At 32.1% G+C, this 72,089-nt stretch overlaps 4 protein-coding genes across 7 annotated transcripts; 2 read left to right on the top strand and 2 right to left on the bottom strand.

The window, feature by feature from the left end:
* The first annotated feature begins 1,639 nt into the window (after positions 1–1,639).
* On the top strand, positions 1,640–9,098 carry PUM4 (pumilio 4). Its single transcript, XM_068633920.2, has 12 exons — positions 1,640–1,834; positions 2,017–2,084; positions 2,413–3,097; positions 4,048–4,732; positions 4,848–5,433; positions 5,511–5,652; positions 5,760–5,867; positions 6,400–6,612; positions 6,716–6,826; positions 7,634–7,828; positions 8,181–8,355; positions 8,650–9,098. Exons 3-12 carry the CDS (start codon positions 2,432–2,434, stop codon positions 8,673–8,675), a joined length of 2,907 nt encoding a protein of 968 aa, XP_068490021.1. The 5' UTR covers positions 1,640–1,834; positions 2,017–2,084; positions 2,413–2,431; the 3' UTR covers positions 8,676–9,098.
* Positions 9,099–21,541: 12,443 nt separating this feature from the next.
* On the bottom strand, positions 21,542–29,247 carry LOC137828609 (Cysteine proteinases superfamily protein). The gene is made up of 11 exons (XM_068635251.2): positions 29,091–29,247; positions 28,115–28,506; positions 27,775–28,010; positions 26,616–26,689; positions 25,880–25,934; positions 24,874–24,948; positions 24,712–24,785; positions 24,568–24,616; positions 23,567–23,651; positions 22,449–22,505; positions 21,542–21,789 (listed from the first exon to the last, which is right to left on the bottom strand). Exons 2-11 carry the CDS (start codon positions 28,425–28,427, stop codon positions 21,734–21,736), a joined length of 1,074 nt encoding a protein of 357 aa, XP_068491352.1. The 5' UTR covers positions 28,428–28,506; positions 29,091–29,247; the 3' UTR covers positions 21,542–21,733.
* Positions 29,248–32,368: 3,121 nt separating this feature from the next.
* LOC137827684 (ABC transporter G family member 24) lies at positions 32,369–55,544 on the top strand. 3 transcript variants are annotated; one of them, XM_068633937.2, is made up of 14 exons: positions 32,369–32,955; positions 33,380–33,456; positions 34,229–34,501; positions 34,877–34,940; positions 35,036–35,182; positions 35,573–35,607; positions 35,723–35,796; positions 36,393–37,303; positions 37,426–37,722; positions 38,043–38,534; positions 53,280–53,428; positions 53,513–53,802; positions 53,900–54,033; positions 54,970–55,544. In XM_068633937.2, the coding sequence occupies exons 1-14, from the start codon at positions 32,726–32,728 to the stop codon at positions 55,124–55,126; spliced, it is 3,330 nt and encodes a 1,109-aa protein (XP_068490038.1). In that variant the 5' UTR covers positions 32,369–32,725; the 3' UTR covers positions 55,127–55,544. The 3 variants fall into 3 exon arrangements, with proteins under 3 accessions (XP_068490038.1, XP_090160668.1, XP_090160667.1); XM_090304542.1 differs by having other exon boundaries at positions 32,414–32,955; positions 36,455–37,303; XM_090304541.1 differs by having other exon boundaries at positions 32,643–32,955; positions 35,036–35,178.
* Positions 55,545–56,351: 807 nt separating this feature from the next.
* On the bottom strand, positions 56,352–67,625 carry LOC137827683 (ATPase GET3B). Of its 2 annotated transcripts, none has more exons than XM_068633935.2 (12): positions 67,356–67,625; positions 66,548–66,759; positions 66,384–66,446; positions 66,119–66,229; positions 63,887–63,961; positions 63,721–63,789; positions 63,569–63,634; positions 61,135–61,209; positions 60,956–61,054; positions 59,836–59,970; positions 56,794–56,961; positions 56,352–56,662 (listed from the first exon to the last, which is right to left on the bottom strand). In XM_068633935.2, exons 1-11 carry the CDS (start codon positions 67,522–67,524, stop codon positions 56,824–56,826), a joined length of 1,212 nt encoding a protein of 403 aa, XP_068490036.1. In that variant the 5' UTR covers positions 67,525–67,625; the 3' UTR covers positions 56,352–56,662; positions 56,794–56,823. The 2 variants fall into 2 exon arrangements, with proteins under 2 accessions (XP_068490036.1, XP_068490037.1); XM_068633936.2 differs by having other exon boundaries at positions 56,352–56,651; positions 67,356–67,592.
* Positions 67,626–72,089: the final 4,464 nt, after the last annotated feature.

Here is a 72,089-nt window from a genome sequence, read left to right as displayed (position 1 = left end):
AAATAGTATTTTATTTAATGAGAATAGTTAATTCTCAATAAGATCACGTGGCATGAGGGAGGGACAGAAGGTGGTAAAAAAAAAAGCCACGTGCCAGCAAGTAGAATGTAGTTGCAGCACTGAAATATCCCTCTCGGAACAAAATAATTCAATTCCCATAATACCCTTTGAGTTATAAAAAAATCGTCAACATTGGTTAAAATTTTTTCGTCAACATTTAAAAAAACTGAAACAAATTATTGATAAATAATAACATGTAAAAAAAAATATCAGTATGTACATTAAAAAAGTAATCATGACAAATGATTTTTTTAAAAATAAATTAGTTTATATTCTAAAAAAATAGTATCTTTCACATTGACCAATAAAATTCTACTTAATATGGAATAAGAGTGGTTTACTACAATAACAAAAATAAAAAATAACTTTAATAATTTAAATAAAATATATATCATTATCGATAAAAAAAAATATTCAACATCAATTGAAAATTCTTCATCCAATACACTGTTTTGATTTTACTTAATTTAATGACTCACATCAAAATTGAATTGTGAAGAAGAATAACAAAAAGTATAAATTTAAAAATTTTTGGTATAATTTTAAAACTCTCTATTTTAATCCAATTATTCTCATAAAATTCTTGAATTTTAATTTAAAATTATTTAAAAAAACATAATTTATTATGAAGTATTTCTACTAATTTTCATTCCGATAAATTACTTTTATTAATTCATTCATATGGTTAAACACTTCCTTGTTAACCTTGTTATCTAAATTCATAATTGAAGTTGCAACCTTATTATTAAATATGTTTATTAAATCTTATTATCAAATACAAATTTATAAGTTCATGCTACACTTTATCTCTTCTTTGGTGTAACTAATACATAAAAAAATAAAAATTAGTTTTAAAATCAAAACCATTACTTTATTGTATGAAAAAAAATAGAAACAATAATCATAGGAGCGTAATTTATCCAACGAAGAAAAACTATCAAACGGTAAAAATATTATTAAAAAATAAAAATAAGAATTATTTGAGAAGAGAAGAAAGGTAAAATGAAGAGAAATGACGAATCAAAATATTGAAGCGTGCCTGTAGATTTTAATTTGTTAAGATTTTAAATATTGGTTAATTAAATAAAGATAATAAAATAGTGTCATATTTTATTCATTTTAAACCCAACAACCATATGAAAGAGAATCTTAAATTCCCAGGTATTAGGATACAGAATAAAACACAACATTCTGAAATGACTTATCTAAAAATGGGTGTAACATGTTTTTGTTCTATAATTTGTAATAAAACTTTATAAGAAAGTTATAAAATGATTTAACTTTATATTATATTAAAGAAATGGTGATAAGTATTATTAGAATTTGAGTGAGACAATTATTACTGTAGGTGATAAAGGCATTCCTCTTAATAATTGTTAGGGTTTGATTAATGTTAGTGGTAAATTGTTTACCTCCAAAATTTGGAATACACTTCAAACCTTTGAAATTATAATCCCATTTATAATTCTCATAAATGTTAGCACTTCCTACAAAAATTCATAAGAATTAATAAAAGACTAAATTATCCTCTTATAATAATTGTTATTATTTTATGAGATTGAAAAGGCAAAAATTTGATGATCACTACAATTATATATGTAATAACAGAAATCAAAGAAAAGGGCAATGTGATCAAATCGGCCCAAGGCCCACCGCATCATCATCTCTCTGAAAATAATTTATTTTTCTCAAAATTCCTGTTTTCGAGATTTGGAACAGAAAACAAAGCAATTTTATTTTCAGCTTCCTCATCCTCACAACTCCATTCAGAACGGTAACTCTTATTCCCCTTTCATTAATCTCTGCAACTCGTTTTTCCTTTCATAGAATATTCGTCGATTTCTCTGCCTGATTTTTGTCGAAATGTGCAAGATTTACGTGTTGGTTTGCACGGGAATTTTTGGAAGTGGTTGTCGTGTCTTTTTTTGATAATGGGTTTCTCGATTTTTGTTTCAGGGAGGATCGGATTCCGGGTTTTGTTTGGGTTGATGTGTGACGGTTGCCTTTGAGCTCTGGAGTCTTAGGTATGATTGTTTTTCCCCTGTAATTGAATTTTTTTTTTCATTGATTTGTGCATGTCATATTTATGCGTAAAAGGAAGAGAGAGAATGTAGTAGGGGTTGTTTGATGAAATTATGGGAGGAGGATTTTCCTTTTGGAGGATATAGTGAAAGAGAAGAAACCGTGATTGTTGTTTTATTTTTTGTATTTGGTTTTGTTTCCTCTGATCTCTTTGCATCAAGGAAGTGGGTTAAGGTGTGGATTTGTCTTTTTATTTATTTATTTTTCATTCTGTGTTGATTTTTCGGTTTGGTTCAACTTTGATGGAATATTTTTTTGTGGCATTTGTAGGTGACTTCTTGGTTGGAAAATGCAGATGACCAGTGGGAGTAAGCAAACATTGGATGACGGTTTGCATCCTCTGCCAAATGGGACTGTTGAAGACTCCTTGCAGAGTGAGCTGGAGAAGATACTGCAAGAGCAGCGTAATCAGCAGTATATCAATCGAGAGAGGGATTTCAATATTTGTAGGAGTGGAAGTGCGCCTCCAACAGTGGAGGGATCCTTGAGTGCTTTTGGGAGCCTTAGGAATTCTGATTTTGGATTGATCAATGATAGGAGGAGTAGTAACAGTGGACTTTTGACTGAAGATGAGATCCGATCACATCCTGCATACCTTTCGTATTACTACTCACATGAGAGTATAAATCCTAGGTTGCCTCCACCGTTGTTGTCGAAGGAAGATTGGCGTGTTGCACAAAGATTTCATGGTGGTGGGTCTTCTTCAATTGAGGGATTTGGGGACTGGAGGAAGAATGTGGCCACAAATGGCGATAGTTCATCTCTGTTTTCAATGCAGCCAGGATTTTCTGTGCAACAGGCAGAGAATGATTTGATGGAACTGAGGAAAACCAGTGGATGGAATGTCTCTAGGCAGCCTTCAAGTCAGATGCTTGACAGACATATGGATGGTTTGACAAGAATGTCAGGAGCTGGTCTTGGGGGGAGAAGAATGGGTTACACTGACATTCTTCAGGTAATTAATTCAGAAAAAGTTATTTAAAAAGCTGATCTTTTGAAATTTTGATTTTTAACTGAATCCAATTATTGTTGTTGTTGTTGCACGTGCAGTGATTTTTAATTCTAGATATAAAATAAAATTTTATGCGTGCTATTACCTGTGAGGTTTCATTTTTTGTCACAACATCATTTTGACACCGAATTAGATGGTAAAAATTGATTTCATTATTAGTTTTACGCAATTGTATTATCAATAGTATTTATTTAACTGTCCAACCGCACGTATCGGAATTTGCAGCATTGTCACTATTTTTTCTTTTGCATTTTATTTTCAAACATGGATAACTGTGTTGTTATTTTGCCAGGGCAAAATTGGCTTAACTGTTCTAATGTTTAGTTATTGCTAGTTGTTGGCATGTTTCACCAATGTAAATATAATCGTGGCAGTCACAAGAAAATTGCTTCTTTTTTTGGACACTAGAAATTTGATAGTAATGACTTACATACTTTGTATCTCAAAATGAGATTTTGTAAAGCCTTCTTAAATATTGGTCAACTTTTAGATAAAATGTTTGAAGTACTTAGTGGGGCATTTCTAATTTTGGTGTCTTCTGTGGTAGAGTGTCCATAAAAATCTATATTAATATTGTCCTGGGTTTTCCAGGTTAAGTACATATTTCCTCTTAACGCATCCTTCCTTATTCTTGAATCATTTGAATTTTGAAATTGTAAAGTGTACTTATTGATTTGGGGTTGAATAGTGTTGTTAAATACATCTATAGTGATCATAACTTTATCGTTATCCTTCAATCTCTATTTTTAACTACAGCCATCCAATAAAACAAAAAAAATGCTTTTCACATTAATAATATAAGCAGATAAACTGATAGAGCATGCGTTACTAATTTTTTATACTGAACTGTTGGCCCTCTGTTATTCTTTTAACTGAAGTTAGCGTTTTAACAGGAAGGACTTGAACAACCTGCCTCATTGTCTAGCACCATGTCACGTCCAGCAAGTCACAGTGCATTTGGTGATATTATGGGTTCAACTGGGATTGTTGATCGTGAATCCTTTGAGGGCCTGCGTTCATCAGCTTCTACGCCTGGTTTGGTTGGACTTCAGAACCATGGTGTAAATCTTTCTCCTAGTTTTGCATCCGCTGTGGGTACTTCTCTGTCAAGGGTGAAAACCCCAGAACCCCAGGTTATTGGGAGGCCTGTTGGCTCTGTACCTTCGCAGATGGGAAGTAAAGTTTTCAGTGACAAAAGTGGTATTGGCTTGGGCACCCAGCATGGCCACCCTTCCAATATGACTGATCTTACTGATGTGGTGTCATCTTTAGCTGGGTTGAATTTGTCAGGTTCTAGACATGCAGAGCAAGATAATCATGCTGATGTTCTTTTAGGCTCACAATCTAATGTTAATTTTCCCAGACGAAATGAGATTATGCCAAACCTTAACTCCTATAGTTCAAATGAGCAAATCAATCTACTGAAAAAAACTGCCTCTTCTGCTAATCTTAGAGCAAATATGCATTCTGCTGGAAATGCAACAAGTTTGCCATGTGCAGACTTCACTGCCCATGTTCCCACTGCACATCTTGTAAACTCGAATTTGAATTCAGTTTACAATAATAATCTTGAGACAGGTCTCTCTCCTAGAATCCTTTGTATGTGGATTTTTGTGAATTAAATCATTTAATTTATGTTCAGTGGAGTTTAGCTTGATTATATTGCTTTAACAATTCAGCTTTTGCATTCCAGCTATGAGGTTTCGTAGGGATGGACAAAGTTTAGATGCACAAGGAAACCAAGTTGGTCCTGAACTTCATTCCACAACTCTGGACCCACGCCTCATCCAATGCTTGCGGCAGAGTTCTGATTATTCGATGCAAGGGATGAGTAGTTCTGGTCATCCTATTCAAATGAGAAATTTCCCTGATCCTTCTTCACATGGAGATTTGGAGGGACTTAGGAAAGCATATCTTGAGACACTTCTTACTCAACAAAAGCAACAGTATGAACTTCCACTTCTGAGCAAAACTGGGCTTAATAATGGGTTCTATGGGAATCAGCCGTATGGTCTTGGCATGCCATATTCTGGAAAGCAGATTGCAAATTCCGCACTTCCTGCTCTTGGATCTGGAAATCCACTCTTTGAGAATGAGCGTATATCACGCATAAATTCTATGATGAGAAGCTCAATGGGAGGTTCTAGTGGCTCATGGCATGCTGATATTGGAAATAATATGGATTCAAGATTTGCTTCATCCTTACTAGATGAATTCAAGAACAAGAAGACTAGACCTTTTGAACTTTCAGATATCATTGACCACGTGGTTCAATTCAGGTATCAATCTTGCACCTCCAATATTTTTATTGGCATGGCTCTGGGACATTGAATTAATAATCTGTGTTGCAATGCAGCACCGATCAGTATGGTAGTCGCTTTATTCAGCAGAAATTAGAAACAGCATCAGCTGAAGAGAAGACCAAGATATTTCCTGAGATCATTCCTCATGCTCGGGCCTTGATGACTGATGTATTTGGCAATTATGTTATACAGAAAGTATAGTTAGCTTCTACAACTGAATATACTGAGTACTCTCTTAAATATGCTATTTTTTATTTGGTTATTGATTTAAGAATTTCATGCTTGACGTTGCATTGGTGCAGTTTTTTGAGCATGGTACTGAAAGTCAAAGAAAGGAATTAGCCAGCCAACTTTCAGGTCATGTTTTACCACTTAGTCTGCAAATGTATGGTTGCAGAGTGATTCAAAAGGTGCATTTCAAGCCTTGTATTTTCCCATTGTTTCCCTGTCTTGCACATTAACTTATGCCCGAGTATTAGAATCCCATTTCCTCAATTTTAGCATAGCCTTTTCTCTTGCCAAACTTTAGTCCGCTGTTTATAGATACAGGTGACCTCTGTTTTTCATATCGGTACTTTTGGCATAGTTCTTCTTCAAACTGATGAATGTATGCTTCAATATCAAGTAAATAATGAAACACATGAGATACTCTTGTGCATTACTTTCTTATTTCCTCAGTACTGAAATTTTTCAGTTTGTTATTTATTTGATATTTTCCAGTGACATCTCTTTCAAACTTTTATCATCCTTAGGTCTATATTAGAAATAAAAAAATGTTAATTTAGTTCTTATTTGGTTTATGGTGATATGATAAATATTTATTGTTACAAGGTTCAAAGCTTTAAGGTATTGACCCCCCTCCCATTTATTTATTCTCTTGATTGCTTTTAGATAAGCTGAAATAAATGCACTATATCAAACTTCACTAACTCTATTTGACAGGCCTTGGAGGTGGTTGATGGGGATCAGCAGGGTCAAATGGTGTCTGAGCTCAATGGTGCAATAATGAAATGTGTACGCGATCAAAATGGAAACCATGTTATTCAGAAGTGTATAGAGTGTGTCCCTCAGGATAAAATCCAGTTTATTGTTTCATCCTTCTATGGCCAAGTTGTTGCACTTTCTACTCATCCCTATGGGTGCAGAGTTATTCAGGTCAGACTATTTCACATAGTGCGTTTTCTATTGAGGCTGTGATGCACTTTTTTTCTTTTAGCATTTTATTTAACTATTAACAATTTACATGGGATTCAAACAGAGGGTTCTCGAACATTGTGATGATCTAAATACCCAACAAATTATAATGGATGAAATCATGCAATCTGTCAGCACGTTAGCACAGGATCAGTATGGAAATTATGTTATTCAGGTACGCACAAATTATATGAACTTTCCCTTATAGCATAGGATATGCACATATGCATTAGGGATGCACATTTTATGGTTTGACATTTTGGTGCTTAATACCTTCCCTTGTAATATATATGCATTATAGTTTTATAGGACATTGGTTGTGTCTCCCATATTAGACATCTTAGAAAAGTACGGTGTTCATGTTTCTATTTTGTCAAACAGCATTTTCTACTTCTGTCTTGGTCTAAGTGTTAGGTTTTTATGCATGTTGCTTAGCTTATTTGACCAGAAAATAGCATTTTAGATCTGATGCAAATTTTTTATACTGTTTGTACGGCTTACTTGTATGATATAACAATTTATGATGAAAAGGTCCACCTTGGGCATGTTCATTTTTTCCAAAACTAAATGAAAAACATTGTTGAGTAAACTAATAAACTACATTTATTGTTCTCATGTATTCTGTTACTTGCAATTGTTATTCCAGTTTTATATTGTCTGTATGAGTTATTATATGGAGGTTTCATTATCAAGTGATACAGAACTAATATTATGATTATGATCTCGCCCATTATTGATAATTGAATGTATTGAGTTTCATCTTATTGTTCTGATGTTTTAGCACCAATTTACATATCGAATATTAAGATGGCTTTTATTTGTTTGCACTTGTGGATGCATAAACCTTATTTTTCCTTTTTTTAAACAGAAATTTTGTTTGCTTATTATTTATGCCAATTTGATTATTGTTGCTGTATCATAATATCTATTTTATGTTTATTGTTATGTGTGATGCTTCTATACCATACTTTTTTTTTGGTAGCATATTGTGGAACATGGTAAACCGCATGAACGGACTGCTATTATCAACAAGCTTGCTGGGCAGATTGTTAAGATGAGCCAGCAGAAGTTTGCTTCTAATGTTATAGAGAAGTGTTTGGCTTTTGGTAGTCCTGAAGAACGTCAGATTTTGGTGAATGAAATGCTTGGTACTTCTGACGAGAATGAGCCCTTACAGGTATGGACCCTTTGACTCTTATATTCAAATTTCAGCTTTTCCAAGGCTGGAGAATATCTGTTACTCAAACGTTTTCATGTGATTTAATTTGGTATCAGCTGAGGGAGGTTAGTTTGTAACTTTTATTAGTGTGTGATTATTGTTCAAAAAACTGTTCATGCGTGCATGTTCACTTCCCTTTCCTAAATGTTTTGTTTGCACTGCTAAAAATGAAGCTTTTATGGAGAATGGAGTATTTAAGGATTCCATTTATTTCTGATAGAAGGTCAAGTCACGTATGAATTACATTGTTTTTTTGTATATTTATCAACCCTGAGGCGCATATTGAATAATGACATAACATAATTTGCAGGCTATGATGAAAGACCCTTTTGGAAATTATGTTGTGCAAAAGGTTCTTGAGACTTGTGATGATCGAAGTCTGGAGCTGATCCTTTCTCGCATCAAGGTTCACTTGAATGCCCTGAAGCGGTATACGTATGGCAAACATATAGTTTCCCGTGTGGAGAAGCTCATAACCACTGGAGGTAAGGAATGGAAAGACTTAGGATGTGTTTGATTTCAATGTTCAGAAACTATTTTTAGTTTTCAAAACTCTACTAAACACGGTTGCTCATACAACCGGTGGAAAGTGATTCAAGACGCAAAACAAAGTGTGCAATTGAAGGAAAGATTGAACAAGATGAAAACCGAAAGAGAATATTAGAAAACATTTCATAGCTGTTTCTAGTTTTTTGGTTTTAAAAACACTTGTTTCTAGAAACAATTTTGATGAAGTGCCTTGATTTCTGATGAGCCCCTTTTTTCCATTTTTTTTGCAGAAAGGCGTATTGGATTGTTGGCTTAATGTACTAGATCCTGAGGCGTCCAGAGAAGGTGTTGGGGACAAACAGTCCTTCCACTGTCCCAACCTTTTTGTTTTGTACAGCTAACATGAATGTTTATATCACCAAGTTTCGCCTGCAAGCTTTACCATATAAAGCTTTGGAGATAAACACGGTCAGCTGAGCCATTAGAATAAATTATGTTTGTTATTTTGCTTGATTTCGTTACTATAACTTGACAGAAAAATCTCCGCAAGGAGAGTTTAACATAGGATGTCAAGAATAGACGGCAATGTGTATTTATTGTGTATGTATATGAGGTCCATTGTCTGTAAAGAAAATAATGGTAAAATGACTTATTGCAGTATCCAAGAGTCATTATTAGATCAGACTCTGAACTTCTATTTCATCTATGTAAATAATATGCTGCAAATTTCTTGGGTTCATCATCTTTGCTTTTGTTTATATTAGGATTCACTTTCTTCACAAAATCAACTTAAATCAATTACCCCCGAGATAAATCAATTACAGTTTGTTCACACTTGGAGTTATTTCATCATTCTGGTAAAAGGTTTAAATCAAAATTTTGATCCTTAAAAATGTTACGTGTAACTGCTTAAGTTAAAGTGTAATTAAATTAAAATGCAATTATATATTTATGTACGTAATTTTATATTTGACCTATAAAATTGTAAGTTGAAGTTGTGGTTCAGTACTAACCACAATTATAATTAGGTGGTTTTTTTAATATTCTTTTTGAAGATTTTTCACCATCTCTCGCTTATTGGAATGATTATTTTTTAAATATATTCTTTATATTTCAAAGTAAATAAGAGGTGGTGGAAGATATTTGTGGTGGACATAAAACGAGTGCCCTGTGATTATAATTATGTTGATTCAGGAATGAGTTTTTTGGAATATAAGACATGAAATATGCCATATTATAATTATGTTTTACACGATTCCACTTTTCATTGAAAAGTTTCCAAGTTGGAATTGGTTAAAATTTACACCATTCATCACCCAATTCATTTTAAAATATATGGCTAATACATGCTAGTACATGAGGACTTACTGTTTAAAACAATTTCATTTAACTTATTTGTTATAGGAGAGAGTATTTAAAATAGTATCGAAATGTTTTAAGTTTTGCTTATTATACTATGTAAGTGCAAGTCAATATAATATTTATTATAACTTATTTAAATACATACTTTGCTATAAAACTTCTAAAAGTTTCCTGCGATGAACTTCTATACATGCTTAATATTTTAAAAAACAAATGTGTGTGTGTATATATATATATATATATATGATTTTAATATATTATAATATAATTAATATAATAATTTTTCAATAAAATATTATTATTCATATTTATTTAAATATATTAAGTTGTTAGACCTAATTAACTTACTAAAAATGAAGCCTAGTTAAAACTAAACCTAAGTCATAAGTCCATATTACATAACATGATCTATAAGTCATTAAAATAATTTTGGAATATATTTTTTATTTATTTTTAGAATAGTAAATTCAAAATTCATATAAGATGTGTTTTGGAATGGGTATTCTAGAATGATTCTTTTACCATACCTTAGGGTATTTCTTCTTGCACCCTATCCAAATTCTTCTTGCACCCCATCAATTTTCATAAAGAATGTTTTATCATTATTTAGAATGAGTTATAGGCTATGTTTTCTGGAAGATTTTTCTCTAACATACTTTCCATAGTTTATAAAATGTATTCCAAAAAGTGTTTTTTAAAATAAAATTCTAAATTTTTTCATAATAATAATATGTTCCATAATATATTTTCTGAAATAATTTTTCTGGAATGTGTTCGATTTTTCAGAACAAAAACGAATTAGATGACACATTTGGTCATTCCACCTATTATTTAATAGATGCATTAATAACTTTGATGCGTCTGGAGTTATTTTACCCAGATTGAAAGCTTAAAACAGGTTAGAGATTTTCTTTAGAAGAAACATTCAATACTTTTTCTATGAATTTTTTATAAGAAAAACAGTAAAATATCATTTGGAAGATTTAGAAAATAATAAATAAATTGTATGTGTTCGTATGTGAAACTTTTAGAGAATAACTTTTTCTTATAAACAAATTGAAAATGTTTAAAATAGTTTTACTACTTAAAATTGTATAATTTAATGTATTATCTAAACATTAAAAATATGAAATTCTTAATTTGATTACAGTTGAAACATCACTCACTTAGTTGAAACTAGAATGTGATGATTAGGTTAAGGGTACATGTTGACTTGATATTAGTTTTTATGCTTAAATTAATTAGTTTTTTAATCAATATTATTAAAATTATTTTTTTATGTAAATTAATATTATTTCTTAATCACTATTAATTATAATTTTCATTGTTAACATTAACATGATTTTAAGCTTATGTTAAGTAAGTTTTTTTAGTTAACATTAACAATTTTTTCAACCTGGATCAAAATTATTTTTGATTTAGTTGATGTTATTTAGAATTTTTTTATTGACAATGAGAGATTATTTTATAATTAATACAAATAAAAAAAAACTTCATCAATAGAAGGTTTTTTATATTGTTGGAATTCGTATTTCATCAATCTAAGCCAAATATTTTTTTTCATCAACGTTTGTCAAAATTTGAGACTCTGAACTTTAAAACCTTTTCTCACTTCTTTCTTATTTTTCTCTCTCCCTTCTCTTTCTTTTCTCAATTTTTTTTCCATCATCCTTAATCTATTTCAAAATTTAATCATATCCTCCCATAGTTGAGAGTCATTGATCATTTATATTCGATCAAATTTTTAAATAGAGTAAGTTTTTGTTTACTACATAAATTATTTTTTCTTTTTTCTCCTAATGATTTTGTCATCAATTCCGGTAAGGTCCGTTGAGAAAAATGATACTCTCAACTTGATCAAGCTCATCCTAAAACACGGTGATGTTTGGATACCTTGCTCTAATTCTCTAGATTTTGGAGTGACTCCCCTGCTTGAATAGAAATTTTCTTGGGATAAGAATTTACAAGTAAAAGAAACTATTTATAGTTTTTTTTTATAGAATTTTAGGATTGATTATTTAAATAAGATGTTAATTAGTAATTGAATTATGCATGTTGGAGTGTAAAGTTTGTTAAACTAAGTTTTGATATGGGTTTGTTGAATATATGAGTTTGAATGATTTAAAATTGATTAAAATGATCGAAGGATGACATGTGAATTTGGATTGTTTAGAAGTTGTATTATTAGAATATTTATGAAAAGATATTTGAAAAATGCATTTGATTATGTTGTTGAGGTTGATTTTTCTTATATTTTTGCTTAAGCGAGCCAAATCTCACTCAAGCGAAAATAGTCATGCACTTAAGCTTGTTTTCACTCAAGTGAAAGCAATACTGAAAAATCAGTCACCTCGACCCAATGCTTAAGCTAAAATATTCTCACTTGAGCTAAAAAAACTTATTTTCTTCTTTTCTTTTCTTATTGCCTCTTTAATGATTTGAATTACGAATGAATGTTTTATTTATAAATTTAAAGTGAATATTAGTTTATAGATGTAACGTGAATATATTATTTTGTAAAATTTTCAAATTATATGTATTGTATAAGAATGATGAAATTTGTATGGAATTAAGGTCATACATTTGGTATAATGTATGAATTGTTGTTTAATTTTTGTATTAAATATTGACACATATGTTTTAACAGAGTAAGTCATGTAAGCTAATATATTAAGTGGTGAGAAGTTGATGAGGGAGTTCACACACATTGAGACCGCCTATAGACACACGATATTGGATGTTTGAACTTATCCTGATCCTATCTTGTAGATTTGCTTGTAAATCTAAGTATTGGATATTGGATTAGATGTTAGTATCTGGTAGAGCCTACTTGATACGAGTCTTTCGAAAGACGTCAATTGATATTTTGTTTGCTGAATATTTTTGATTTATAGATCCATGTGTGATCTATATATGATTGTTGTATATTGATATTGGAATGAAATTTTATTATTGTGGTTGGTACATGGATTTTGTATGTATGTTTGATTAAAAAAGACAACTAGATTGTTTATGAATTATTAATCTAATTGTTTCTTTATATGAATATATATATATATATATATATATATTTTTGTATGTTAGAAATTTATTTCAATATCCTTGCATGTGTTTGTTTGTATTATGAACTGCGATAATTATACTATTGATGAACATATGTTATTCACACTCAATAACCTTAATCATAAGATTATTGGACTATAATAATAAATAACTCAATTGTTTTAATTTATATTCTTCTATTTAGGTCTATTTGGGCCTTTATTATTATTTCTGTTAATTGGTATTCTTTTAACCTAAGTTGCTTCTTTTGGATTAAAATAGGAAACCAAATCTGAAATAAAGAATTAGATAATTAAATTTGCAAATATCTTAGAAAAGGAATTAAATGTAAATTTCTGTCAGGATATTCTCCAAAAATCCTGCAATTAAAACTCCTCTACAAAATCCTTCAAAAATAGAGAAAATATATTTTGAAGATATTATTCAAGAAATTCTTCTGCAAAATCTCTCACAACAATGTTGGAATCAATTACAATCAATGCACAAATATCGAAAGAAATCTGGAAACAATATTTTTAGAATAAAATATGAGACTATTTGGGAATGAAGATATATATTTAATAATTTGAAACAGGAAAAGAAACATCTATAATTGTAAAACAATATCATAAGGGAAATTTTTAATTTGACTTTGTGCAAGGGAAATAAGATTATAAAAGAGACTTTAGAGGAAGGAAGAAGCGACTTTTTTTATCGCGTTTTAGGGGAGCTTCATAGGGTTTTCTTAGTTTCTTTTCTTCTTTGTAATTCGTCTGTTTTGTCTCTGCATGGAAGACTAAAACCTTTTTGGTTGATTCCTTTGTAATTTTCCATTGAGTTTTGAGGTTTTGGTCCATAGAATTTTCGTTTTCTAATTCTCTATAGCAGTTGTTTTAATATTCTAATCTACTGAAAAACTGATTTTTGTGAGAAGTTGACTTGAACGCACGATTGAGAGTCTTACTTATCTTTAAACTTTTGTTTCTTAGTTAGTTCACATTGTTCTAATTAATTTCCTGGGTGCATGATTCAAGAGAGAGGAGATAAGCATTCCCATGAAGTATACACATGGAACAAAATGGGTACTGATTAAATCAGTAGACGCATGCTTTACTGGTGAGTTTCAGCTGAATCAGATTTACACATGTTTAATATGGTTTAACTCTGTCAGATGATTGAGAAAAGATTAATCTTTAGAGAACCTGTGACGAATTCAATGGTGGAAAAACATGGGGATCATTCGCTTTTTATTTGTTATTTTAATTTCTTTTATAGTTTATGCACAACTATTTCAACCCCCTTTTATGTTTATTGTTACTGCTAATTTTTCTTGCTTGCAGAGATAGATTCTGAACACTGATTTACTGATTTCACTATTGGATTTGTTGGCAGGCGAATTGAGGTCATCTGACCACAATTATACTATCATATATCTAGCCTTAGACATGTCTATGCTGAAATTATTTTAATTTGATAGTAAAACGACAACTCTCAACTATGTACATAAGCATATATATATATATATATATATATATATATATATACATATACATATATATACATATACATATATATACATATACATATATATACATATACATATATATACATATACATATACATATATATACATATACATATATATACATATACATATATATACATATACATATATATACATATACATATATATACATATACATATATATACATATACATATATATACATATACATATACATATACATACATATATACATATATATACATATACATATATATATATGTGTGCGCGCGCGAAGGAGACATATATAATGTGAATGATTAAGTTATAAAGTTTTGTATAGACCTTTTAATGGGTTTATAGCATAATGGGTAGTAAATTTTGAAAGTGTTATATTTATGGTATTAGAGTGGTCCGTCCTTATGATGACCTGAGGGTAGTGAGTTTGTTGTGTTTATTCTGCGTGTAAATGTTTCTTGAAGTCTAGTTTCAAAACTTAGTTATGTTGTGTCTAGTTGGATGTTTGAAAATGGTTTTTGAAATCTTGTTTGTATTTGAGTTGAAATTATTGTTATGAATGAAAGTAATAGTATTAAGAAAGAAAGAAAGAATCTTGATAAAGTATCTTGATAAAAGATAATTTTTTTATCTTAATTATGAAAGTTAGATTACATTTTAAAGATATATTTTAAATGATTATTTTATATTGTGTGTAATTTGATGTTAAACATATGTTTGATTCTAGTGTAATACGTTTTATTGTATTAAGTGTTTTTTTATAGATTTGAAAGTTATTTTTTAGATTAATAACTTTACACCAACATTTTTGTTTAGTGTAACATTTTTATATAGTATAGGTGTTTTGTTGTTGTTGATGGACACACGTTCTAAGTGAATTTGAGATGTTTATCTTTGAATGATTTAGGTATAATCTTTGGAATGAATTGACTCTATGTCAATTACATTCGTTTTAGTTTTGATGAACAAATATCTTCAAATTAGAAGAATATGGTGTGAATAGTTGCACAACAAGTTTTGAGTGAGTTACAAGTTGAGGCAAGTTGTTTCATAATTTGATTTCAGATAGAGATCAACTCTGAAGATTAGATAAGCAGTATGGTTGCAGTTTAAAGATTTACGCACATGTTTCTAAAGAAAGTGTCAGGTTTACCTTCAAAGGTAGAATGGAATTTTCTTTGATCTAGTACTTAGGCGAGACTAGTGTCAATGATACCTTATAAAACGCTCCAACTGAGTTGTAAAGCTAAAAAATAAAATTGAAGATTGTATTAAGAGAATAATTTATCAGTTCAATTATGTTATCATGAGGAACACCAATGTTGTTGGTAAGGAACTAAGATGAGGAATCTATGTTATGTGTATATCGTTGACAAATAAATGAGATTGTGGAGGAATGATAGTTTGATGGATCAAATTTCATGAAGCATCAAAGTTTTCCAAAGTAGACATGAGGTTTGTGTATTCAAAAATTTAAGTGAATAGTGAAGATGTGTGGAAGACAACCTATAGATCCAAATATGCTGCTAAAAGTACATAATAATATTATTTAAAGTGACGAATGTTCCAAATATATTCATGGATTTCATGAATATAACCTTTCACACTTTCTTAGACAAGTTTATCATAGTTTATATAGATTACATGCCTATCTATCCTATACTTTGGAGGCGTATGAATAACACTTAGGGGTAATGAGAACATTCTTAAAGAAAAATAATACAAGTTGGAGCTTTGGTTGGTGAGTATGCAAATTTTTGGGCATGTCATATCAACTCAGGGAATCTAGTGAATTCAATCGAAGTAGGGGACATGATTTTATGGGATGTCCCAAGAACAACATGGAGACCAAGAATTAATTGAATCTAGTTGACTGCTTAAGACGTTGATGTTAAGGTTTTTTAGGATAGTAATGTCGTCAACACAACTAAACTACAATAATTGAGCTTTTAGCTTAGAAGAATGAATGAGACCAAAGTTTTCTAGAGTTGAAGTAGAGGTTGACTAGTTTACCAATAATGGTATTTTTTTATGCACATAAATGTTTTAGTATAAGGTATCACACATACACTGGGTCGTGTGTGGATGCAAGAAAAGAGGCCAAAAAATTATGTTTGAAGGGAACTAAAATGTTCATGAGAATAATTACTCTACTCGTGACATGGAGATGATGGTAGTGGTGTTGCCTCGAAAATCTGGAGGCACTGTCTTGAGGGTACTTAGTTTCACAAGTTCAAAATATTGTAAGAGCCTTAAGTACTTGTTTGATTAAAAGGGACTAGATACGAGACAAAAGAGGTTGGTGAATTTATCAAAAGATTAAGATTTCAAGTTTTTGTATAATATGGGGAAGGAGAATTAGGTTGAAGATGCCATGAGTGAGAAGACATTTCAAGCGTCAGATGTAATGGTTAAGGACTCACGTTAATGGAGTGTCAAATACTATATGGACTAAATATTTCATGATAGAAGTAAACGAGGTTTATGAGGTTTGTGTACCTACAAATGAGAAGTTAAATAAAAATGATCTAGTATGAAAGTTTTAAGAACAAATTAATTTGCATCAGACATAATTAAGAGGTATCGGTACTTTAAGAAGTCCTTTTAATGGTTCAACATAAAGAAGGAATTGATTGATTATGTTGTGTTCTGTCAGATTTGTCAGAGTTCAAAGTAAGGTATAAAAAAAAAACTTGGGAGAATATTACAATAGTTGGGCATGGCTAAGTAGAGATGGAGTAGTATTGTTCTATGTGTGGTTCTTTTTTCACAGACAATGAGAGTACATAATATTTTGGATTGTGGTAGATCGAGTAATGAAGGATGCCTAATTTCTCTTGAAGAAAATGGATGGCGTTTTGAAAGATTATGATTTTTAGTTGAGGTACTATCCTAGGAAAGGAAATGTTGTTGCAAATGCTTAAAGTTGCAATAAGATACAAGTGTTAGCACTTATGATTAAAGAATTGGAGTTGATTGAGGATTTAATGGGGAAAAATTTGGAGGTTTTTTTATCTTCAACTCATTAGTTGTAACATGCTTGTCATACTTAATGTTTCTATAAAAAAGTGAAAGAGAAGCAATTGGTGATTTCAAATTGAAAACATTTGAGCTTAATAAATAGAAATGAAACTAAATAATTTTCCATGGAAATGAATGATATGTTTGATGTTATCCATATACTTGAGTGAGCTAAGGGAAAGCTAAGAGACCTCAGTTTGACAAAATTGGTAAATAAGTGACATTGGGTACTATAACTAATGTTAAGGAAGTTGTGCTTAGTTGGGCTATACTGACCTTTTCATAAGGACGAGGATGGATCCTTTAGCCTATGGTATTGGGTGGAATGAGGCAATGAAGGATCATACTCTTAATTCTAAGCAAGGGTCTCTAGTAATAGATGTTGCATGTGTCCTTGATAAAGCAAAATTTATATGCTTCAATGAAAAAAATGACAACTTTTATTGTACCGAGCTTGGTTGCATTGCAAGCCATTTTTACAATCAATATTCCAATTTTGAAACATATAAGAGAATATTGAAACACCACATGAATGACCATGAGGTGGTTGACATGATTACACATTCTTATGAATTTCAAAATATTATTGTTTGAGAAGAAGAACAAAATGAGTTAGTGATGTTTGCATACACATAATGTCCACTAGAAAGTAAAGGTGGTTCTTCCATTAAACATGAATTTTTTTTCCATTTTTATTCAGTTGTATATATCTCAAGGTTTTATGGATTCCTTTTCTTTTGTATCTGATGTTACATATATTAGTGCAAGCTTAGTCCGAATAACACAAGTGATATGTGGATTTACTTCTGAAGAGGTTGTTATGAGATGTCTTTGCTCATGTCGAAATATAGAAAAGTTGTGGATCATGCAAAAATATTGTGAAATGGTTGAAGAACATAGGACTGGCCTTGATAGCCTATTTGAGAGGAGGGGAAAGACATTGGAAAATTAAATCGGTGTGCATCAAAAGGAAAGTTAATCTAGGGTATTTTTCATCACTTCAGTTATCACCAACTGTGAATCCAATTTCCAGAACTGTATTGAAGGCTGAAAACACCTTCGAGTAGGTGAAAACCTTACATAGATTGAAGAAGAAGACCTTTTAGATTCTTTTTGTTAATGAACCTGTTTTTTTCAAGAGTTACACCATTCACATGTGTAAGAAGAGCAATCAATTTTAATAATTCGACTCCTAAATTCATAGGTCCTTATCAAATTCTCAAAAGAATAAGTTCCATTGCATAAAAAGTTGTTTTGTCTCCTCTATTAGCCAATATTCACAATATCCTTCATGTATCGCAACTAAGGAAATGTATACGTGATCCAGTTATAGTATAGAATTTGATTCAATGAAAGTAAAAGAAAACCTGTCATCTAAAGTGAATCCAGTTAAAATTTTATATTCTCAAATAAAGCAAACTTCGCAGTAGGAATATAAACATGGGCAAGGTGTTGTGAGATCTCATATGCAGTGATTCCACTTGAGAGATGAAGGAGTAGATAAGAGAATCATATCCTAACATTTTCTAGGTAACATAATTTTCGAGGACAATTTCTTTTTTGTTATTATGGATAATTGTAACCTCCATAAACCCCCCCTTCTCTCTACTTTTTTTCCTCCATACTTCATCTATTTCAAGATTTGATCACACCTTGTAACAACTTAGGAGTCAGGGGTTATTCCTACCTGATAGATTTTCAAAACAGGTATGTTTTAATTTACTTTAAAGATTTCTTCTTTTTTATTTTCTTTATTATTTTGCCATCAATCTGGATGGATCAGTTGAGAAAAGTGTTCTCAAATTGGTTAGGTTCATACTAAAATTTGGTGATGTTTGGATACCTTACTCTAAGTCCCTAGATTTTTGGAGTGACTCCTGTGCTTGAATAGAAATTTCCTTGAAATAAGAAATTATAGGTAAGAGAAGCTATTTATGTTTTTGATAGAATCTTAGGATTGATTATTTTAGATAAGAAGTTAATCTAGTAATTGAATGACGTAAGTTGGAGTATAAAGTTCGTTAAACCGAGTTTCGATCTTGGTTTGCTAAATATGAGTTTGATGATTTAGATTTGATTAAAATGATTGCAAGATGCATGTGAATTAGGATTGATCATTTTGAATTGTTTAAAAGTTGTATTATTGAAATATTTATGAAAAGATATTTGAAAAACGCATTTGATTATGTTGTTGAAGTTGGTTTTTCAAATATTTTCACTCAAGCGAGCCAAGTCTCGCTCAAGCAAAAATAGTATTGCACTTAAGCTTGTTTTTGCCCTTGTTTCACTTAAGCAAACAAATTCTCACTCAAGCGAAGACAATACTAAAAAATCAACCCTGCCAACACAATTCTCGCTTAAGCTAAAATATTCTCGCTCAATCGAGTCCATCTTTGCTTAAGCTAAAATATTCTCACTTAAGCTAAAAAAACATATTTCCTTCTTTTCTTTTCTTCTTGTCTCTTTAAAGATTTTGAATTATGTATTAACATTTTATTTATATGTAAAATGAATATTAATTTGTATATTTAATGGATGTGTGAAATTTTCAAATCATATGTATTGTATTAGAATGATGGATTTGTACAGAATCAAAGTCGTACATTTGAGATAATGTATGAATTATTGTTTGATTTGTGTATTAAGTATTGACACATCTTTTACCAGAGATCATCTAGTTCCACTAATGATCTAAGTTACATAGACTAAGATATTAGGAGTGAGAAGTTGATACGGGAGTTCATACACATTATGATCGACTGTAAACACACGATATTTGATGTTTGAACTTAACATGGTTATGTCTCTTAGATTCTCTTGTAAATCTAAGTCTTAAATATTTAATCAAATATTAATTTTTGGTATAGTCTACTTAATACGAGTCTTTCGAAAGGTGTCAATTTGTTGAATGTGCTTGATATATAGATTCATGTGTGATCTATATTATTATTGTATATTGACATTGGAATGAATTTAGATTACTGTAGTTGATATATGAATTTTGTGTGTTTATGTTTAATTGGAAAAATAACTAAATTATTTATCAATTATTAATCTAATTATTTCCTTTTTATATATTTTTGTATGTTAAAATTTATTTTAATAACTTACAATTGCATGTTTGTTTGTATTGTAATATTTGTGATATGTACACAAGTGGATTATTTATCGATGCAGCGACATTAAAAAAATAACATAAAAATTATTTTTTTATATATTTTTTAAAAATATTTGTATTTATATATGTAATGTGAATGATTAAGTTATATATTGAACTATTATAAGTTTTTTTTACAAACCCTATAATGATTTATATTATAATGAGTAGTAAAATTTTTAATAAGGTTATACTGTAACGATAGTAAATTTTTAGGATATTACAAACTATTCGACAAGACTATTTTTTAACAAATGTTAATTAAATTTTCTAATTATATTTTGTACCAATATGTGTAACAATTATTTCTTGATAACATCACCAATACTATATTCTAACATCAAATAATGGGATAACCTTTTAGAAAACCTTAGACTACAATTATTTTGGTTAATCAATATCAGCAGTGCAAAATTTTTACTCAACATCAATTAAAATGTTAGCTAAAGAAAACTGACCTACAATGACAAAAATATATTCTCTATCAACCGAAATAATTCTAACTAACTTCACTAATCGAAAAAATTATGGATTAAAAATCTCATATCAACTAAAAATAAAAATAAAAACATCTAAAAATAAGAGTATTTAATAATATATATTTTTGATAAAAAACTGATTAAAAATTCCATATCAACTAAAAATATAAGAACATTTAGTAGTATATATTTTTATCGAAAATTTCATATAAATTAAAAATAAAGACATTTAATAATATATAAGATTAATTTTATAAATCAATTTTAAAGATTGAATTAAATTGAAAAAATCTAACAAAATTTAGACCATAAATAATCTCTACCAACTTCAAATGAATAGCATTACCAATTGATATTTCTTAATCATTAAATATATTTAATACTATAATAAAAAAATTACTAAATAGTAGTTAAAATAATGTATCCAAACAAAAGAAATTAAAATTTAATAAATTTTAATTGTTTTATCCCAACAAAACATTCAATAATAAAATAAATACTTAAATTCAGTATATTAAAATTTCTTAAAAATTGAAAATTTTCTTTTTCAAACACGTCCTTAGTTAATCATTCTTCAAAACTACGCAAGAAAAAGAAGGATAAATAAAATAAATATATATAAAAAGAATAAATTCTATACATAAAACGAAAATGTTGATATATATATACAAAATAATGGAATTAGTGTTAGCAACAGCTCTAAAAACATTAAAAGCTCAAATAATTTTACAATGCCGATGGAAGCCACTACTGATGTATGAAATGGTTGCATCAAAATGTGCTAGACTGTTCCTATACACCGAAATTCCACCATTTCTTCTTTTTCCTTGTCTGAAATGAGGGCAAATCTGAATAGGAAAAGACATGTGAAACATTAGAGCTAAATCAATTTCAGCAATCAACAGGGAAAAATTAGCAATGTTTTTTTCTTTTTCATTGCTGATTACAGAACAAATGAGGAAAAGCGTCTCTAAAATATTTCTTCAGGTAAAAGTAAAATTATAATCACAGGCGACTTTCTCCCTTTTTTTCTTAATATGATTTTTGGTCCTCTTTTCTTTCCAAACAACGGATGGTTCAAAGAATCAAACAAAGCAATAAAATATTAAGGAGATATTTAGAGTTCATAAGCTGCAGTCTGACAAAAAATTCCACATAAAGCTGTAAAAATGGCTAGCAAATATGTGAATTCATAGTGCATGAAACAAATATGGTTCTTCAGCCAACTGCAACTCAGTGAACTCCCAATTTTGAAAATCAAATAGTGTATTATCCCACAATGGATGAAATTTAGTATTGCAGCTGTTAGAGAGATTTTAGCCACTGTTTGGTAAACAGGATTCATAGCATAATAATTAGTTAATAAATAGTAGCGTTGGAGGACATGCTATAGAGATTTAATAGAGCATTATCAAGATTAAAATTTACGTGGAAGTACATTAATTGTCAAAAATATTGAAGAGCTTCAGCTTATACTCTATTCGTAAATAGAAGTTAAAGATGTTACCTCCTTCTGGATAGATTGAGTTGTAATGCACCTCTGCCCAAAAGCTCAGAAATATCACTGCAGAAATCGCACAAGCCACAAACTAAGCATGCTGCTGAAGCATAACTTCAAATACTATCTGTAAATATCAAGCCTTTTGCACCATAGTTGACACATTAAGATTTGTTTACTTCTGTTTTCGTTTTTTTAATTACAAAACTGTCACTTTGTTTTTAATCTGTTTCTTGTTTTCAAAGATTTGCACAGGAATTAGAGTAAACAAAAAAAAAAGTTGTTTTCACTATAAGCAAAGAACACAATGAAAACCAGGTGATAACTTTATATATAGTTAAAAGTGAAGACAGAAAACATTTTACTATACATCTGCATAGTTATTACCATGTATGATTTGTTAATTTCATATGTTAGTGTAACATGTGAAACTACTACTATAAGATCTATTTATTCAGTAACAAATCGAAATATTTTTACAACCTTATAATAACTAATTTATCAAATAAAAACATTTTTAATAAAAAGTTACATCATCAAACATTGTCATCATTCTATACTCTCTTCCCCCATTTGCAAGCAGTTTGACAGTTAAAAAATTCCTTCTATGTACACAATTTCCACATACAACATAACACATATATTCATTCCACTAGATTTATTGATACTTTCAATTCAACCAATAGCTGTTGGCCCTTATACAACAACAAAAACCTTATATCACTTGGGTAACGTCGGGTACATAGATAAAAAGAATATCATTCCACTCGATTAAAAACCAAAATCCTTGGAGATATTATTCTCCATGAGATCCATCTTAAAAAATTCTTCTATTGTTTTCTTAGTTTCTCTCTCCTCCTCTCCGCATGACTTATACAATCAACTTTCCTTATGGGTGCTTCAAGTGACGTTCTTTGTCCAAAATACCTTGGCTATCATTTTTTTTTTCTCTCAACAGTGACACACCAAATATCTTCTTATAAAATTATTTCGTATCTTAACAGTTACGTGCATCACCACATTAGTTCTTTAAGAATTAGTTATCAAATTATTCTTTCAAAAATCTAAAAAGTCACTCACATGCACAGACATGAGTACATACTTAAAAAGTGCTAATAGAATCTTACCTCTTCCAGACTTCTGTATCTGTGGAAGAATCTCAATGTAACACGTGTCCTTAAAAGATGTAATAACAAGAATTTTGACACCATACTGAAAGGACATATAAGAAATGATTATATCAGTCACAGATAAATGAGGATTTTACATTAACAAAGTGGATATCAGATTTTATCCACCATTCAAACATACGATATACTGTTTAAATTCTACCTCAGGATACACTCATTCTATTCATAATTCCCACGGAATGGAAGCAACATATCTCAAAAAATAATATTATTAGAAAATTATACATCAAGAAATTTTGAAAGTAAATCTCATATCACCATTCCTAACCACTTTTTCATATTTAGTCCTAGACCTTTGATATCCAGAAGCCACCTTGTACCTTAACTGATTTCAGTCAAGCTGGGTGGACTCAGTAGTTAAGGGAACAAAGCTCTCTTAGTTCCTGACCTCTTTGATGCTAGAAGCCTATGGCAGTTTTAAAGCCCCAAATTGTTTTTCTATAAATATAAAGATTACAATTCTAATCATTTAAAGCCTTGGATAAATCAGCGATGGACTAAAATAATTGCTTGAAACATTTGAACTTTAAAAGTAACAGAATGGTATTTTACTCTGTAAACTATTTGCAGCACTAGTTCTTTTATGTTTAGGCCTGTCAGCTCGTGACAGCTGTACAGTTAGTTAAAACCTGTTAATATGTTATAATTTATTAAACTCCCAGTGTTAGACAGATATATATAGCTTATCTCTCGCCTAGTGTAAGTTGGCTAATTCATTTTTCTGAGAATACATAAAGTCTTCTCTCATTTCTCTCTGAACTTCAACCAAAAAAAGCCCAAGAACCCAGTGGAATTTTGTTTAACTATTACATTCGCAAAGATTTTCCACTCTGAAATCTCAACAACTTTGCAAAGGCACTAGACAGCATAGACAATAAAAAGAAGAAAAGCATTATAGGGGAGGCAAAATAAAATGGAAAATGTTTATTTCCTCATACCCAATCTGCAGCAGCCTGCAATGTGACATGATCACCCCATTCACCACTCCTGGTACATCCACTCAAAAAGCTATCAGTAAACACATAATATAATGAAGCCATATCAACAAAAATAATATAGCATAATGAGAAATACGAACGTACTTGCCCATCTTCTTCAAATAATCACTATAACCCATGGGAACATAACCAGCATATAGATCTGGGGAAGATTTGAGCTGACAAAGGACACAAACAAGTAATGTATCAATACAAATGAATATAAGACAGTGCACTCAAGAGGAAATACAATGTACACCCATGAACCTGTTGAATAATCTGCTCCCGCACAAATTGGTGGTGGTCTGGAGATCGATAGAGTTGGTCTGACAAAGAACGGAACTGAAATAATATGACTCCAGTAAGACACACTTTTAATTGAAGAGTATTATGACTAACGAGCATGAAATTTTAATGATTCACTGACATGCAGTAATGTTCACAAATTATATTTAGAAAATTCAAAATGTTTAATTATATCACAATAAATTATACAAAACCATTTCAACAAATACTCCACTACCAAAATAACTAATTTTTTAAATGGTAGTGATAGACAAAATCAACACAAATAAATAATAACCTGTATAGTAACACAAACGGAAAAAGAATTTAATACTGATTAACTTCGGTGTGGAAAACACAATCAATGAACTATGTGGTCCACCAGTATAGAAATTGGTTTATTTCTGATCCTAATGAGTACTGTACGGACTTTTACATTAATTACAGGCCAATTTAAAATCTAAAGAAACTAAACATTTTTAATTCAAACTACTAGTAAATGGAGGACATTATGTTATTTATTAATAGGTTATTAAATAAAGGTGGCGGAACTTGAAGGAAGTACTCCTATGTCTTTGTACATAACCAGAAAATTTAGCCAATTTTTTTCCAGAATGAGTTGTTGCCATTATTATCAATGTATGATTCCCACCACTCTGTTTTATCCAACAACCACTCCAGTGGGTTGCTTATTACTTCTTAAAGATTGTGATTAGGCTATTGGTATAAATATAGGTTAGAAGCTTTCATAGGAATGAGCAAGTTCAGGCTTTTCCATAACTACCATGCAATCAATAGGGACAAGTAGGGTGCATAGTTTGGGAGGTGCCAGGATGAGCAAAACCCCATCCTGTTGCCAATCTATTTCACAAAAACGCCAAAATCTAAATATGCTTTTCTCACAATAAATTTACAAATTCTCTAGCAAGAACAGATAAATTTTCAAAACAGAAATTGAACATCCCAATAATAAGGATAAAGAACCAACCTGGCAGTTACCATCTCCTTGAACCTTATTCTCAATCAGATCATATAACTGCAATCTAAGAAAGACCAAATTCTTAAATTTAGATAAATGGTCGATAACAAAAAGACAAAGATAAGATATATATTTTGTTTAAATTTAAATGCAAAGTGAAGGCCATAAAAAAGGAAAAAGAGCTAGGTAGAACAAATTTTCTTGTATTTTGACTAATTCAACCTCATTTGTCAAATATTCCCCTCTAACTCTTTCTTATTCCAAAGGATAAAAAATACCATGAAGGACTTCCCATGGTCAGATGTAGGAACTAAATCATAAAGGCACAACGTCATTCAGAAGCTTCTTCACAAAACCACCAAGTTATTCAGAAACTAGATTGACACAAATAAGTCCAAATACTAAGACACATGGGGGTGATTTGATGATTGCTTCCTCTACCCTTCTCTAGAGAAAGCATCAAAACTGCAGAGCTCTGCTTGATGTTTCAACAGCGCAAACATCTCTATTACACAAAGCAACTGGTCAACATTTCTGCATTACCAGTTTACTGTTTCTCTGTTACTTTCAACTCTTGGGGATGAGATATCCTCACAGCTCACATTAAATATACATAGGGCGGATTAAGACAGTTTTCATTGTGTGTGTTTTGGAGGTAGGGAGTTCTCTTCTAATAATTGTGCAGAATTACACTTCTATCTGGAAAACTATTCGAGCCAACAGATATAAAACATAAAATGAATACCTGTCTAGAAGCCTTTGATGATCCGATGTTTCTTCATCATCAGACGGTATTTTTTCATTGGTTTTAGGAATATGCTGCAAACATGAGTGAGACAAGTAAGTCCATAAAGTGTTACTTAAATAAGAAATCCATATCTAAACAGTAACATTGATAACCTATCACACTTTAATCTTGTACATGGCAGTCAATAGCAGATAACAGCGCAGATATAGCAGCCGCTTTTCTAAACTATAGAAACTTATTATTATAGTAATTCTATGTGCACATGTATTACATATTTGTTTTTATTATAATTATGTATTAATATTCTTTTAAATATTAGAGTACCTTAGAGTACATGATTAATAATAAAAAAACAGCAAAAAAACTGTCTCAGATTCTAGGACTGCTTGGGGTGGTGAGTGGGCCAATATGAGATGCAGACCTAACAACCTTTCTCACCCGATAAACAAAACAAAATATTCAGTCTCTTTCTAATTTCTCGCATCAGTTGTCACCACCTCACGCAAAGGAAAAAAAAAGCTAGCCCCTTTATCCCTCCCATCAGCTGACAACTCCATCCCAATCATTTTGTCATACTAGAAGTCGTCCAACAGATGCAGAACAAAGGTTGCTCAGCGTGACACAATCACATAGCCTGTCAAGCTATGGTGCAATAAGAGATGAGGGGGCGTAGCTCACAAATTGCATCGATTTTTTGTTATTTGTGCCATGACGGCAGAAACAGCCAAGCGCTCCATGATGAGTTCCTCAGGTGTTCTGTTCTGCCACCCCACAATTGTAGAACGATTGCTCATAATTGATTATTCTGTTCTGGTGTGTATAAATTATAATTATTAAGCTTCAGTGTCAATGTTACAGTGTATAGGGTGGCACATAATTGTTCTACATTGAACTTTGTTTCTCGTGATCTGAGCATTGATTAGCATCAATCTGTTCCAATATTTCTATCAACAAATAAAAAATATTTTCCCTGAATATCTCTGATGAGCGAAAAGATTGTCATTTAAATTTTAGACATGCAAATTTAGCCCATGAAAATTACGAGAAATCAGCAAAGAGGATCAATTGATGGCAAATACAATTGGAAATTATAATAGAAGATAAAACATGATGACCTTAAAACAAAATTAAGTGGATGGACTAGAGCTACACTTACAGGGATGGGAACCATCTGATATAATCTTTTGCCAACCTCGCCATCAAGAGAAGATTCATCCGATATTTCCAAGGAATCCCAAACATCATCTCTGGCAACAGGTACCTCTCCTGACCTAGAGGAACCAAAAGCATTCATTTCATGCATATCATTTCCCCTTTCACTTGGACCATAATTTTCCACATCTTTCATATTGTATGATGACCCATCTAAAGAGTTCTGACGAGACTCATTTCCTAAATGGTGAAAAATTTATGAAAAACTTAGAAAATCCATTTACGTAAAAAATAAAATACAATTGACAAGACAAAAAAACTAATTCAGAACGGAAACTATCTACCATAATTATAGTTTCCATTTGAAGAATGAGGCCAATCTTGTGTATAGACAGTTCCTTGCATTCCCTCATTCTGATAATTGGGTATCCCCGAAGCTCCCATGGAGTCAAGTTGTGATAATTCTTCTTGATAAGCTCGTGCAACAGCCTCGTCATTCTCCACGTCACAGAAGCCTTCTGTGACATATTCAACTCGACTAAAATCAGGATCATAGTGGGTAAGGATACTAGGCGAACCATGATGGGAAAGTGTGCAAACATCTAGAAGATGAAGACCCCAGCGAACAACATCAGGATCCATGTCATGAGTGGCCATCTGCCCACAAAACACATGTAATTCTAACTACCCCAGAAACCAACTTGCTTTACCTGTATGCCTCTACAGAATTCAATTGCTGAAAATGAACAAAAGTTGATTGTCAAACTGTGTAGGATGATCCCCCGCTTAATTAAGTGTGATGCATATCATAGTGAAATAAAAACAACCAATTTTATACAAGGGGTAAAAGGAATAATATGATTAGATGATATCCTTTTTATCTAAGAAAGAAAACACAATTCATAATGGAAATATTGAAAAGTACAAATGTATTATCACTCATCAAATTCACCATAAAAAAATCTGAGATCAGAGGCTTCACACCAAGCCAGTTTCCACATACTCCACAATACTCAATCTAACCCAAAACCCCATTAGAGAGAAAAATTGGGATATCATCCACCATTATGCCCACTAGAATGAACGTCAAGAAAAGATGCTAAAAGTTGAAAATTTAGGATAAAAAAAAACAAAGAACCCTTGATTTTCCCTCCCAATGAAACAAAACTACAAAGTGAAAATCTAGGATCATTAAAGAAAAACCCTAACCCCATATCCAGATACAAAAATATCCGATCACTCAAAAAGAGGGGGAAAAGAGAAAAACACTCAAAAATAAAAATTGCAAGGAAGAGAAGAATGAAAAAAACAAACACAAACCTTGCGAAAAAGAAAAGAAAGAAATGACAGGGAATAGGTATTAAAATATGGATGGGAAGATGAAGAAGATGAAGACGGTGAAAGGCTTGTTTCAGGCTGAAGAAAACAGGACAATAAAATGCAGAATATCAGAGTAACCAAGCAACAAAAACTTCTTACTTTAACCTCGTAACATCTCTATTTATATTTTTGACCCTTTAACCTCCTAATATCTCTATTTAATTTTAAAAAATATTAGTACTTTTTACTTTCAAAATTAATAAAAAAGTATTATATAATTGAAATTCATATTAAAAATAGTTTTTGACAAATAAATGTTTTAAAATATATCAAATATGATACGTTTCATACTTTAACACAATATAAAGCTATTTATAATTATTGATAACAAAAATTAAAACGAAACATTTCAATTTACAAATAAAATAGTGTGGGCTGAAATAGGTAATTTGAGATTGTATTATAAAAAAAAAAAAAACGTATATTGCTTTTTAATAAAAAATAAAAAAATGAAACTTTGTTATGAAGAATTTTATTATAATGTATGTGTAATATAATAATAATATATAAGTATTGGGGCAATATGGAATAAATTAAATAAAGAAGATTTGGGCAATATGGGAATAACCGGCGCCGCTCTTCATAGGCATGCTGTCTTTTCTTGAAATTCCATTCATTTCAATCACATCTTATCTTTCCCACACTCACTTTTCGACTATTTAATGACTCTTTCTGCAAAAAGTATTTTCATCAACAATTTATACTAATTTAAGTAGGTTTTACTGTGACATATTATTTAAAGATAATAAATTTTATTTAATGCTATGATTTTATGAAAAATATTTTTTTTAAATATTATTTATATTTATGATTTTTAAAATTAAAAATTAATGTGTAATATTTTTGTTAAAATTTAAAATTCTTAAGATTCATAATGTACTAAAATAATATTAAATAAAATCAATTTTAAAGATAAAAATAATTAATTATTATATTAATTAAATAAAATCAATTTTAAAGATAATAAAATTAATTATTATTGATAAATAATTTTAAAAATAGTAATTTTAATCAAGTATTATCAAGATTTTAGTTAATAATTACTAAAATTTTAGTTAATAATTAGCCTATTCTTCCTAATAATTATTAAGGTTTTAGTTAATAATTATTAAGATTTTAATTAAAAATTATTTATTAATAGTATAAATTAATTTAGATATCAATATTTTTTTAATTTTTTAAATAATATTTAACTTATTTAATAAAATAATTAATTATTTTTAAAAATTTAATTTTTATTTAATAATTTCTTTTAGTGGTGTTATTTAAACTGGTCTTAAAATTTAAGATTTTGTATTCCTCGTTTAAGTTTCAACAATAAAATAATGTTATTAAATTATAATAACTTTCTTAAAAACATATAAAAATGCTTTAAAATTTACTCAATTTGCTACTAAAAAATATTTTAAATTTTTTATTTAATAAGTATAGATCAGTTTTTGATATTTTAAAAACTTTTGACCAGTTCACAATCTTCAGACCCGTTTAATTAAAATTCAGTTTTATGTTAATGGAATGAGTCGTCAATATTTTTATTGGTTTGTGTGGATTTATTAGTTTATATCTATTTTTAGGATAAGTTCGAACATTTATTAATTTAACATGCTTAAAATTAAACGATAATGGTAACAAATCAAATTAATTAACTATTATGGTTATAATTCATGCACGTGATATGCTCATAGATCAATATATTAAAATCTATGGGTGCCTCAATAAATATGATTCACTAAGGAATCTTGTTTTGGCTGAAAGGCCATTCTTGTTTGGATTGTTAGAAGTTTTCTCCTTGAACCACTATTAAATTTTTTTTTCTCCTTTTACTTTTAATAATGTTGTTTCTTTAGATAATTTAGATATTTAATGAAATCTAAAAAATTTAGATAACAATAAAATAAATTGATTATAATTTGGGGTTAACAAATTAATTATAATTTAAGAATTAGTTGTGCGTTTTTCTAGAATTTTGTAACTAATAAATTGTTATTTTACGAATATAACTGAGATTGAATGAGTCTTTTCATGATTGAATTTCTCGAGTTATCGAATCTCTTAAGAATCGAGAGGTTAAATCATCCAAAAATTGATATTCTCGATCTTTATTAATGAAAGAAACAAGTTAATTCCGAATCTTATTTTTCACACACACTTTTGTAACATGAATTTCTCAAAAATTTCAACTAGACCGAGAAATAAACAAATCTCTAAAATGATTTATTTGGCATTGGCAAATTTTATATTCTAAATTTAAATAAAATTAAAATATTATTTTCATATCTTAAAAAAATTAATATTCTAAATTTTATGTCAAATCGATCAAAACAATATTAACACAGTAACACCTCTCACTTATTATACATACTATGTAATTTTGTTAATATCATTTTGATTAAAATGATTTTGTTTGACTCAATTGTTAAAAAACATTATAATAGTGAGACGAAAAGAGCTAACTTCAAATCACTATAATTCTTCTTTATCTTCGTTTATACAGTGTCACATTTTTTTACCAAAAATTATTCTCTTTAAAATTAAATATGAAATAAATTTTCAATCGTAGGAAAAAAATATAAAAACTAAAATTCATACAAATAAAGAGTAATTTTTTTTTGAAATAAAATATATCTAGGCATTAAATTACTTTGAAAATTCTTAATAGAAAAACATAACAAGTATTTAAAATAATTATCTGACAAAACTAAAATAACTAGTTATGTTTGTCCTATGTTAAATCTAATTAGAATATTTCACATAATAAAAAAAAGGAATATTTAAGTTTCATCCTCTATAATTTGTTCTGTTGTCGAGTTTATGCTCACAACATTCAATCCAAACAATATGTTAATTAACAAGGGAAAGAAGGACAGGAAATAAATATTAACAAAAAATATATATTAATATTACACGTATTTTAATTTCAAGTATATTAAGATAATATTGTTAATAATATTTTTTTAAAATGAATAATTTGAAATTATATTAGCTGAATCAGAGTTGTAAATTAGTATCCATCAATCAAGTTCTCAAAATAACATTTTGTATAGAGTTATTAAAATAACATTTTGTATTTTCAGCATATTAATAAAGATAATATTATTTTAATATAAGTTCCATAAATATAACTTTCTTACAATTTTGTTTATAGAAATAACTTTATTGAATGTAAAAAATCTATATTTATAAGATTTATATTAAAATAACATTTTTACAAATAAGAAACTCTTGGTGGGTTGCTTAAAAGAAAGTAGAAATTGAGATCCTGTAAGAGTAGATTCCTTTCTGGTTTGAAAATCTAAGATTTTCAACCAAAACTGGAGGCTAAATTAACGGAATGTCTTTCTTTTTTGTACACTATCATAGTTGTCTTCTCAATCTATAACCTCGTTCGAACGTGGTGTCACGACTGTCCCTTTGGCGGGACCCACCACTACAACATCACTTCTCATTCTCTTTTTTCTATTGCTATGTTCCCATCATGGCATGGCATTCCCTGAAGCAGAAGCTCAAAACCCTTTTGCCGTAGAGTGTCAAAGGCTTCTGTTCCATTCACTTTCAACCTTTTTGGTCACTCCAAAATGTGTAGGTGGAGTACCAACTCTAACCATTTGTGGGTGCCCATTGTGGTTTTCAGCTTGTTCCTTGGGATGATGCAGTTGCAGTGCCAACAAATGAATGACTATGACCAAATTGATAGCCCTGCTGTTCTTCCTCTCGTTACTCAGCTTGTATATAGTCAAATCTCCAATTTGACATCAATCATCAGCCAGGAAATAAGCAGAGAGTCCACTTTCTGTGTCAAAGATCCGTGAGTTTCTTTCTTTTAATAATTTATTGTTATTATATTATATACCTTTTTTTTTTCATCTATTTGGTTATTTGGCAACCTGGTGTGCTGGCGTGGGATGTATAGACAATAGACAGTTTGATTACCATGTTTTTTGATGCATGGAATAAGTTGGTTTGCTAGAGGAAACCTCAAGAATCGTTTCATTGAGTTTATTTGATGGTGTTGACATGTTAGTGAGAAATGTTGAGGCGAATCATGTTATTCTTTTTAAGTTGTTACAGATTCTTTTTCAAAACGCTGGTTGAAAGGGGAAAGAGAGGAGTTTAGTTGAGATGTAGACTTATTTAATTGTGAATGTCTACGGGCTGTGAAAGAAAAGAAGTTGAATTGTCTTATATAGTACATTTAAATTTGATTGTGAAATTGGATTTTGTTTTTTCAGGGATGCTGATTGGAATCAAGCATTCAATTTTTCATCCGATTTGGACTTCTTGGCATCTTGCATTAAGAAGACTAGAGGTTAGAAATATACCTTTTTTCTTCTATCATTTCTTACATTTTCCTTATTCTGTTTCTGAGCAGCCAACCAACATGTTCATGATTTAGCTAGAAAATCTGAATGAGCAAGTTCATAGATTCAAGGAAACAGAAATTTGTAGAACTGCTTATTGGTATGTGAGGATGAAAATATAGATGTTTGGAGGGACAAATAGTTAGTACAAGACTGATAGTATACTTAGTGTTAGGCTTTTTCTGTATCAGATTCACTTCATTAAATAGTATGTTAAAGCTGAGTTAGTTAGCCAGCTGTTATTCTATTGGGATAGCTGGAGTTTCTTATAGAACAGTTAAATCTTAACTGACTTAGTTTACAAATCAAGCTATCAGGTTGTATATATACTTGAGTGTTTTAACTCAATAATCAATATTACAACACATTTTACAGATTACATAGTTTCTCTTCTCTGAATTCTTTATAGACAAACATGGAGTTCTTGAATTACCTGAGTTGAGACTATATTGTTCATTGTTAACAGAAGGTCCCTCATTATTTTCTACTCACCTTCTTTTATAATAGTGTCTGTTTGTATTCTACAATTTAGACCGCTGTTTTGCATTTCATCCTGTAAAAGTAAAAGTGGGGACTTGGGAAAAAAACAAAGCGATTCTTGCCACAACTGTGGTGACTGGATGAGGGAAGGAACATCATTTGAATTTCTGTTGAATACAAGAAATCTGTTTGTCTCATGAGACAAGTCTTCTTATGTTTTGGAATCTGATGATTTAACAGGAGATATTGCAAAACGTTTGTGTACAGCAGCAGAAGTGAAGTTTTTCTTAAATAGTTTATTGGGGAAATCTGTAAGTGCCAATTATTTAAAGCCTAACAAGAACTGCAATTTAACCTCATGGGTCTCTGGTTGTGAGCCAGGATGGGCCTGTAGTGATCTCTCAAGCCAGAAGGTTGACCTTAAAAATTCCAAGGAGATACCTGCAAGAACTTCAAACTGTCAAGCTTGTTGTGAAGGCTTCTTTTGTCCTCATGGTATCACATGCATGATACGTAAGTATACTGCCTGAGAATCTTTAAATTATATTTTTACTAAGATGACTGCAAATAGCTTCAATACCAACTTTTAATTCAACTTTTAAGCATCTTCATGCTGTTTGGTACTTTTTAACTGTAAAGATTCAACAAAGAATTTTGAATAGATATTCAAGGATTTACATTTGTTATGTGTAATTCATATCTTTGAAAATATATCTTGTACGAGTGAGTGTGTTTCATGTGTAATTTCTGCAATGAAAAGCCAATATTATTATAGCATACTGACGCCAATTATAATAAAACTAGCTATTATCAATGTATGTATCTTAAAAGCTGTCTCTGATGCCTTCAATTCTGTCTTTTTGGGCATTTGCAACATTGTTCTTGAAGCATGCCCTCTAGGTTCCTATTGTCCTCTTGCTAAACTCAATAAAACAACTGGCGTATGTGAACCGTGAGTTCTAACTCTAGCTCAATGATTTGATATTTTTTCCTTGATTTGTTGCTTGCACTCTGTTATGAAATAAATGAACAAATATATTTATGTAGATATCTTTATCAGCTGCCTCCAATGAAACCAAACCATACCTGTGGTGGAGCAAATGTTTGGGCTGACGTTAGGAGCAGTAGTGAGATATTTTGCTCAGCTGGATCGTATTGTCCAACAACCACAAAAAGAATTTCTTGCAGTAGTGGGTATTATTTTGCTCCAAAACTTGATTACTTTTTTTATAAGCTACCAAATTTGGGTCCTAGAAGTAAGAGTGTTGCTATATCTCTTGAAACATTCTCCTCATATTTAATAGATGATGTATTAAATGAAAAAGATATGCATTTATATCTTGGCAGCAAGGAAAGCTCTTCATTTGATAATTGGAAATATTATTTAAGAGGATTTATAACTATTCCAAAAGTAAAATGAAGTGCTTAAAGCTTTTTAATAATGATCTTGCATGGTTGCAGTGGAATACGTTAAGTTTTTGCTTTTTCTAGCCAAAACATGACCCATTTAGTTAATTTCTTAGTATTCTTGTTAGACTGTTTCATTGTTGGGAAGTTAGTTAACATTTTCCCTTGAAATTGCAGACATTACTGCAGGATGGGTTCCACATCTGAGAAAAGTAAGATATCATGAATTGTGAATTCCTACAGCATTATTCAAGTTTCATATTTACTAATCAAATTCTGACTGTATATGTGCAAAGTACATATGACCATTTACTGATTATCTTGTAGGATGCTTCAAGTTGAGTTCATGTAATTCAAACACAGAAACACAAAATATGCGTGCATATGGAATTATGCTCATTGTAAGTTATTTCTGAACCCAAATATATGGAATTAAAACAATGAGATATAGTTGCATTGGTTGGAATTTAATTGTTATGGGAATTTAGTAATTCGGTTTTAACATTACTGAAATTTAATAAATTGGGAGTTATTAGCACTTTAAGCAATTTAGAATTTTTTTTCCAAATGTAACTGGAGGGTGACTTAGTACTCTGATTTTTAGAGAACTAAAGAACTGAAAATTTTCTTTGACTTCAATTTTCCCAGTCCTTAATATACTTTTTATCTGTTCTCTTTAAATCCATCTTTCAGTCTCTCTCCATAGATTCCTTCCTTTCCTTTGATCTACATCACTGAAAAGTCGAACTCGTATTTTAGTTCATTGGGTTATCTTTTTAGTTGATTGTCAAAGGTGAGAGCACCAACATTTTGTGACTAAAGTACTTGTATTGGGATACATATTCACTTATTTTATGGTTTCTGGTTTTCATAGTTAAAAGATGATTTATGAATCATGGTCAATTCTTAGTATCATGTCACACTGAGAAACGTAAATAGACAAATATGTGCACACACAGACCATGTGGAAGTTAACACTCTTTTACTGCTTATGCAGGCTGCTTTGAGTACTTTGCTACTCATTATTTACAATTGTTCTGACCAAGTTCTCACTACTAGGGAAAGAAGAGTGGCCAAATCTAGAGAAGCAGCAGCTAGAAGTGCAAGGAAGACTGCAAGTGCGCGCCAAAGATGGCAGTTTGCAAAAGATGCCACTAAGAAGGGTGCAATGGGGCTGCAAGCTCAACTATCTCGCACCTTCAAGAAGGATGCAGCAATACTGAAACAAGCAAATTCTGAAGCAGATGTCGAATTGTTGTCACATTCACGACCTACAACTTCAAGCATGGTTGCAAGTTCATCTGTGGCAACAAAGAAAAAAGGAAAAGAACCCAGTGGTCTGATGCAGAGAATACACGAAATTGAAAATGATCCTGATATTGATGACAACATTAATATAGAATTAGAAACTAGAGCTAAAAGTGTCACAGCAAATGTGTCAAAGGGAAAACAACCACACACGCATAGCCAAATTTTTAAGTATGCATATTCTCAACTTGAAAAAGAGAAAGCTCAGCAGCAAGAAAACAAGAAGCTTACCTTCTCAGGGGTAATTAAAATGGCTACAAACACTGAAAGAAGGAAAAGGCCTTTAATTGAAATTTCTTTCAAGGATCTGACTCTTACATTGAAAGCTCAAAACAAGCATATATTGAGATATGTTACTGGGAAAATTAAACCTGGCCGCATCACTGCTGTCATGGGTCCATCAGGGGCTGGCAAGACAACATTTCTTTCAGCTCTAGCTGGAAAGGCATTAGGATGCTCGGTCACTGGTTCAATTCTTATAAATGGAAGGAATGAATCAATCCATTCCTTTAAGAAAATTACTGGCTTTGTGCCACAAGATGATATTGTTCATGGAAACCTTACAGTGGAAGAGAATCTCTGGTTCAGTGCACAATGCAGGTACATTACATCGTTTGACATTTTAATAGCTATATATTCTAAAAGTGATATCAGATTTCTCTCGTCTTAGCCTGGCTTGTCTTCTTATACTTATGCCTAATTTAAATGAACTTTTGTGAAAGGCTATCTGTTGACTTGTCAAAATCAGAAAAAGTTCTGGTTGTTGAAAGAGTTATCGAATTCTTGGGGCTTCAATCAGTGCGTAATTCCTTGGTTGGAACTGTGGAAAAGCGAGGGATCTCTGGAGGCCAAAGGAAGCGTGTAAATGTTGGATTGGAAATGGTTATGGAACCTTCACTATTGATCTTGGATGAACCCACGTCTGGCTTGGACAGTGCATCTTCTCAGCTGCTTCTAAGAGCACTAAGACGCGAAGCTCTGGAGGGAGTGAACATTTGCGTGGTGGTTCACCAACCCAGGTAAATTTTAACCATTCATTGGGATATCGCTTGCCTCGGTGCTCTTTTCTCTTTTCAGCTGCCAGTGCCATTTACTGTACAAGAATTTTATCTCATTCTTAGCATTTTTCATGGGCTTTGATATACATTGTGATGTGCATATTTTATGGCTACTTCTGTATCAAAACTTGGATGTTTTATATTCTAACCTCCTTTGTACGTTTTTTCTTTGAATGGAGACAGATTTATTATCATAACTTGAATACATATATAATTGGGGATTGGTTGACAGTAACACTAGTGTCTCTTTTATTTTTAACGGCTGCAACCTTCTGCTTCAGCTATGCTTTGTACAAGATGTTCGATGACCTGATACTTCTGGGAAAAGGTGGTCTCACTGTCTATCATGGATCTGTCAAGAAAGTTGAAGAATACTTTTTGGGCCTGGGGATCAACTTTCCGGAGCGGATTAATCCTCCAGATTACTTCATTGACATTTTGGAGGGCCTAATAACACCTGGTGGAAGCTCAGGACTGAGTTATAAGGACCTTCCAGTGAGATGGATGCTTCATAATGGATATCCAATACCTCTTGATATGAGGCAGAATGCAGTTCAATATGATATGTCACAGAGTGTAAATTCAGCTAATGAAATTGATCCCTGTGGATCCAGTCATGCAGAAAAAACCTTTGCTGGAGAATTATGGCAAGATATGAGAAACAATGTGGAACTGAGGGGGGAGAAGATAAGACACAATTTTTTTAAATCCAAGGATTTATCTGACCGGAAAACTCCTGGTGTTCTCAAGCAATATAAGTATTTTCTTATACGGTAAGTCATTTAATGAGCTCAATTTGTTGCTAACTTGGAAGTCATATTTTCCTGATGGCTTGCTCAAATCTTCCTAACTATCTGATATTTTTTTACCTTGAGGATTACTAGTTTAAGTAGTAATTGTTTTGAAAGTGTGCCATGAAGTGGATTTTGTGAACGCAGGAGATTCAATAGTTACATTTCTTACTGTAACGTTATCAAGGTTCTGTGTTACAAGGGATGCATGAAGAAGGAAAAATAGAAATAAAACATTTTTTTGTTTGATCATATAGTTGAAAGAAATAGATGAAATATATTTCTGAGATGTTTTACAAATGTGATTACAGTCTCAATTTATGCAACACCCCCTCAAGTTGGTGAATGTATATCTATCATTCCCAACTTGCAAGTAAAATCTTTGAATTATTTTGTGGGAAGTTCCTTAGCAAACATATCTGCCAATTGGAGTCTTGAAGGGATGTACTAGGTGGCTATAAGACCATTATCCAACTTCTCCTTAATGAAATGTCGATCTATCTCTACGTGCTTTGTTCGGTCACGTTGAACTAGATTGTGTGCAATACTGATGGCAGACTTATTATCACACACCAAACCCATAGGAGCTTCATATTTTATTTTGAGATAGTTGAAAGAAATAGATGGAATGTATTTCTGATGTGATTTACAAATGTGATTACAGTTATAGACTGTTTACAACCTAATTAAGGAATGAAATAATAGGTAATGAAAGCAAGAAATAATGGGTGATTAAAGTTGTACAAATCAAATCACTAACAAATCTATCCTAAAAAATAAAGAATAAAATCTACACTTAATTACAGAATAATTCTCCTGATTATGCAACACTCCTCAAGCTGGTGAATGTATATCTATCATTTCCAGCTTGCAAGTAAGATCTTTGAACTGTTTTGTGGGAAGTCCCTTTGTAAACATATCTGCCAATTGGAGTCTTGAAGGGATGTACTCGGTGGCTATAAGACCATTATCCAACTTCTCCTTAATAAAATTTCAGTCTATCTCTACGTGTTTTGTTCGATCATGTTGAACTGGATTGTGTGCAATATTGATAGCAGACTTATTACCACACGCCAAACCCGTAGGAGCTTTATATTTTATTTTGAGGTCATCGAGTATGATCTTCATCCATAATAGTTCACAAACCCCCTGAGCCATGGTTCTAAATTCTGCCTCTGCACTTGATCTTGCAACTACATTTTGTTTCTTGCTCCTCCATGTCACCAGATTATCATCCAAGAACATGCAATAGCTTGTGGTGGATCTCCTATCAACAATTGATCCTGCATAATTAACATTAGTATATACTTTCATGGATAATTTTTCTCCCTTTTTGAATAACAATCCTTTCCCCGGAGAGGATTTTAAGTACTGAATAATTCTATTTACTGCATGCAAGTGTTTTTCTCTTGGATCATGCATAAATTTGCTAACCACACTAACTACATAGGTTATGTCTAGCCTAGTGTGTGATAGATAAATGAGTTTTCCCACAAGTTTTTGATATTGTGTCTTCTCCACTTTTGGGTTTTCCTCATCATTCTCAATCCTATGATTTTGCTCTATTGGCATTCCAGTGGTCTTACAACCCAACTTACTAGTCTCTTTGAGAAGATAAAAGATGTATTTCCTTTGAGAAATAAAGATACCTGTCTCGAGTAAGCAACCTCTATTCTAAGGAAGTACTTTAGCTTCCTAAGATCCTTCATCTCAAATTGAGCAGCTAGTCTCTCCCTCAAATTTTGTTTTTCAATTTCATCATCACCTGTAATAATCATATCATCTACATAGACCAAAAGTAGAGTGAGTTTATCATTATGAAAATGTTTTATAAACAGAATATGGTCACCTTGGCTTTGTCGGTACCCCACAGATACCATAGCTTGAGTAAACTTTCCAAACCAAGCACAAGGTGATTGTTTAAGACCATATAGGACCTTTTTAAGTCTGCACACCTTATCCCCTTCATTAATAGCACCATAACCAAGTGGAATCTTCATGTATACTTCTTCCTCCAAGCTTCCATGCAAGAAGGCATTCTTAACATCAACTTGATGCATCTCCCAACCAAAGTGCGCTGCCAAGGAGAGAATAATTCTGACTGTATTCATTTTTGCCACTGGAGCAAAAGTCTCCTCATAATCGATCCCATAGGTTTGAGTGTACCCTTTTGCAACCAACCTTGCCTTATATCGATCCAATGTGCCATCAGACTGGTACTTAACTGTGTATATCCACCGACAACCCACTGCCTTTTTATCCTTTGGTTTCTCTACAATCTCCCAAGTCTCATTCTTTTCTAATGCCCTTATTTCTTCATTCATGGCTCAAACCCAATTCTCATCTTTTAAGGCTTTTTGTACTAATGTAGGGATTTTGATAGAATCAATAGCTGAAAGAAAACTCTGGTGCTGCATAGAAAGTTTTTCTCTTGACAAAATTGGGATATAGGATATTTGGTACAAGATCTGTTTTCTTTTCACAAGGTAATAGGTAAATCATCTAGGTTATTTTCATTTAAGGTGTCCTCAAGAGTCTCACAAGTATGAGTACTTACCTCCGGTTCGGACATTTGAAGTTGTTGTTCGACTAGGACGGGTTCTTGTTGCCTTCGCTGATATTGTTTCCCAGAGTATTTGTCCTCATTATTCTTCTATGGCGTAGGGTCTTTGTCATTCTCCCTAAGAATAGAATCCTACAACAAAGGAAAAGATGGCAACTCAAGGTTCTCAGCTTCTTCTTGAATACTCTCCCCCTGAAGCTGAGAACTAGGAAAGAAATACTTTGTTTCATGGAAGGTGACATCCTTGAAAATATAAACTTTACGACTCTAAGAGTGATAGTACCCCTTTTTGTGGGGGGCATAACCAATGAATACACATTTGATGGTGCGAGGATCTAACTTACCCTGATAAAGACTATGAACATGGACAAAAATAGGACAACCAAAGAGACAAGTCTGAAGACTCTAGAACCCCGAGAGTGTAATCTATTAATCAAATAAGTGGCACTCAGGACTGCTTCCCCCAATAAGAACTAGGAACAAACGTTTGGAAAAGTAAAGCTCTAGTAACCTTAAGGAGATGACGATTTTTCCTTTCAACAACCTCATTTTGTTGAGGAGTGTCCACACAAGTTAATTCATGAACAACTCCATTTTTCTTAAGGAACTTGGAATCACATATTCTCTTCCATTATCATAACGCAACCTCTTAATTGGACTTTCAAATTGTGTTTGAACCATTCGGTAAAAATTTACAAATAAGTGAAAAACTTCAGACTTATCTTTCATGAGGAATATCCAGGTAACTCGAGTACAATCATCAATAAATGAAACAAACTATTTTGCACCCGAGATATTACGAATAGGTGAAGGTCCCCATACATAAGAATGAATAAGATCAAAAGGTTTAGAACTTCTATTATTCTTTGGAGGAAAAGTTGTTCTATGGTGTTTAGCAAACTGATAAACATTACAATGAAAAGACTCAACCGATAATTTTGTAAATAAAATAGGAAATAAGGACTTTAGGGTACTAAAAGGAGGATGACCAAGACATCTGTGTTGAAGCCATATCTGAGAAGATGACCAAGATTCAGTGCCTTGCTGAAGATTAGAAGTGTGTGCCTGTAGTCCAACTCACTTTTTATTTTCTTTCTGCTGTAAATAATATAACCCTCCCTGCTCTTTAGCTAATCCAATCGTTCTCTACGTGGCAAGATCTTGGAAAACACAATGGAATTTAAAAAATATCACTGCACAATTTAAATCTTGGATAATCTTATGAATAGATAAAAGGTTATTAGATAGGTTGGAAACATGAAGCACATTTTTTAAAGGAAATGAAGGTTGAAGGTGGATGTTACCACGACCAGTAATGGGGTATTGGAACCATTAGCAACAGTAGTTTGTTGGTTACAAGATAAGGCATTGTAGGATGAAAAACAAGAGGAATGAGGTGTCATATGATCAATAGCACCAGAGTCTATAATCTGGATATTCTCAGTACTAGAACCATTAAAGAATAAGAAGCTAGAACTCTTATCACTCATGGTTAAAGAACAAGCGCTAGTCTTACTAAAAGAGATCATGAGAGCTCGTAAACGTTCCAATTCTTATTTGCTGAGTGACGAGACCTCCTCTGCAATTTGAGTTTCAGAGTCAGATGATGCCTATTAGCATGCCTTTGTATGGTACCTTTGAATCCTCTAGTACGTTCCAAGACCTTCTCATTTCCATGAAGTTTGAATCACCTTTACTGAGTTTGACCCATCTTCTTACAATAGCTACACCAATGATCATCACGATTAGCCTTTGTGGGAGGCTTTCCAAATGAAGAAAATGGACCTCTTATAGGGCCCTTGCCAGTAGCCAGAACTAAATTATCAACAAAGTTGCCAGCAGCCAGAGATGAACTATTAACGAAGTTGCCCCCATCCAATATTACTGACCTCCAAGTTTCTTCCCCTCATACAATGTGACAAACTTCCGAGAGAGAAGAGAGTTTTTCCTTACCCAAGATTTGAACCCTAATTGGATCAAATTCAGAGTTCAATCTAGAAGGAAATTTAAATATTCGCATCCTTTCAAGGAATTGTGCTAGTGCGATAGAGTCATCTATGCACTTCATTTTCAAATTTTGATATTGATCTAATTCGATCCATAAACCATTCAACATACCAAGTAGCTTGTTACTGACAGGCTCCCTTGGCTGGTATGGAACATCTTGTTTTCTATCTCGTAACATGTTGCAGTATCTTTCTTCATAGAGTATGTTTGACAAAGGTTTTCCCAAATCTCTTTAGCAGTGGAGAAGAACATACAATTTCGACTAATCTCTGGTGTCATAGAATTCCATAACCAGGTCATGATAAGAGAGTCTTCATCGTCCCAATCTTCATATTTAGAATTGGTTTTGGCTGGAGGGTTCCCTTCTAGGTGATTCAATTTCTTCCTTCCCTTGAGAGTAGCACGAACCAACTGGGCCCATTGCAGGTAGTTGTTTCCATCGAGACGATAGTTGCTTTGCAACACTTGCAAATCATTGGATCTAAGAGGGGTTGTATTTTTATTCGACATTGGTAAGAGTTGAAACAATAAGACAAAACCGATTGGGCTTTGCAGGAAAAAACCGGTTGTAGTTTTGTTTGGGAAAAAACGCCAAAAAAAACTTCAGGCAACGACTGTCAACTTCTGTCAGCTACGGTCAGTGGCAGTCGGCAGTGGTCGGCGACAGACAACGACACAAAGTGGTAGTAGTCAACGGAGGAGAAAAAAAATTACAACAATGAAGGTTGTCCAGAAAAGTAATTGCATCAACGAAGGCTGCTAAAAAAAAGATTGCAGAAACAAGAGTCTCCCAGATCAAGAGCTCTGATACCAAGTTGAAAGAAATAGATGGAATGTATTTCTGATGTGATTTACAAATGTGATTACAGTCTCAATTTTTAAACTGTTTACAACCTAATTAAGGAAGAAAATAATAGGTAATGAAAGCAAGAAATAATGGGTGATTAAAGTTGTAAATCAAATCAAATCAAACCACTAACAAATCTGTCCTAATAAATAAAGAATAAAATCTACACTTAATTACAGAATAATTCTCCTCATTATGCAACAAAGATCATCGAGTATGATCTTCATCCATAATAGTTTACAAACCCCTTGAGTCATGACTCTAAATTCTGCTTCTGCACTTGATCTTGCAACTACATTTTGTTTCTTGCTGCTCCATGTCACCAGATTTCCATCCAGGAACATGCAATAGCCTGTGGTGGATCTCCTATCAACAATTGATCCTGCATAGTCAGCATCAATATATATTTTAATGGATAAGTTTTCCTCTCTTATGAATAGCAATCCTTTCTCTGGAGAGGCTTTTAAGTATTGAATAATTATATTTACTGTTTGCAAGTGTCTTTCTCTTGGATCATGCATGAATTGGCTAACCACACTAACTGCATAAGCTATATCTGGCCTAGTGTGTGATAGATAAATGAGCTTTTAAGTACTGAATAATTTTATTAACTGCTTACAAGTGTCTTTCTCTTGGATCATGCATGAATTGGCTAACCACACTAACTGCATAAGCTATGTCTGGCCTAGTGTGTGATAGATAAATGAGTTTTCCCACGAGTTTTTTTATATTATGTCTTCTCCACCTTTGGATTTTCCTCATCATTCTCAATCCTATGATTTTGCTCTATTGGCACTTCAGTGGTCTTGCAGCCCAGCTTACCAGTCTCTTTGAGGAGATCAATGATGTATTTTCTTTGAGAAATAAAGATGCTCTGTCTAGAGTAAGCAACTTCTATCCCAAGGAAGTACTTCAGCTTCCCAAGATCCTTCATCTCAATTTGAGCAGCCAGTCTCTCCCTCAAATTTTGTTTTTCAATCTCATCATCACCTTTAATAATCATATCATCTACAGACCAAAAGTAAAGTAAGTTTACCATTCTGATAATGTTTTATAAACAAAGTATGGTCACCTTGGCTTTGTCGGTACCTCAAAGATACCATAACTTGTGTAAACCTTCTAAACCAAGAACGAGGTGATTGTTTAAGACCATATAGGACCTTCTTAAGTCTGCACACCTTATTCCCTTCATTAACAACACCATAACCAGGTGGAATCTCCATATATACTTCTTCCTCCAAGCTTCCATGCAAGAAGGCATTTTTAACATCAAATTGATGCATCGCCCAACCAAAGTGTGCTGTCAGAGAGAGAATAATCCTGACTATATTCATTTTTGCCACTGGAGCAAAAGTTTCTTCATAATCGATCCTATAGATTTGAGTATACCCTTTTGCCACCAACTTTGGTTTATATCGATCCAGTGTGCATCAGACTTATACTTAACTGTGTATACCCACCTACAACCTACTGCTTTCTTATCTTTTGGCCTCTCTACAATCTCCCAAGTCTCGTTCCTTTCTAATGCACTCATTTCTTCATTCATGGCTTGAATCCAGTTCTCATCCTTTAAGGCTTCTTGTACTGATGTAGGGATTCTGATAGAATCAATAGCTGAAAGAAAACTTCGATGCTGCATAGAAAGTTTTTCTGTAGACACAATTTGGGATATAGGATATTTGGCACAAGATATTTTTTCTTTTCTCAAGGCAATAGGTAAATCATTTAGGTTAGGTTCAAAAGCAGTATTTAAGGTGTCTTCAAGAGTTTCACAGGTATGAGTTCTTACCTTCGATTCAGACAATTGAAGTTGTTGTTCGACCAGGACGGGTTCTTGTTGCCTTCGCTGATATGGTCTTTCAAAATATTTGTCCTCATTATTCTTCTCTGGTAATGATGTTGGTGCATGGTCTTTGTCATGATGAAATCCTGCAACAAAGGAAAAGGTAGCAACTCAAGATCCTCAGCTTTTTGAATACTCTCCTCCTGAAGCTGAGAACTAGGAAAGAAAGACTCTGTTTCATGAAAGGTGACATTCTTGAAAACATAGACTTTACAACTTTGAGGGTGATAACATTTGTACCCTTTTTTGTTGGGAGCATAACCGATGAAAACACATTTGATAGCGCAAGGATCTAACTTACCTCGATAAGGACTATGAACATGGACAAAAGCAGGAAGGACAACCAAAGACACAATTCTGAAGACTAGTCAACATGGGAATAGAAGGATAGAATATGGTCATAAGCTGAATAGAAGTAACACCCTCTAGAACCCGAGAGTGTAATCTATTAATCAAATAAGTGGCACTCAGGAACAAACGTTTGGAAAAGCAAAGCTCTAGTAACCTCAAGTTAATACATGAACAACTCCATTTTCCCTGAAGGAATTTGGAAAGGTTTTGGTTCACATATTCTCTTCCATTATCAGAAAGCAATCTCTTAATTGGACTTTCAAATTGTGTTTGAATCATTCTGTAAAACTTTATAAACAAGTGAAAAACTTCAGACTTATCTTTCATGAGGAATATCCTGGTAATCCAAGTACAATCATCAATAAATGAAACAAACCATTTTTGTCAAAACTGTTTAGGAAGTTTTATATTTTATCCTTATTATATTTTTATTTTGTATCACAGTTGTATCTTACTATTAATATTAGGATTATGTATTTAGAAACAATCCCACAATCATAGGGATTTGTTTCTCTAGAATTAGTTGTCCATATTTCCTAAAATAACTAGCAAGCTCTCATGTATATATAGGTCTAATGACCTCATAATTTATATAGAAGAAAATATTATTCCTTCTAAACTTGATATGGTATCAGAGCCATTTTGAGTCTATCCTAGCGAGTATTTGTGTTGGGCCTATCGTGTCACCCGCTATCGGGCCGCTATCGGACCACCCAAAATATATAGTCCCACGCACGAGCTTTCTATCTATCACTCTCGGCGTGAGGGGGGTGTGTTGGAGATCCCACATCGACTAGAGATAAGGACATTTCATAATATATAAATGGGTGCAGACCTCAACCCTATGAGCCGGTTTTATGGGGTTGAGTTAGGCTTAAAGTCCACTTCGTAATATGGTATCAGAGCTCCTGATCTTTAGGAGTCTCTGACCGTGCCTGAAAACCCTAAGTTGCAGCCGTCATTGCTGCACAACATTGAGCCTTGCTGCAGCCTTCATTGCTGCACAACCTTGGCCTAATCGCAGCCTTCATTGCTGTGTAGCCTTCACCGCGGCTACTGTTCACCGCGGTTACTGTTCACCACGCACTGTTCATCACGGTTACTGCTTCAGATACACCCTTTACTCATTTCTGGATACTAGATTCAGGTGCTACTGACCATATGACCCCTCTACCTAAATACTTCTCCACATATATCCCATGTCCTAGCAACAAGAAAATTTCCACAGCAGATGGAACATGTATAACTGCCGCAGGTCAAGGAGAAGTCCAAATAAGTCCATCTATAACATTAAAACATGTCCTTCATGTCCCTAAATTGTCCACCAATCTGATTTCTGTACAGAAACTCACAAAAGATCTCTCTTGTAACGTTGTTTTTCATAACAACTATTGTGTATTTCAGGACAAAAACTCAGGGAGGACGATTGGACATGCTAGAGAATGGAATGGCCTATACTACATGGAGGATCCTAATCTTGGTATCAATAGTCACTCTCTCATATCTGAATCCACCATGACCAGTAAAGAGAAAGATCAACTATATCATTGTCGGCTAGGACACCCTTCATTTCAAGTTGTAAAAGTGCTCTTCCCTTCCTTGTTTCAGAATTTAAATGTGGAGAGTCTCCATTGTGAGGTGTGTGAGCTTGCGAAACACAAGCGTGTACCTTTTCCCATTAGTAATAAAATGAGTCCTTTCCCTTTTTTTCTTATCCATACTGATGTTTGGGGTCCTGCTAATATTCCTAATATCTCAGGTGCTAAGTGGTTTTTAACCTTCATAGATGATTGTACACGGGTGACTTGGGTTTTCCTATTGAAACATAAATCTGAGGTTAGCTCCATTTTTGTTCAGTTTGTGTCTATGATTAAAAATCAATTTGGAGTTAATATCAAGAGAATTAGGTCTGATAATGCCAAGGACTACTTTAACCTGGTGCTAAACTCTTTTTGCCAAAAGGAAGGGATAATTCATGAGTCTTCATGTGTTAACACACCCCAACAGAATGGGATTGCAGAAAGAAAAAATGGGCACTTATTAGACCAAACTAGAGCTCTACTTTTTCAAAATCATGTCCCTAAGAAATTTTGGGGGGAAACCCTTCTTACGGCCACCTACCTAATCAATAGGTTACCCTCTAAAATCTTAGCATCAAAAAGCCCCATGGAAGTCCTATCCTCCTTCTACCCACACCTAAACCCTACAAATAAACTCCAACCTAGAATATTTGGGTGTGTATCCTTTGTGCATGTTCATAGTAATGAAAGGGGAAAGTTGGACCCTAGGGCTGTCAAATGTGTATTCTTAGGGTACTCAACCACACAAAAAGGATACAAGTGTTTTCACCCCCCGTCAAAGAGATTCTTTGTGTCAAGAGATGTCACATTCAACGAACAAGAGAGCTACTTCCAGCCTCATCTTCAAGGGGAGAATGTAAGAGAGGAAGATGAGCCTCTCATGCTTCCAAATATGGCATTTGGACCTGAAATTGGGACAAATAGCATTGCTGTCCCTGAAACTGAGACAAGAACAAAACAAGCACCTGAACCAGCAGCAAGACCTGAATCAGCTCCTGAACAAGCACCTGAATCAGCAGCTGAATCTGCACCTAATGGTGGTGGGAAATTCGGAAAAAATCTGGTATATTCAAGAAGAGGAAAGGTCATTCCAGAATCTATCCATGTCCAAGAATCCAACCTACCATCTTTACATGAGGTAACAGTTTCTAATCCTAGAAATTCCAATAATTCTAATGAGTTTATTTTGGAAAATTCAGAAGCACAGGAGGATCAAAACCTGGATCTTCCTATTGCCCTTAGAAAGGGAACCAGAACCTGCACCCAACAGCCACTTTACCCTCTATCAAATTTCCTATCCTTTGAAAAATTCTCTCCTACCCATAAAACCTTTCTCACAAACTTAAACTCTACACCCACACCTTCCTCTGTATCTGAAGCATTATCTGACAGGAAATGGAAACAAGCCATGGATGTGGAAATGGAGGCACTAAACAAGAACAGGACCTGGGAGCTTGTCACCTTACCAACTGGAAAAAAACCAGTAGGGTGTAAGTGGGTATACGCTGTAAAGTATCGGGCTGATGGGACTATTGAGCGTTACAAGGCAAGGTTAGTAGCCAAAGGATTCACTCAAACCTATGGAGTGGATTACTTGGAGACATTTGCTCCGGTTGCTAAGATGAACACGGTCAGAGTAATATTGTCATTAGCAGCAAATCATGATTGGGATATGCAGCAGTTCGATGTGAAGAATGCATTCCTACATGGAGACCTTGAAGAAGAAATATACATGGAGTTGCCCCTGGCTATGATGGACAGGTTGCTGCTGGAACCGTTTGTAAGCTAAAAAAGGCTCTATATGGGCTGAAACAATCCCCAAGAGCATGGTTTGGAAGATTCACCAAAGTTTTGACAAGTTTGGGCTACAAACAGAGCCAAGGAGATCACACTTTATTTATTAAACATTCAGTTTCAGGAGGAGTAACAATATTATTGGTGTATGTAGATGATATTATAATAACTGGAGATGACAAAGAGGAGCAGCAAACGTTAAGTCAATGTCTTGCCACGGAATTTGAAATTAAGACATTAGGGAGACTTAAATATTTTTTGGGAATTGAAGTGGCCCATTCCAAGAAAGGAATCTTCATATCTCAACAAAAATATATTACTGACTTGCTTAGAGAAACAGGAAAGACAGCCTGCAAACCAGCAAGTACTCCAGTTGATCCAAATATAAAGTTGGGAAGTGCGGAGGAGGATAATGCCGTGGACAAGGAAATGTACCAAAGACTCGTGGGCAGGCTTATTTACTTATCTCACACTAGGCCTGACATTGCTTTTGCTGTGAGTCTAGTCAGTCAATTTATGCACCAACCAAAGGAGGCACATTTGCAAGCTGCCCTTAGAATTGTGCAGTATTTAAAAGGGACTCTAGGAAGAGGGATTTTGTTCAAACGAAACAAAAGTGTTCGTCTTGAAGCATACACGGATGCAGATTATGCAGAGTCAGTTGTGGATAGGAGATCAACTACTGGATACTGCACCTTCCTTGGTGGAAATCTAGTGACTTGGAAGAGTAAAAAACAAAGTGTAGTAGCTAGATCAAGTGCTGAAGCAGAATTTCGAGCAATGGCCCAAGGAATATGTGAACTTCTATGGCTGAAGATTATATTGGAAGACTTGAAGATAAGATGGGATGAACCTATGAGGTTATATTGTGACAATAAATCTGCAATTAGCATAGCCCACAACCCAGTATAGCATGATAGAACTAAACATATCGAGGTGGACAGACATTTTATCAAGGAAAAGTTAGACAGTGGCTTGATTTGCACCCCATATGTGTCCACTCAGAGTCAACTTGCAGACATACTCACCAAAGGACTGAACTGCAGTAACTTTGAAAGAATTATATCCAAGCTGGGAATGGAGAACATCTATTCACCAGCTTGAGGGGGAGTGTCAAAACTGTTTAGGAAGTTTTATATTTTATCCTTATTATATTTTTATTTTGTATCACAATTGTATCTTACTATTAATATTAGGATTATGTATTTAGAAACAATCCCACAATCATAGGGATTTGTTTCTCTAGAATTAGTTGTCCATATTTCCTAAAATAACTAGCAAGCTCTCATGTATATATAGGTCTAATGACCTCATAATTTATATAGAAGAAAATATTATTCCTTCTAAACTTGATAATTTTGCACCCGAGATATTACGAATAGGTGAAGGTCCTCATACATCTGAATGAATAAGATCAAAAGGTTTAGGACTTTTATTACCATTGGGAAGAAAAGTTGTCCGATGTTTTTTAGCAAACTGACAAACATCACAATGAAAAGACTCAACAAATACTTTTGTAAATAAAACAGGAAATAAGGACTTTAGGGTACTAAATAGAGGATGACCAAGACGTCTGTGTTGAAACCATATCTGAGAGGATGACCAAGATTGACAGCCTTGTTGAAGATTAGAAGTGTGTGCCTGTAGTCTAGCATACTTTTTATTTTCTTCATGCTGTAAATAATTTAACCCGCCCTACTCTTTAGCAATTCCAATAGTCTTCCTCGTGGCAAGATCCTGAAAAACTCAATGGGAATGAAAAAATACCACTGCACTATTTAAATCTTGGGTGACCTTTTGAATAGACAAAAGGTTATTGGATAGTTTGGGAACATGAAACACATTTTTTAAAGGAAAGGAAGGTTGAAGGTGAATGTTACCACGACCAGTAACGGGGGTATTGGAACCATTAGCAACAGTAATATTGGTTACCAGATAAAGCAGTGTAGGATGAAAAATAAGAGGAATGACGTGTCATAGGATTTGTAGCTCATAGTCTATAATCTAGATATTTTCAGTACTAGAAGCATTAAAGGATAAGAAACTAGAACTCTTATCACTCGTAGTTAAGGAACAATAGCTAGATGTCTTACTAAGAGAGTCCATGAAAGCTCAAAACCAACTGAGCTTTGCAAATTGACAAAATTTGGTCCGGTTCACAAAAAAAAGTTTGTCGAAAATTTTTTCCGACGACAGTTTCCGGCTAACGGTGGCGGTGGTCGGCGGTTGTGATCGGTGATGGTCAATGGTGTAAGGTGGTGGTCAGAAAAGATAAGGAAAAAAAATGTTGCAGCAATGACGGAAATATGATTAATTTGATGATATGAAGTGAAATAAGTTAAGGATGAACAAATGTGATCAGTAGAACTACTATCAATAATCCAAGAACTGAAGGAAGAAATAAAGTCATTACCAGTTTGTGTTGTCATGTTGGAAGGAATAACATAGACTTGACTAGAAACATTGTCACTGGATTTGGCCTGTTGTAAAAGAGCTAACAATGTTTGATACTGCTCAGGAGTAAGACCAATTTGTTGAGACTCCACTTCTGACTTTGAACCTTCATGATTCTGCTCATTATTATTAAAATTTGTATTATGAAAAACTGCATTAGTATGACTCTGATCATGGTTATGATTTCTAAACTTGAAATGAGGTGGAAAACCATGCTTTTTATAGCATGTATCAATGGTATGCCCTGTCTTTCCACAATGACTGCAAATTTTGGCAGTATATTCTCTTCCATAGCTTCCTCTTCCGTATCCCCCACATCTGCCATAGATGGTAACATTGTTTTCATAACCTCCTTTGCTAGTAACAATCATTGCCTTGGATTGATCACTAAATTTTTTGTCTCTCTTGTTGTGTAATGAGAGAGCAAACTCTATTCAATGATGGATTATTTGATGAACTAACATGGTAAGGTGAACAAAAATCTTGTAAGGATCAACAATTCACCCATGGATAAATGTAGCAACCAGAGCTCTAATCAGAGCTCTGATACCATATTATAAAATAGAACAGAGATGAACAAAAGAGTAAAAGGAAGACAAATGATATGAGAATGAATATCTCTAATATTAGTTGTTTGTTGAGATCAAAACAAATAGTTTGAATATATACACTTATTCTAGGTCTAGCTAAAGAGAGAAATAATAAATCAAATAAATACTAGAATCATAATAGACAAAACAAAATAAAGGTTATTCACCTCTATAAAGAGAAACAACTAATAATTAGAAAAAACACAATTAATATTAATATCCTTCTATAACATAACTCTGGTATCCATATCCTTTAATACAGTCTCAATTTATAGAGACGGTTTACAACTAATTAAGGAAAGAAATAATAGGTAATGAAAGCAAGAAATAATGGATGATTAAAGTTGTACAAATCAAATCACTAACAAATTTGTCTTAATAAATAGAGAATGAAATTTGCACTTAATTACAAAATAATTCTCCTGATTAAACAACACACATGATTGTCAATTCCATCCCCACGTCTTCCTATCCTTGTATGCTACCATATAACTATAAAGGGAAACCAAAGTGGAACTTATTATCCCTGGTAATCATGCCACTTAATATTTGGTGATTTGCATAATTATTTCTCTTTTCAAACTCCATTTGGTGCTATAGTTTTTACAGGACTGAATGCAGCTTATAAACTTTTAATAATTTGTCATCTGCATTTTTTGTTAGCTTATGGTACTTACTCCATGCTAATGTTATTTCAGGGTTGGGAAGCAGCGGTTACGAGAAGCTAGGATGCAAGCCATAGATTATCTTATTTTGTTACTTGCTGGAGCCTCCTTAGGATCACTTACAAAAGGCAGTGAGCAAACGTTTGGTGAAGCTGGTTACACCTATACGGTGATTGCTGTGTGTAAGTCATAAATATCATAGCAAATAATCTTCCTAGAATTCACGTGAGCAATGCTTTATTCTTATCCATTGTTGTAAATTTCAGCTCTTTTGTGCAAAATTGCGGCCTTGAGATCGTTTTCCTTGGAAAAATTACAATACTGGAGGGAGAGTGATTCTGGCATGAGCAGCTTGGCTTATTTTCTCTCCAAAGACACCATAGATCATTTTAATACAGTGATCAAGCCTGTGGTGTACCTTTCTATGTTCTATTTCTTCACCAATCCGAGATCAACTTTTGCTGATAATTATATTGTGCTGCTTTGTCTTGTGTACTGTGTTACTGGTATAGCATATGCATTGTCCATATTTTTGGAACCTGGTGCTGCCCAGCTAGTAAGTATTAGAAAAATAAAACTTTTACTAACCCCAATTAAATATTACTCCTCATTGTGTTTCCTTTTCTCCTCTAAAACATTTCTGTTTTTTGCAGTGGTCAGTAATTCTTCCCGTTGTTTTTACTCTCGTTGCAACACAACCAAAAGATGGTAAAATTTTGAAGAATATAGCTAATTTATGCTACTCTAAGTGGGCTTTACAAGCATTACTTGTTGCAAATGCTGAAAGGTAAATAGTCCAGGATAATTATTGATATATTAAATTATTAAATCGGTTGAAGAAAACACTACTTTGATATGTGTGGCTTTATTGGAAATCCTTTTGTGAATGCATACAGCAAGAAATGATTGAGTCTTTTTTTGGGGTTGTACTTGCACCAGATATGTGTGCTTCTAGGTAAATTATGCAATTCCCTATAAAGTGAAACAAAGCATTTAGATTTTTAAGCGCGCACAACCACTGATTATCAGACTATTTATTTAAGGTCCTTCTGCAGTTAGGAATCTTCGTGATTATTTGAGATCTGCATTGATCTTGATAGAATTAAGTTACCTTCAGTTTTTTTTTTCCCAAATGTGTGATTCCATTTGCTATTTCTTGAAATAGGCAAAAAAGTAAATTTATTCTAGAATTGAGCAAGTACTACAAGTACGATTTCAATAGAATTTGATATAACTGAAATCATACATAACACATACGACTTGTTCAATTTTGAAATAAAATTTCTTTTGCCCACTTCAGGAAATATGAAATGAAATTACACCATTTGCTGCAAAAAAAACCGCTACCTTGAACCTTCTCTGAGTTTCTATTCCTAGTGCATGTTTAAAACTCCAATACATGCAGGATTCTCTTCCTACCCAAGTGATGATAATCAAGGTTTGACTATGATACAAGGTCTTCACTCTTCCGGAGTGTTGATAGTTTGGCTATTCAGATAATATCTAACCATTTCTCCTTCATAGCTATAGCTTTTAGCATAAGAAGCCATTTGATAGGGTATTCATTTGGTCAACAGTTCAATCCTTAATGCAAATGATGAATCCTCTGAAATTTTTGGAATATAATACCTTAACTTGTATCAAATAAGCTTGTGAACTATTTTGCAGTCAGCAGTAGAAAATGATCAACACATAGTGAACATACTGTTAATTTATTCTACAGGTATCAGGGGGTGTGGCTCATAACTCGTTGTGGTTCACTTTTGAAAAGTGGCTATAATCTTCATGATTGGAGCTTGTGCATATCCATCCTCATTCTTATGGGTGTAATTGGCCGAGCTATTGCATTTTTCTGCATGGTCACCTTCCGAAAGAAGTAAGGCTAGCCAAACTTCAATTCAAGCTACCGAATTTTACCTCTTACAAATCTGAGTTGTACAAATTGGAGTTAACAATTACATTAGGATTCTCATGATTTCGAGAATGTCGGATAATATTTTTGGGGATGATATTGGTTATTGGCCTAACTATCCACGTTAGATGTGATCAATTAGTGATTTCATATTTGCACGTCCACCTCTTGTGGTTGTGTTTTTGTATTATAGTAAATTTAATTTTCGTTGCTCTTCATTCACTAGTAGAAGTCTATTGAATTTTATGGCTCGAATAGTAAACACCCATGTTTTATGAAAATGATGACGATTAACATTTGAAATGTATTAACATTTGAGATGTATCTTTTGTAATACAGTGTTTCGAATCTATTAGTGCATCTAGAATATGTTTTTTCTTCTTGTACCTCCATAGTTTTGTGACACCCCATACTTCTTAAAATACCAAACCTCCTTAGTTTTGTGGCACCCAATGCTTCTTAAAATACCAAAAATACCTTTTATTCTATTGATGTTTTCATTTTAGAATAGACGATCCAAAAAAACTATGGGTTATAGAATTTGGATCAGATTCTATAATCCAAAATGAGTTTCTTTAAAAAAAAATACATTCTAGATTATAAAATCCAGAAGATATTTTTTAATTGTAAAATCCAGTAAAATATTTTCATATTATAAAATCTGAAAAGTATTTTTTGAATCTAGGAATATTCTCCAAAATCTGTAGTTCATAATGTATTTTTTAAGAGAAAAAAATCCGAATAACAAATTGTAGAAAGTGTTTTCAGATCCAAAAATATGTTTCGGATTCTACAATCTAGGAGGTGTAAATAGAGAAAAAAATACATTTTCAAGTTATAGAATCCAAAATGTATTTTTTAAGGGTAAAAGTCTTTTCCCTGACCTATGGTACAGGAAGAAACAGCCTCAAGAATATTGTTTTCTCAACAATTAAAACACTGCTTGTTCCTGGACCTTCATAGAAGACTTGAAATGACAATTTTGCTCTTTTCTTCATCTTTTTCATTGACCCTCCACTTCCCTTTTTTCCGAATCCTAAATTTCTAAACTCTAGAATTTGGAATACAATTTTGTGTATTCCAAATTATACAGTTCGGAAGATCTACCAAAATGAATAAAAAAAACAACTCCTGCACTTTTCGCCCAAGGATAATTTTGGAATTGAAAGATTTATGGAGGTTGAAAGAAGAAATTGCCTTCAAAAACATAAATATCATTATTGCTGGCAACAAATGGGCGAGCTAAAAAAATAGTAGAGATACAAGATCTGGAACAATAAATTTACAATAACAATATTTATAACGTGAAAAACCAAAATGTTATAATGTTTTGAAACTGTAGCTTGTAAATATTGGAAGGCAGTGGCTAGCCTATGTAAGAAGTGCCAGTACCAGAATCCGCTCTCATGCTTTGCAGCTTTCGGTACATAAATTTGATGAACCTTTATGTCATCTCACGTGTCTATAACTCAACGGCCTTCTTCAGCAAATTCCTAAATTTAACCTAACAATGTTAAAGTAAAGAAGAAATTCAAATTTCAACATAATTATAAACCATATGATTTGATTCTAAAAATACTGTGACTAATGACTTAAAAACTTAGTAATATAGTAAGCTTAAAAGAGTAGTCATACCTAATCATTACTTGAGTATATGTGTGTAAGTCATTTCCAAATAATGTCACCAAGAAATTTGAGAGCCGGAACACCTCTTATCTCAACATCAACTAGTGGTGCTTGAATCATCAATAAGCTGGAAAGTTCTGGATCATTCTGAATTAAATCAAGAGCACGCATCTGATCCTGAAAAGTTTTCATAGAATGGCAAAAATTGTCACCCTCTAAATAAAAATAAACAATATGTTCAAGACACAAGTGTTTCTCCTCTGGTTTCATACTTCATCGTTTGTTGCAACATTGTGTCCAATGAATTTGTTCTGACCAAAGTCTTTAATTTAAGACGATTTCTAGAACTTCAGTCAAAAAATAAAAATTTAGTATTCGTTGTCCGTTCTCTTGGCCTATCGAGTATTTATAACTTCATTATGTTTTCTGCCCATTGTCCCACCTAGTTATTGAAATCCTTGTGTGAGATATTTACATGTTTTCCATTATTTCCTAAGTATCGACTATGATACTTGTGTTTCTCCAGGAGACTATCCCAAGTGATCTCCTCTACTTTTAAGAAATCTTTTCTAACTTTCACCACGTGGTTGTGAAGATGTTGGAGTCAAGGGTAGTTGTTGACAAACATACATTCAATGGTATACAGCCTCAAGACTCAAGCAATTCAGTGAAAAGGTTGAAGTTTTAGTTCAACTGTTGTCCAAACGACGAAGCATCTAAATGACCAAGGGCTTGGTCAGGTACTGAAGCATTCTGAACAATGATAATCATCGTTTCATATATCACAATGACATTTTGGAACCTTCAAATGATATTGACACAATCATAATTACTAACGAACAACAACCCAAGCATCATCAAACTAATAAATAAAAAGTCATTCAAACTAGGGATGACAAATAAACCTGCATCCACAGGTATTGGCCAAACTTGTCCTAATTTTGATAAAAAATCCCTGCATTGATTGAATATGGGTATAGGGATGGGATGCATATACATACATATCTCCTCCGTCCTAGTCCACATTTTGAATTACTAAAACACCCTTAGTAGTTTATTAGGTAACTTAAAAACCTTGTTTTCATTATTCTCTTTGGTCTCCTTTGTTTCATTTCCTTTGAAAAGTCCTTCTTTTACTACAAAAGTTTTCATTCTCAAACTCATCTGTTTGACTGATGTCCACAAAGTTCACTTAGATCCCCAAGGTGTTTTCCCTCTCATCACAACCTCAATTACATATTTTTTCCTTTATGTAGTTTTGTTCAAACAATTTATTACATTTCAAGAAGTGTTAACCTCAATTTTATCGAATTAAATCTTCTCTGGACTCAAATTTAATCATTTTTGCTCCTTTTTAATATTTTTATTTGTTGTTTACTTTTTATCAAGTGAGAATGTCTGACTATCAATCTCGAGTGTTCAATCATATAATTGTTATTTGATACTCTACTTCAAGATTTATGCAATTAAATTTGCTTCATTGAAATTTGACATTGAGGAAGAGAAAATGTATCCCTTTTGACATTTAATTAATATCATGTTTTCTTTGTTGTGATTATTATTTTTGTTAGAAAATTATTTAATTAATATTTGAGAAGTGTGGGAGCGAGTACAAGCATGGGTACAGGTATTTGTTTTCTTTATAAAAGTCCATATCTCTTGCACAAGAAGCCTATGTGATGCATTTCAGAATTTATTTGCTCAAAAGCATGCCACTTGATGTGATTTCATTAGCAAATTGTTGTGTGTGGGAGGAGTTACAAATGTAGCATAATCACTACAACATTACAAGGTATCTCATGGAATCCTTGTTTTCCTTATAAAAGGCCATTTCTCTTGCACAAGAGCCTATGTGAGGCATTTCAGAATTTATTTGCACAAAAGCTTGTAGATTCGAAGAAATGAAGAGGTCAAATCAAGCCCCAAGGTTCCCCATAACTCTCAAAGCCTTTCTTGTTCAAAGCCCCAAGGGAAAGCTAGATGTTAGGCAAACCTCTATTTACACTTTGTGAAAAAGGTCAGATTGTTAGGAAACATCCAAGCCTTTAAAAAAATGGAAATAGAAGCAGACATTCAAATAGAATCCTACACCACCGAGTAGCCAATATGTAAGGATGCTCAAGTCAGCAAAGAGGCATTTTGCTTCTTCTATGACACTAATCGTCTAAAATTAGGGTTACATCTCCCACATGACACTTTCAATATAAAAGATTTTCATAGTAATTAATGTTGTCATGTAACTACATCCAAATAGTTAGGCCTTTATCTTAGTCTTCTCTATACTATGTACTCACTTTGGCATTATGCAGATCTCTAATATATTCTTTTTCTTGAGTTTAGGATATCGAATATAACCTCTAGGGCATCAATTAATGGAGTTGGTGGGCAAGGTTTACTACTTTATTTCAATCATCTTATAAAATCTTGAAAGTAAGTTTGTCAAAATTTGAGTTTTGTCCTGAGTTTGTTGGGCTTCATCATCGCTTTGTTGAGCTTCTTCGTTTTGTTGTCCCAAATCATTCATAATCTCCATGACTTGCTATAGTGTAGGAGAATTTTCCTCGTTATCCTTCTAGAAAGTCACTTTCTATATCTTCTCTTCCTCGTGTTTTTCTCTTCACAACATTTTAATAGTGTAGGAACAATTTTACCTACCCTACGATGCATGTCAAAATGTTCTAGCTAAAGTCTCTCAAAGATTATTACCTAAGCCATAGCATTTAGTATTCGTAGTTTGTTCTCTTGGCCTATCATGTATTTATAGCCTCATTTTGTTCCCACTTCCCTCGTAGGAAGTGGAATCCTTACATGGGGTTTTTACATGTTTTCCCTCACTCCTTAAGTTTCGGCTATGATACTAATGTTTTTGCAAGGGGACGATTCCAAGTGATCCCTATAGATAGTTCAATCAATACCCTGAACTATCCTAGATCAGTATATCATTCAAATTGGATATGGCTCAACGCTACACCAAGCGGTACAAACTTACATTCTAGCTAACCACTCAGATGAAATGCACGCAAAAATTAAAAAGAAAATGGTTAAAAGTACCTTTCTTTTCATAGCACAAAACTTGCAATCAGATGGGGATGGTGGAAGAATCTGGTTGACAACCAGTCTCTTAACAGGAACATTTTCCTTCTTCAGGGAAGCACTCAATCTAGATGATTCGCTAACTGCCATCACCTTTGGGGAGTAAAGACACAAATATAAATGATTAAGAAATGTATATTAAAGCTATCTAACATTCAGCTAGTAAACTACAACAACCACAAAAACCTTTGCCAGTAAATGTTACAAAATTAATTGATGATGTTTTGTTCTGTCAAAAGCCAAACTTTTTTTAAATAAATCATGTTAGGCATCACTATAAAGCTTTAGCATCCCAACTAGGTTGGCATTCTAAAACTTCAACAAATCATCTACCATCACATCACATGAACATCCATAAAAGAAGAAAAAAGAAAAAAAAAATACAAAAGCCAAACTGATTTAGTGCATTCATTTTTTATTTAATAATTGAATATTTGATTCTTATAGTGAATGTAGTTCTTGCAATAAGATTAGATAGATCCACTTCCTTTTCACACAGGAAACTGAAGAGCAAAATATCCAGTATAGATGCCCATCTTCATTCTGTCTTTTCATCTTCTTTACTACTAGTCAAAAGGTAAACCAAACCCCAACAACTTATCCTGGTTACGTTTATGAACTTCATAAAATTTTGCTACCCCTCAATCTTATTCTTTTGTATTGAACCCCAAAGCTTTTCTCCAAGGTCTTCCTTCCACTTCAAAATTTCAATTCTTTAAATAGGAAAATGTTTGTTGACACACACAGATGGTGGATGGGGAAGGCAATAATCAATGTGCACGGGAAATAATTTCACAGAGAGACACGATATAATAGAATGGAAGAGGGTCGTTCCTTCAAATTTGACGAATATGGCATTCCCAAAAATATATTTCCTTTTAATACTAGCTACCAAACACTTGTAGCTCATTCCTAGCCCTCCACCACACCTGACAGCATTTATACCTGAAAGTTGTAGTCCTTTAACATTTTTGGTAGGGTTGGTGACACTACAGTATATGTCAATTCATCATTATATCATTATACACACCAGTTATTCACATGTTAGTCAATTGTGGAAAAAATTTATAAATCATACCGTGGGGATTGTAACAATGACAAATTCAGTCGAATCAGTGTCACGAAAAAGTTCACGCACTTTTAACATTCTCTCCCTAAGTTTCTCCAATTTGTCAGCCTGCACAATTAAGTATAACAAATGTGAACATATTAAGATGAAACTACGCAACAGTAATCCCAGGTGGAAATAAATCTTACAGAATTCTGTTGGGTATTTTCTTGCCCAAACACAGATTTAATTGCTGATGTAGCAGAAGCTATCTTTTGTCTTAGCTGCAGAAGAATAATTGGTATCAATTACTATAACGATCATTCTGAGCTTGGAACTTGGAAATACTGGGGGTAGGGGGTGGGAGGAAGAGATACTCCGGATATGCTGTTCTGACTGTTCACTTTGTAAAAGGAAGATTAAATATGATTAAGTACATGTGAGGCATCGCATGAATAGGCATCATTTTGGCAACCGCTTACTTCCCTTAAACATTTGATGAAATCTTGCCAAGAATCAGGCATTATACATAATGCTTGCACAGGGGGCAGGTAAGGGAAATTGCGAATACTCTCAATAGACAATTTCAACAATTTATTCTTTTTGCTCCTTGACAGATGGAATATTGGGTATAAAGATATCAGACTTATATCTTTAATGAAAAGAATATAGAGGTTTACACTTCAAATACTGGGATGCATTTGCATAGACACAAATTGGAAAAGGAAAAGGAAACAACCAAGGAAGTTGGAGAAATGTAGAACTGGAACAATTTCCAAGCACAATCTGATAATATAAATATTTTTGAAATTCCTAAAATATATTATATATTATATAGGTAAGAGAACATCAAATAACTATTCAATATATATATAAGAACAAAAAAAATAGTAAAAAAATTGATTTACAAAAAACAAAATTACGAAAGAAAAGAAAGAGAGAAGAGATAAGCCGGACAGATGCAGAACTTATCCTTCTCAAAACTTATCATTTTCAAATGAGAGATCCAAAAAATCAAGCACGAATGAAGACCAAGTAACAAATCAAATTAAATTTCAACCAAAAGAAATCATAAGCAATTGGCCTATAAAAGGGCTTGGTTCTCCCCTTCAATTAAGCAAAAAATGCAATAGAGAAATTTAAACAAGTGCCAGAACTTTATGCAAGAATAGTGAGTGATAAATTGAGTAACACTATCAATTTTTTTTATTATTCTCTAAATATCCAGGTAAAGGGAAGAAGACATTTATCATTCTTATACTTATTTGTTTACTTTATAACTATCATTTGCTCGGTGGGATGCTTCTAATCTTTCGTATTCGTTTTTAATTATTTTATGGTTGGATGTTTCTAACCTCATTTTATTTAATTATTTTGTTATTTTGTAACTATCTTGCCTGGTGGGGTGTCCTTAGCCCATCTTGTTTACTTATTCCATATTTTTTTTTTTATAATTATATGTATTTCTTAATTTAGTTTAGAGTATAATGTTTTTGTTGGCAAATAAATGTAAACTATATGTATGTATTTAGAAAAATAATAATCACTAATTATAAATTTTATGATAATCATAATTTAATTTGATGGTGATTTTTAATAGACTAAAAAAATACAATAATAACAATAAAATAAAATTAGGAAATAATGATGATGATGATGATGATGATAATAAAATTTGAGGTTGTAGTTGGAAGATTAACTTTGGGGATTTAAATGAGTAAATATTAAGCAAAATGAAATAATTTTGTATATTTTTTTAACCATGGTAAAACTCATTTATCCCAACTAGTCACTTCAAAGATAATTCAAATTTTTTCAAAGTAAAAATAAATAAATAAAAGTGTGAGATATATACATACATACATATATATATATATATATATATATATATATATATTAATTTAAATTTTTTATTATCCAATTTATTCATGTGATATTTGTTCTCGCTTCTTAATTTTTCTTGTCCCTTATAAGAAATAAAATGGGAATACAAATTCAAATAGATGAGCGTGCCAAACTATCCAAATTTGTTTTCTACAATCATTTCAACAATATTTCCGAGCACCACATGGAATACAAACATAGTTGTTACTTCCATCACGTTCCACAAAAGTATCATTTTTCACTTTCTCCTCAAATCTAGATGCACCAATCATCTTTGAAAGACATGTAATACTTACCTTTTTCCTTCCTCTCACTAAATATTCCAACCCCTTAACAAATATGTTTTCACCAGATATATAAATGTAATAGTAGGGTAATAAGAAAGGGATTGTGAATAAATAAAACACATCCATTCTCTTTAAATAATAAAGAATAGGTATATATATGTTATGATGAATAATTATGTAAATGTTATGATGCAAATATATATATATATATATAAAAATACAATATTATAGGGAAAAGGTGTTACAGACATCTTCACAGATAAACTACTCAAGACTGGTTGAGTGGCAGGGCAATTTGCATAAAATGATTATACCTAAAGAACATAATCATTTTATTTCAAAGTTGGAACAATTTCTCAGGCATTGCAAAGGGTTATAAAGCTCACTACTGTAAGTATTAGCTTCTAAAGCAAGTGAATCAACTCAATTCTACTGGGGAGGAGTTTCTTACAATTAAATTCAGTAGTCTTACCTTTAGTATCTTGCCAATAGATGCATCCAAGAAATCAGGCAAGGACAACAATCGTAATGTATGACCCTGATCAGGAACATGGAAAATCCTACGAATTAAGGCTAAAAACAAAAAGTTGATCTGAAAAACATAACTATCAGTTTTTTGCTTACCGTAGGTGCAGTGTCAAATACTATTCGAGTAAACATGCTATATTCCTGTGATTCAAGAAATTGCATAACCTGACAAAAGGCTTTTAATTGTTAGAAGAACCAAAAAGGAATTATTACATGAATAATTAGCAATGAAATAAATGTACACAGCACATAAAATGCATGCCTTGGAGATTGCAATAGCTTCATCCAGTCCAGGAGGTGGTGAATCCAGTAGTTCTCCAAGTTTTAGCTCTCCCAACTATTGCAATCAAAATACATAAGAACCTGTCTTAGAGAAGCAAGATTATTCTGAAGTAGAACCAATTATCTTTGTTTATGTCTTAGTTATAAATAATTAGCTTGCATAACATAAATTTACAAATTTTAAACAGCAAGAGGCAAGTAATTGAGTGGAAATACTTTTTAATTATTTTAACAGAATACTGCATTTTAGTTTCCACGTGAATTTGTTGTGCAGAAATTAAACTTGGGTGATGTGGAACTCCATGAGCATAGCATTCTTTCAATCAAGCAGTGGAGTTTGTTAAATACTCCTTCTAACAGAAGCTATCGTTATTATTCAGATTGAATTAGATGCAAAATGATACTAGATCATAAACCCTCTGTGTGTGCTGTGTGATCATGGATTAAGAGGAACCAACACAAGGAGGAATAATTGCAAGAAGCATGAACCAAAAAAGGGAGAAGAGAGTTCAAGACATAATGAGAGCTTCTAGGTGTGTCCTGAATAGATGCAAGGCTAAATAGCTTGAGGAGGAGCTTCATCGAGCCAATAAAAACTCAAGGACTCTGAAGATTAGTTTAGATAGGAGCAACGCCTCTTTGCCTACTTGGGGTTAATTCTCCTTGTATATACTCTTCTAGCATATCTATGTTTGGGTGGAAGGCTCGACAAAAGATGTCTTTGGCCGCATCCTTCATGTACACTTGTAAAAACACATTTGAGAAATAAAGAGAAATTTCGTGAAGTGTGTGATTCTTCTTTCTTAGAGAACTCTTATCTTGGATGAGAATATCCAAGTGGTGAACCTCCCCGGCTTGCTTATCCCAAAGGGAGTACCTCATGGCTTTTGTTCAAAGTTCCAAATCTTGAGTTTCATTCTTAGAACAATTTGTTGGAGATACCTCATTGTCTAGAGATATGATCAAATTATAGCATGTAAGTGGGTGCAAATCTCGCCTTACAAGTCAATTTTGTGATAGAATTATGCTTAAAGTCCATTTCAAATATGGTATCAGATTTTATCTATCGTAGTGAGATCTATTGGAACTATCGTGCCAACCACTATCAAGTCGCTATCGGATCACCCATAAATATCTAGTCTCGCGCTCGAGATGTTAACTCCTAGGTGTGAGTGAGTGTGTTAGAGATATCATATCGACTACAAATATGATAAAATTATATTATATAAGTGTGTGCATCCCTCACCTTCCAAGTCGATTTTGTGAGGTTGAGTTAGACTTAATGTTTACTTTCTAAAACAATTCTTGAAACCAAGGTAATTCCCTTCCTTCTAGTCTTTCCCTTCTTTATGCACTATTTTTTTTATCTATCTTCTTTCTTCTTGAGAATGTTGCTTAGCACCATTCACCTACACCTTTTTACACCCAAAAACCCTACCTACACCCATCAAGAATCTTTCATCCAACCCATAACTCATACAGGCAAACTATACAACCAAGCCAAGAAATCCTCCAAGAAAACCAACCACGTAGCTCATGACCCAAATCTCATTTATAATTCACACAACCTATACCAAAAGATTCCCTAAGAGATTTGTGACCTAACCCTCTTTAGTTTCATCCAATTTCATCAAGTTTCAACCAAGATCAAAGCCAACTCTATCACCTCTTCCGCAACCAAGAACCAGAGCTTTCTTCCAAGACTCTTCCAAGAAGAACTCATTAAGAACCAAGCTCCATACACCTTGACTGAACCTAACACATTCCTACCCCTCTGAGAGTCAAGACCAACTCCATCCTAACTCATAAACACACCAAGAAACCAAACAAACCTTCCACAGGTGCAAACCAACTCTATCACGTCTTTCCCTTAACTATTCTTGTGTGCTTTGAAGATTGAGTGGAAAGATCCACTCATTCCTACAAGCCTGATCAAGGCTTCTATCAGTGTGTGAAGTAACAACTTTTTCTTTTCTCCATTCATATTTTAGTGCCTAAGTTCAACTTAGTCAGTCCTTCAAGGTTAATCTAACTATCTAAGAGGACATGTGTTACTGTCAATATCATGGCAGGTTGATAATATACAGAATTATAGTTTAGACTTCTGATAAAAAATTGCTTTAAAAAAATTCATCACCCTGTGAAAATTCAGTGTAAATTGGAAAATCCATACATTACAAGAAAAACTGAGAACATCTCAATAAATCTTTACCTGATCTGCAATCATTCCGAGACCCATGCCATCCATGAAGTCTTTGACTCCAGTTCCACCATTTTTTTGAGCGGCATTTCGAAACTCTTCCCTAGACTTCTCAGGGTTTATCTGTAAAGGAAGTAAAGAACTATAAACTTAAATAAGTGAAGAGTGGTATCCTATTAAATGGTATACATATATTCTCACAAAAATACTAATCATGTCATCAAGTAAACTGGATACTAAATATTAGCTAATTCATTCTACTAAAATGTTAGCTTACTTCAAGAGCAAAAAGTGGAAAATCAGGTCCTTCCACTGGCACCAATGCCCCCCCTGTCAAATCCTAGTGTACAATTTGCAAAACTTGTATTAGGCAAGGCAACCAATCTTGAAGCAGCTAGCTTTGAGTATCATCAGAACTATAAGGTTACAAATATAATAAACCTGAGCAAAAGAATCACTCAAAGAATGTGCTGGATCAGTGGAAACCACAAGAGTTGGGTGTCCATTATTGGCAAATTTAACAGCAAGTGAAGCAGCACAGCTTGTCTTCCCAACCCCTCCTTTCCCACCTAGCATGTAATACTTCCTCTTAGTCCCAGAAACCATTTCATCAAACTCTGATGCAGCTTCTGTAGTACCAACCACCGATCTCACTGAAAATAAAAAATAATAAAGCCATATAAAAGAAATATGTCATCAAACACTCCATAGGTATCTCAAAAGTACAATTTGCCTTAGAAAAGCATCAAGGACCTTACCTTAAAGCAAGCATTAACACATCATGCAATCTTAAATTTAAAGCAAAATTATAATTTGTATTTGCAAATAAGTAATGGGACTGCAAAAGAGCATCATAATTAATACCGTACAAGGTTAAACCCAAACCCAAACCCAAATTATGATGAACTCTAAACTAGTCACATAAAATGACACTGAACCTATCTATTTAAAATAAAGAGAGATAAGAATCCAACTCAAAAACATTATCTGAAAAATCACCAAAAAAAATCATTCTCCTCTTTCCTTCAGTTCCATTATTTTTCCATTCTATATCTCTTCAACAATTCAAAATTTCTACTAACTCCTTACCCACTCCCCTCAAACATACCAACAAAAATTAAGTCCATTCAATGTAATACCTCAACAGAAGCAAGTGACAATTCCACCAATATGAGCACATGAAACAGAAAAGCTAACTGAATTACAAAAACCCAAAAAAGTAAAAATAAAATAGAAAAAATGAGAAAACCTTGAAATGACTTTGTGGGGAGTTTAACGGAAGCAGAAAGGGAAACAAAGGTGACGACTTTGGGGAGATGATGAAACAGAGGAGGGTTAGGTGCAAAAGAGAGAACACCCTTAACAGCCATGAAGTTTGTCATGTGAAGGGAAGACGAAACAACAGAGCGACATGCCATTTCTTTCTCTACTCACCTTTGGTTTCGTTTACTCTATCTCTCACTCTTTCACTCTCATCCCTCAAAGGTTTTTTTTTTTTCTCCCAATAAAAGATAAAAAAAAAAAAAAACTAATTAGTATTTGTTTAGTTTATAAAGTTACATATAATTTTTTTTCTATTCTTACAATTATCACATCTTAGCATTTCCATGTTTTTTAAGTAATAATTAAAATAAATTAATAATAATATTATAAATTAAAAATATTTAAAATGTATATATTAAGAAAGAAAGTTTTAATAACTATGGAGACCATTTAAATTGAACCATAAATAATCAAAGTGGAATGTTTTGCAAATATTTTTGTTTGGGTATAATAAATTACATTAATAAGTGGAATTCTCTATTTTAGTTATTTTTTTATACACAAATTCTTATCATTTTATCTTTTAAATAATTTTTTTAAAATTCAAAATAATTACTTAAATTAAAAAAGTTACTTACAATAAATTTATAAAATTACTTATTTTATAATTAATTTTATGATTATTGTAATTTAATAATATTTTTTTATCTTAATAATCATTATATATACAATATATGATTGTGTTCCTTTGAATAACCATTTTTTTAAACTAAAATAACTATTTATAATAAAAAAAACTACCTAAAAATATTTAAAAAAATCACTTAAGTTAGTGTGATATTTTAATTGAACAATATTATCTTGTAATAAATAAAAATAATTTATTTTTTATTTAATAAAATAAATAATTGAATAATTTTTTATTTTAAAATAACTAAATAATTTTACTTTTAAAAATAATGGTTACATAATGTTTTAATACTATTTTTATAAATTTATATATGTATATAAATTTTAAATGCCCGAAAGCTTAATAAAGGAGTTTTTTTAACTATTTTTTACATAAATTTTTATTATTTATCTTTTAGATAACTTTTTTTTTCAACTCAAATAACTATCTAAAATAACTATCTATAATCTATAATAAAAAAAATACCTACTCAATATAAAAAATATCTATAAGAAAATTATAAAGACAATTTATTTTTATAACTTTTTAATTTAATAATTTTATTTTAATAATATATTTTTATATTTTATTATTCTGAACAAAATTAGACACACATGTACTTAAGCACATATATGGATGTATAATAAGCATACAGTTATATCATATATCATTTTTTTTATTAACATTGAATTAATTGAATTGTATCTTCACCCTATATTCGTGTTTAAGAATTTTAAGAACTATAAAATCAATTTTTAAAAAAAGTTATATAAAATCTTTTTTATTTCATTATTTTATTTTTTTAACGTTTTGAGTTATAAAAATATATCATTTTCTTTAGTTTTGCATATATATATATATATATATATATATATATATATATATATATATTACCAATTGACGTGTAATTAGAATATTTTTATCAATAAATATCAGTTTTTATACAATTTTTTCCATCATTTCTAGTTATACATATTTTAAAATTACACTTAACATGTCTATAGGCTTAACATTGTCTCATATATTATTTTTACACAATTCTTTATTGAATAAAAAATTATTCAATTGAATTAATTGAAAGAGTATATCACTCTCAATATAAAATGGATCTAACTCTAAAGTAATTATTATTATATTATAAAAAGAATCTTTTTAGAATCTTCTACAGTTTCTAATAACATCTATTGGTATGTCTATAATATCCTACTAATAAGAAGAAGGTTATAGTAGTAAATTTAATATCCTACTAACAAGAAGTTTCTAGTAGTACATTTAATATGCTACTAATAACACTTCCCTCATATTGGTAACACTTCCCTCAAATTGTGAATAGATATTTATTATTCCCAACTTCTATAGATCATTAAAATTGTTGAGTGGGAAGACCTATTGTAAACAAGTTTGTTACTTGAAACCCATTGTTCAATTTATTTTTAATGAAGTGTATTTTATATGTTTGTTTATAATGTTAAACTAGGTTCTCAGCAATGTTAATAGTTGACTTATTATCAATAAAGAATCATAAACTCTTCACGTATCACTTTAAAAAAATTTAAAATAATCCTCCACTCTAACAATCCACACATCTCATGAACTATAGCTTTAAAATTCAGTCTTATAGACCTTGCAAAAACATTTTTTTTTTTTTTACTTTTTCAAGTGACCAAATTTCCACCTAAAACACATGAGGTGGATTTTCCAATTGTGGTAGACCTAGCATATAATTTGCATTCGGATACACTTTAGTTCTTAATTTTTCATTCCTCGTGAACAATAATCCCCTTTCTGGACTTGTCTTCATATATTAAAGGATTTTGTTCACAACTTGTAAATGTATTTCTCTTATATCATGCATGAACTGATTAACTACACTCACAAGTTTGGTGCAAACTAAGTAAAAGAGTTTTTTCACAAGTCTTTGATACTATTTTTATTCATAGTATTACCGCTTTCGTCATTTCCAATTCTATGATTTTGTTCTATTGGAACTTTGGTTGTCTTACAATCAATCTTACATATTTCTTTAAGAAGATCAATAACATACTTCTTTGGAAGATAAATATGACTTTTTTTTGAGTAAGTCGTTTTTATCGCATGGAAATCATAACTTAGTGAGTCTACAAAACCAAGCATGGGTTGACTGTTTGAATCCGTACAAGACTTTCTTACCTGCACATTTTATTCCCTTCTTTAAAAGACCTAAAACCCGAAGGAATTTGTATGTAGACTTGTTCCTCTATATGTCCATGCAGGAAAGCATTTTTCACATAAAATTGTTGTAATTCCCAACCAAAATAGGCTGCCAATGAGAGAATGATTATAATAGTATTCATCTTTGTCATTGGAGCTAATGTTTCTTCATAATCAATACCATAACTCTAAGTATATCCTTTAGCAATTAACCTTTCTTTGTAGCGGTCTAATATGCCATCATTTTTATACTTTACATTATAAACCATATGCATGCTATTGCCTTTTTATCTAGTGGCATGCCAACAATTTTCCATGTTTGGTTCCTTTCTAAGGAACTCGTCTTTTCCTTTGTGGCTTGAACACAATTTTTATCCTTTAGTGTGTGTTTGGATTGGGGAGTGGATGTGTGAGGATTTGAAAGAGTGGATATGTGAGGATGTGAGAAGAAAATGCGAAGAAAGTGAGGTTGTTTGGATTGGGGTATGTTAGAGTGAATGTCTGAGGAAAGTTTATATGATGGTTGTGAGGAAATTTTATTTATTTTTAATTGTTAAATGTTACTTTACAAATTTATCCCTGTCTATTAAATTTTCTTAATAATGAAATGAGTTATTTTTGTTTAGAAATAAACAACTTTCACATATTTCGTAGATTTAAAAATTAAAATTAGAAAATAAATATATATTAAATATAAATATATAATTTAAAAATTATAATTAGAAAAAACATGTATTCAACAAATTAAATAAAAATAAAACTTCAAATAATTTCTTAAAATATTAAACATGCATTATAAAATTAGAAAGTAAATCAAAAAATAAATCAGATATTATATAAATAAAAGATAATATTTTTTATTATTAAAAGTCATATAGTAATAAAAAATAAAAAAAAAATACTAAAAAAAATATAACATAATTAACAATAAAAAATAATTTCATAAAAAACTATTATCAAATAAATTACAAACTTGTAAACATAATAATTATAAAAAATTATATTAATATAAACGCAACAACAAACTAAATAAAAAGAGAACTTTAAATAATTTCTTAAAATATTAAATATATACTATAAAATTAGAAAAAAAATCACATCTTATATAAATAAATAAAAATATTGTTTTTTAATATTAAAAACCCTTGTAGATGAATGAGGATAAATTCGTAAATAGCACATGTTGATGTGGTTTTCCCTCTACATCTCTTCATTTTGAGGGGAGAGGATATTTACTGTTCATAGGTATATCCTCTCATTTTCTTCCCTGCAAAACCTTGGATCCAAACCATTGATATCCTCTCACTTCTTTCCTTGTGAACAGTACATCCATGAAAGCAAACAGAGCCTTAATGATTTCTGAACTGATGTAGGGATTTTAAATGCATCATTCCTGCTACACAAAAAAGTGTTTAGTGGGTACAAAATAAGAAATAGGATAATTGGTACAAGATCAAGTTCCTTTTCTCAAAGCAATGGGCAAGTTACCCCTGACTCAATGAATTTTCTAAATATTGAAGGGAATTATAAGAAGGAGCATTTACCCCTGACTCAAACTATTAAAGTTCTTCTTGGATCAGGTTAGGTTACTTTTGTCTCTTATGGTATTGTATATGGAAGAAATCTCTAGACAACTAATTTCTAGAGTTGATCTTGACTTGGGGAACCCTTGTTAGGAGCAGCTTCAGAGACATTCATACGAGTTGTGTCAAGAAAAGTATTAAAAGTAGAGGCATCCATATGAGATTTGTCAGAAAAGGTATTAAAAGTATTGATATTAATATTAGTATGAGATGGTTATAGTAGGAAAGGGACAAAAGATGACCTTAAGAGACTCAAAAGACTTTGTTTTGAAAAAAC

The sequence above is a fragment of the Phaseolus vulgaris genome, chromosome 7 (genome assembly GCF_051622355.1).
Source record: "Phaseolus vulgaris cultivar YP4 chromosome 7, ASM5162235v1, whole genome shotgun sequence".
Classification (NCBI taxonomy): Eukaryota; Viridiplantae; Streptophyta; class Magnoliopsida; order Fabales; family Fabaceae; genus Phaseolus; species Phaseolus vulgaris.
This window is presented reverse-complemented; position numbering and strand designations above follow the sequence as displayed.

What these genes read in the sequence shown, in the direction of transcription:
- PUM4 (XM_068633920.2), top strand. Translation starts at nt 2,432, where the DNA reads ATGCAGATGACCAGTGGGAGTAAGCAAACATTGGATGACGGTTTGCAT. An exon ending in ACGAGAATGAGCCCTTACAG is followed by an intron (nt 7,829 to 8,180) that starts GTATGGACCCTT and finishes CATAATTTGCAG; the next exon opens with GCTATGATGAAAGACCCTTT. An exon ending in GAAGCTCATAACCACTGGAG is followed by an intron (nt 8,356 to 8,649) that starts GTAAGGAATGGA and finishes TTTTTTTTGCAG; the next exon opens with AAAGGCGTATTGGATTGTTG.
- LOC137828609 (XM_068635251.2), bottom strand. Translation starts at nt 28,427, where the DNA reads ATGGCCACTCATGACATGGATCCTGATGTTGTTCGCTGGGGTCTTCAT. An exon ending in CATCAAAGGCTTCTAGACAG is followed by an intron (nt 25,935 to 26,615) that starts GTATTCATTTTA and finishes GGTCTTTCTTAG; the next exon opens with ATTGCAGTTATATGATCTGA. An exon ending in GGGAGCAGATTATTCAACAG is followed by an intron (nt 24,786 to 24,873) that starts GTTCATGGGTGT and finishes GTCCTTTGTCAG; the next exon opens with CTCAAATCTTCCCCAGATCT.
- LOC137827684 (XM_068633937.2), top strand. Translation starts at nt 32,726, where the DNA reads ATGTGTAGGTGGAGTACCAACTCTAACCATTTGTGGGTGCCCATTGTG. An exon ending in AGAATTTCTTGCAGTAGTGG is followed by an intron (nt 35,183 to 35,572) that starts GTATTATTTTGC and finishes TTGAAATTGCAG; the next exon opens with ACATTACTGCAGGATGGGTT. An exon ending in CATATGGAATTATGCTCATT is followed by an intron (nt 35,797 to 36,392) that starts GTAAGTTATTTC and finishes CTGCTTATGCAG; the next exon opens with GCTGCTTTGAGTACTTTGCT.
- LOC137827683 (XM_068633935.2), bottom strand. Translation starts at nt 67,524, where the DNA reads ATGGCATGTCGCTCTGTTGTTTCGTCTTCCCTTCACATGACAAACTTC. An exon ending in TCGGAATGATTGCAGATCAG is followed by an intron (nt 63,962 to 66,118) that starts GTAAAGATTTAT and finishes TGATTGCAATAG; the next exon opens with TTGGGAGAGCTAAAACTTGG. An exon ending in TCATTGTTACAATCCCCACG is followed by an intron (nt 59,971 to 60,955) that starts GTATGATTTATA and finishes TACTCCCCAAAG; the next exon opens with GTGATGGCAGTTAGCGAATC.